This window comes from Cibotium barometz, chromosome 21, assembly GCF_041138505.1.
Source record: "Cibotium barometz isolate CiBa-2024 chromosome 21, ASM4113850v1, whole genome shotgun sequence".
NCBI classification, from domain to species: domain Eukaryota; kingdom Viridiplantae; phylum Streptophyta; class Polypodiopsida; order Cyatheales; family Cibotiaceae; genus Cibotium; species Cibotium barometz.
This window is the reverse complement of record NC_141066.1, coordinates 21,322,978-21,395,066: the sequence shown is the minus strand read 5'-3', so window position 1 is coordinate 21,395,066 and position 72,089 is coordinate 21,322,978. Positions and strand designations below refer to the sequence as shown.

Sequence of the window (72,089 nt, the reverse complement as noted above, 5' to 3'; positions counted from 1 at the left end):
CGGCCATATATAAAAGACAATTTCTCTCATAATGCAAGGACACTCTCCCATTGTGCAATTGAGCTTTCCCTCTTGCTAAACCTCTCTCTTATCTTCTCTTTAATGCATGCTAGTGAGTGTGTGTGAGTGATTTGATGTGAGAGGAGGGAGTAGTGCCCATAGTGCAATGCAATGATGTGACACGCGGGGGAGAAGGTGAATGGTATGCTACCTATGGTGGTGTTAAGCTTGGAGACCTCAAGGGTTATGAGCTTGGCCATTTGAAAGATCCCCACGACACATTGAGATGAGTGGTTAGCTCTCTGCTATCTCTTAGCCTTAACAATTTCACATCCCTAAATATCAAAAAAGAACTTAAAGGCCACTCTATGGTGGCTCAAAAGTGTGGGACACTCGTACAAGTGGCCAAAGAAAGAATCATCCCATGCAAACAATACCGAACCCTCCGTGTCAAAGTAGCAAAGTATTGTAGCAAAGAAGTCGCCGTGTGTGGACGATCTGGATCATCTGGCATGAATGTCCTCCTCATTCAACAAATGCCTATGATGGCTAGGCACCGAACCCTCAAGCTTGAACAACCAGCCATAACATGAATATGCCACTTCGTAATAACGAGAAGTCAATGAGTCGGTATCTAGAGGTCTAAGCCTCAATGTGCAGAAGGTATGTGTGAATGCTACAAATGAGATGTGCTCCCTAACACAAAGTTAGGATCTGAGATGCTTTAATAGTGATTTCGATGATGAAGATGATGTGTGGAGTGTCAGCCCCATAAGAAGGATAAAAATAGTAAGAAACACCCATAGCTGCATGTGAACACCACTCAACACAACTCCAAGTGTGTGAACAAAGTCTACAAAACCCAAAGTGTATGAATAATCCCAAAGTGCACTATGGCATATGTGAATAAGGAGTAGTAAAGCACAAATAGCTCACATCACGTGTGAATAAGATGATGTGTGGAGTGTCAGCACCATAAGAAGGATAAAAATAGTAAGAAACACCCATAGCTGCATGTGAACACCACTCAACACAACTCCAAGTGTGTGAACAAAGTCTACAAAACCCAAAGTGTATGAATAATCCCAAAGTGCACTATGGCATATGTGAACAAGGAGTAGTAAAGCACAAATAGCTCACACCGCGTGTGAATAAGCTCAAATGATGTGCCAATGCGTGAAAAGAACACTATGCACCCAAATATGTGAATAAAGCCCACAATGTGCTAATGTGCATGAACACACCCTATAAAAGCCCTAAGCAAGTGAACAGCTCTCACACAAATGTGCTCGTGTGTGAATAAGTCTCACAATGTGCTCGTGTAACAAGTCTCACAATGCATAAAAGCATATGAACAAGCCCAAACAAATCCAAAAACATGCGAACACACTCCACAAATGCTAAGTGTATAAATCACACCTCACACGTGTGAAGAATCATCAATGAAGTCCAAGGCGTGTGAATAAAACTCGTGATACACACGTCGCATGTGATCAAGACCAAATAATGCATCAATATGTGTGGCACACCTTGCACGCTTGAAAAATCTCCAAAGAAAAATCAAGGTGTGTGAATAATCCCAAATAGTGCATCAATGCGTATGAACAAATCCATCAATGCGTATGAACAAACCCATCAAAGCATAATGTGTGAAAAAGACCCACAATACGCAACAACACATGAACAAACCCACAATATGCAACAACACATGAACAAGTGCTAATTGTTGAGATGTCAAGCTCAACATGAGCTGACACTCACAAGGTGCTTGTATGACCGCTTGACATTTACATCACTGGGCGGGTTTGGTAGCTGGCAATGACATATCTTCGCCAGAGATTCTACAACTAGACTACATCGACTAGTCCACATCTACCCACTCCTCTTAGCATTTTCACATTATGGACCACTTGTATATACTCTATTATGCGAGTTAGTCACTTTATCTTCTTTGTAGACCTCTTTTGTTGTGTGAAGAAGAAGAAGAATTTTCAGCCTCTCACCTTATGTGTTTTCTTCTAGGGTTTGTGTGAGTGTGTGTGTGTGTGTGTGTGCTTGCAACAGCTCAAGCTCTCTTCTCCCCTGCATCTTTTCATAGTATCAGAGCCTGGTTCATGCTAAGGGCTGAGCGGCAAGCAAGAGAAGCATAGGAAGTGGTATGAGGGTAAGAGCTTCATCTACTCTTGCCCCTTTTTGTTGGCTACTACACCCTTGTCTCGCCGGGAGCTTTTCGGGAGGCATCAGCAAACGAACTCGGATTGAGGAGCTTTCTTTATGGGAGGAGAGCAACAGGGAAACTATTCTATCTATTAGATTAAATTTTTCAGGACAAAAACGCGTTTCGGGCACGTCTGGACCTCTGTTTTTCAGTTCACATGCGTTCATGGGAACTGTGAGTAAGTTTCGATTCTCTGTAGAACTTTGTTTTTGGAACTACAAGTAGGGCGATTAGTTGTGCAGACATTGTGTGTACTGCAAAGAGGTCTCAAAGTTGCCATTGGGTGTATGTATGCAAATTGAGGTCACTGGTTGTGATAGTTTGGGTGAAGTTTAGTACCGTTGTAGACAATACAACAGTTTGTGCAAGTCAAACAAGAGTGCTGTTTTAGGTAAATTTGTGTTGTAGACAAGATGTCAAATGATGGAATAAACCAGATTGTTGCAGAGAAGCTTGATAAGAACAATTTCCATGCTTGGAGGTCTAGATTGATAAATTTCTTGATAGGAAAAGGGTAGAGGGACTACATTGATGAAGCTGAACATGTGGCAGCACTGGAGATACAGAGATTAATCCGGCTACTGTAGATGTAAAAGAGTTCAAGGATTGGAATCAAGGAGCAAGGAAAGTCATGTATTGGCTTTCTATTAGTATACAAGACACCATGATTGGGCATATAGAGGATGCCAAGTCACTAAGGAGGCATGTGACACCTTGGTGAAGCTGTATGAAACTAACACCAAGACACAAAAGATTCAGTTGAAGTATGAGCTTCATACTATATGGAGAAGAAGAGTATGTCTGTGAATGATTATGCCTTGAAGATCAAGGGCATTGTGGAATCCTTTGCATCAATTGGTGTTTCTGTTGATGATGATGATAAGGTGGTAGTGTGTCTACGTGGTCTCAGGCCACAATACAAGGCATTCAAGACGTCTATTCAAACTCAGGAGAACATTCCCAACTTCATAGATTTGGTATCAATGCTGATCATTGAAGAGAAGAACTTGGGTGAAGATCAACAGTCTTTATAAAACAAAAACAGTTCAGAGCAGCGGGCCTTCTATTACACAAGTGCAGGTAGAGGATGAGGTAGAGGTCGTGGACATGACCAAGGTGGTGGCCAAACAAGTAATCAAAATTATGGTCAGCACAGCAGCAACAGTCCCAGGATTCACAACAACTACACACAGGTGAAAGAGACCAGTTTAGAGGCAAGGGGAGTCAAAGAGGTCGTGGTAATTGGCAAAGGCAGCATAATGATACATGAGGGTGTTTTTATTATGGTAAGCCTGGACATGTGCAGGCAGATTGCTATAAGAAGCAGAGTGACATGTGAAATGGAAAAGTGTAGCAAAACAACTATGCATCCTCTAGCAGAAATAATGAGAATAATGAGAGGTTGTTTGTTATGCAACATGTAAGGATGATGTATAATATGTTGATTTAGGTACTTTGAATCACATGACAAGTCATGGTGAGTGGTTCAAAGGAATGAAGAGTCTTGAAAGACCAGGTTTTGTTGAAACAGCGATGACACTACTCATCCGATTGCCCATGTTGGGGATGTGACATTGTCCATGTAGGATGATGGTAAGGTGAAGTACCTTGCATTTGTACTTCATATTCTGAACATTGCAAAGAATCTGGTTTTTGTTGGCTAGATGATTGAGCAGGGTTTGCAGGTCCAAATTAACCCTAATGGTTGCTATGTAGAAGACTTTAAAGATAAGTGCAGGTTGGTTTACAAAAGGCAACAGAGTGGGCAGAATGTTTACACATTGAATGTAAATATGCTTGAAGTGAGTGCTGCAATGTTTGTAAATGGTTCAGGAGTTGTTGCAGATACAGACATTTGGCATAAGAGAATTGGGCATGTAAATGTGCAAATAATGAAGTCTATGCAGATTAAAGAAATTATGATAGGACTGCCTAAGTTTAAAGTTAAAGGTATGCAGAAAGTTTGTGAAGCATGTTAATTTGGAAAGCAAACAAAACATGTTAATTTGTGAAGGTATGCAGAAAGTTTGTGAAGCATGTTAATTTGGAAAGCAAACAAAACATGTATTTTCACATGACAAAAATGTGAGTAAGAATGTACTAGATGTTGTGCATTCATATGTATGGGGTCCTTGGAAGACTATGTCTATGGGTGGCTGCAGGTACTACGTAACATTCATTGATGACCACACAAGGAAAGTGTGGGTGTATTTCATGAAGGAGAAGAGTGAATTGTTCACTCATTTTCAAAATTCTAGAGTGATGATGGCTGAAAAACAGTCAAGAAAGCATGTGAAGTACCTAAGGTCAGATGGAGGGGGAGAATACTTCTCCAATGAGTTCTCTGAATTCTTGCGAAAGAATGGCATTTAGAGACAATTTACATGTGGATACACTCCACAACAAAATGGAGTTGCTAAGCGAAAAAAAGCACATTGCAGAGATAGCATGAGCATTGATGGTAGAGAAGAATATGCCGCATAGCTATTAGGCTGAGGTTGTGTCTACGATAGTTTATATCATGAACAAGACTCCTACTGCTGTAGCCATACATGATGTAACGCTAGGGGAGAAGTTTACTGGCAAGAAACTTGATTTGTCTCACTTGAAAGTTTTTGGATATATTGCATATGTGCATATGCCAGATGAGTTGCGTACTAAGTTGGATCCAAAAGCAAAAAAATGTGTGTTTATTGGGTATTCCCTTGAGTAAAAGGGATATAGATGTTATAATCTTGCTACACGTGAATTGAGGGTAGGCAGGGATGTTGTATTTGATGAGATGAGTAGTTGGTATGCTACCGAAAAAGATGTTGTTAGGGCTGATGTAAGTGGAAATGTGGTTGCATAGAATGCAAGTCAGCCATCATAGTTATTGAGTGGACCAGGAGAGTCCTCAACCAGCGGTTCTATTGATTAACCATGGAGTGGCAGGCTGCATCATAATACTAGTCCTAAAAATGTAGCTGGTACATCACATAAAGGCAAAGAGAAAGTGGTTGAGCCCCTTGGTATACCTGATATTATTGCAGGGCATTCTCTTGTTGATGGAGATTCTAGTGGCTCGGTGATGAGCCTTGATGAGGAGCTTGGGATTCCAGCAATGAGGACACCTGGTGTGAAGAAAGCTATGGAAGCCATGAATGCAAAGTTACAAAGATATGGAAGAGTCAAAAACCTTGTGCAGAGGTTGACTTATGATGGTTATGTGGCATATCACTATGCTTATATGGCAAAAGTTGTGCAGGTTGTAAAACCCACATGTTTTGATGAGGCTATTGGAAATGTGTGTTGGGAGAAAGCCATGAATGAGGAGATGGATCATTGTATAGAAATGAGACTTGGGATTTGGTGCCATTACTTGAAGGCAAGAAAGCTTTTGGCTGTAAGTGGGTGTATAAGGTGAAACATAACAATGATGGTAGCATAAGCAGATACAAGGCTAGATTGGTATCCAAAGGATATGCGTAGACACATGGGATTTATTATGAGGAGACATGTGTCCCAGTTGCAAAGATGGCAACTGTGAGAGTTGTGATTGTGGTGGCCGTAGCTAAAGGTTGGTTTTTACATCAGATGGATGTAAAAAATGCGTTCTTGCATGGTGACTTACAAGAAGAGGTGTATATGGATCACCCCCTAGGTTTTAGGATACAAGTCACCCAGAGTATGTATGTAAGCTTCGTAAGGCTTTGTATGGGCTGAAGCAAGCTCCACGAGCATGGCATGACAAGATTGGTGAGTATCTTGTCACTATTGGTTTTCATATGGCAGATGCAGATCACTCTTTGTATGTGTGCCAAGAGTGATAAGGGTATTGTGATCATCACCATATATGTAGATGATCTTATTATTGGGGGTGACAACTTGGATGAGAGAGATCTGCGCTACTTTTTGGGAATTGAGGTCATTCGCACACCTGAGGATATTTGGTTGTCACAGAGACAGTATGTATTGAACATGTTGTCCAGGTATGGGATGGCTGATTGTAAGCTGATCTCGGTGGCATTAGATCAAAATGGTAAGCTTAGTGCGGATGCAGGTTATGTGTTGGACGATCCCACTATGTATAGGAAGATTATGGGGAGTTTGATCTATGTCACGATCAACATGCCAGATTGAGTTACACTGTTAGCTTAGAGAGCCAGTTTATGCAGGTTCCACGCAAACCACATCTTGACAGTGTGCGATGCACGCTTTGGTATTTAAGAGCCACTATTGATTATGCATTGTTTTATGCAGCAGGTGTACCATTGAAGCTATATAGGTACACAGATGCAGATTGGGCAGGTAGCATCTCAGACAGGAGATCTACCAGTGGATTTATGTTTTCATTGGGGAGTGCTGTTGTGACATGGATCAGTAAGAAGCAGCCCACAGTTGCCTTGTCGAGTACAAAGGAGCTGCGGGGGGGTGGCAGCATGTGAGGTAGCTTGGTTACGCAAGCTATGCTGATTTGGGGTTGCATGTGGAGAGAAAGGTTGTTATATATTGTGACAATCTTAGCAGTATACAATTGGCCACCAGGAATCCAGTTTTTCATGTGTGGATGAAACACATTGAGGTACATTACTACTTTATCAGGGAGAGTCTTGGTAGCAGGCGACATCGACTTGGCCTACGTCAGCACACAGGATCAGGTCGCTGACATTTTCATGAAGGCCTTGGGAGCTGAGAAGCTCTGCAGATTTTGAGATATGCTTGGAGTTGATGAGATAGAGTTGAGCTTGAGGGGGAGTGTTGAGGTCAAGCTCAACATGAGCTAACACTCACGAGGCACCTGCATGACCTTTCGACATTTACATCATTGGCAGGTTTGGTAATTGGCACCGACATATCTTCGCCAAAGATTCTACAGGTGGACTACACAAAATCCACATCTACTCACGCCTCTTAGCGTGTTCACACTATGGACCACTTATATATACTCTATTATGTGAGTTAGTCACTTTATCTTATTTGTAGACCTCTTTTGTGTGAAGAAGAAGAAGAATTTTCAGCTTCTCACCTTGTGTGTTCTCTTCTAGGGTTTGTATGAGTGTGTGTGCTTGTAAGAGCTTAAGCTCTCTTCTCCCCTGTATATTTTCACTAATAATGTGCTAATGCATGACACACCTCACAAGACCCAAATGCGTAAACAAGCTGTGTGAAATGTAAATGGGATGGCTAAAGTATAGGAGATGTGGAGTGGCCAAAAACTTACGAAGTGTGTACACACAAACCCTAAGCTTGGGTTTATTAATGAAAGAAAAACGTGTGCTCCTTATTCTCTTTCTCTTTCCCTCTTTTTTAACTCCCACGTTGAGGCACGTTAAGCCCTGCAACCTCCTCCTCACCTTGGCAGCTGAGAGATTCCTACTCAATGAAGCTTGCCTCCTCAGTTATTTCTTCTTCTTCTTCTTCTTCTTCTTCATCTTCTTTCTTTTTTTGTTTTGTTGTTTTTGTATGTTGGCCTTGCTTAGCTGAGCCTTGCAGACCAAGGTTGTGAAGCACTCGAGCACCCTGCTCTTGTTGAAGCAATGATGCTAGTGGTGGCAGGGGTTGCACAAACGTTGCAAGCGGATCATAATGAAAAACGATGCTACAACGATGCTTTCTCCTTAAAAAAAACAATTTCATGCACTGCAAACTGTCGACTTGAGTGTAGGCGGTTGAAGCAAAAGGTAGAATTATTGCAGCAACAACAGCTCTCTTAAGCCTGCGCTAGTGGCTAGGCTTCCTCTTGTGGTTGCTTCTAAGCCTTCAAGCTAATGACGTTGCACTATGGACTGCTTTGATGGTTCTTTTATAGGTGGTTGAAGCAAAAGGTAGAGTTGCCGATGGTACAGTTGTGTAGGAAAATTATGCATGATATAGGCCCAGTTCACATAAGGCGGCGGAAGGAATTTAAAAAGTGTAGAAGCCAACAAAAAGTTGCCATATGGACATTAGTGTTCACATAGAGCGGCGGAAGAGAAGGTTGAGAGGTGCCACATCGTGGAAGAAAAAAGGGAGTTTTGTTCCACCCCCCCCCCCTTGGAACAAACTTCTTCCACCCTCCAACTTGGCAAAAAGTGCCATGTTGGCACCAATCAACTCTTGGCTCTACTTTCCATGTTTTTGTTTTATTCTTTCTTCCGCCGCCCGAAAGGTTCACACTGGGCGGCGGAAGAAAATTAGTGCAGTCTTCCTTCCGCCCTCTGTGTGAACACTCGGGTGGCGGAAGTGTGCATTTTTTAACTTTTCCACTTGGAATTGCTCAGTTTTGAGTGTGTTTTCCGCCGCTTCACTGTGAACTGGGCCATAGTTGCATGTAAGTAGACGAGATAGCTACGTGTTTGGCCCCTATTCCTGCTCATCCTCCAGGCTTTGTCCTCTACTGGCCAATTAGCTTTGCATATGCCCTCGCATATGTCTTCAAAGTATTGAGCTTCGCATATAACACACATTTCGTGAACACCAATTAGATAGCTTGAGAAGACGTGCATTGTCTGCGCTTCAACTGAGCGTAGTTGTAACGAGCAAATACCAAATGATGCGCTACCACTGAAACACTGTAATGCCCAAATGATGCGCCCAAATGATATGCTGCCACTGAAATGCTTAAGTCTAATCGACGCCTTTTGTTGGCCCGTGGCTATCTGTAGGCCAATCGATGCCTTCTATTGACCCATGGCCATCTGCAAGCTGCAAGAAGGTTGAAGAGCGCTGCGTTGTTCTTCACCTCACTTCACTTTAGCAGCTTCTTCTTCTTGTGCTGTGCCCTTTAGTATAAATGCACGCATGTGTAGGCACTGTATAGGCGATACATGCAATGCAGCTTTTGCTTGCTCTACTGAGCTATTTGAAATGAATGACAAACACTTAACGACTGCTTGAAATTTGCACTAAGTTGTATGAAACCACTGCGCGTGCAGTTCGGGTGTGTTGTCACCTGTGTGCCATTTGTTATAGAGAATACTACAAACTGTCAACAACTATTGAGCCTCCTAGGTGAAGGCGATGAAGCCAACTGCTTCCGAGCAACACATTTTCCTACTATGACCAGGTGCTAGACACCACAGCCTTAGTTGGTGCAATCCCTTCCTCACTATAGATGGACTGGTGGTGAGATTGGCTTTGACGTGTACTCTCCATGGCTCGTGGTAAAACCAAGAATCCGGCTATGGAAATGACTAGCTGTTGTACCATCTTGTGGCTTTTTGGTATGTAGCATTCTGAGAAGCTTGTATTGTCTACAACAAGGCCTTCATGGTATTAATTCTCGTCTTGATTTTGTTGAGTGACAAATTTACATGAGATGCATGCCATGTCTGCACTTAACTACTATTCAGCACCTTGCTAAGCCCCACAAGACTATGATGCTTTGTCCTTTTGCACTCCAATGGTTCTTTGCAACTAGTCTGAGAGCTGTAAAAGCTTAATGAAGAGACTATGGGTGAACTTGTTGGTTGCTGTATTGTAAGCCAGCTCATATGTGCTTTGTGTAGAGAGTAGGCTATCTTCTTTGTCACAAAGGAACTCTTCTTGTAGACTAACACCTACTTGAGTTCAGTTTGGTATCACAGCATTTGCATCCTGCATTTGATCTGTATTTATTGAAATGACTAGCACGAATCTTACAGTGTCTTGTGCCCGATGATGTTTTGTAATGCTGGAAACTCAAGGCTTAATAATGCCAAGATTCAAGCTGCAAACTATTTTCCTTCTCATCGAAACTCTGCACTATTACTTGGAGATCTTCACACTCAAGAAACCTTGCATGCAAGTTAGGAGAACCTTGTGATGTATGGGGCACATTGGCTTACACCAGTGGATTGGGTTCAATTCTCAGCAGGGCTATACTTGCAAACACAGTATTAACCAACAAACTTTTTGAATTTTTGTACTTGAAATTGTAAAGCTTGTACACTTTTGAATCAAAACTAGTATAGCTTGATCAATCTTTATTGTAGAAGCGTGTTTAGCATTAATCCTTGAAAGATTAACACTAATTTATGATTGCTTTTGCACAAATCTAAAAAGATTTAATAGTTTCTTCACATTTTCTTGCTCAAGAACTGCATCATTTTTTTGTTGTTCTTTATAGTTCATTGTTCTTGAAGCTTTCCCAAATTTTTTGCAATTGTTATGCAATCTTTGTCAAAAGTTGTAAAGATTCACTTAATCTTTCACCAAGCATCTCTGTCTTTTAATTTGTTGCTTGCTGAGCAAGCCATAGTTGCACAATATTCAAGAAACATGAAATAAAGTTAAAGTTTGTACTATTACTCTAGGATTGCTGAAAAATTCATTTAATCTTGAACTACACTAAAATCTACACTGAAATCTGTTCAAAATTGCAATGAATCTGCACTCATTATAGCACTCCACAACTCTGCAAACAGAACTTTGAACAACAATCTAAATATTCTACATAATAATATGAAAACTCTACACAGCAATATTCTGCACTCAAATATACAAGAAAACTGTACTAACTCTGCAATAGATCTTCACTTTGTGACTGTTGTTGAAAACTACACCAAAATCTGTAACATTTGTAGTCTGCCTCTAATATCTTGAAAACTAGCACATTTCTTGGTGAATCTTTCACCAAAAACTGCACAACAACCAAGGATCTCCCCAAAATGCAAAGAACTAAAAGGATCTTCCAAATGATAGTAGGAAACTAGGGTTTGTGTGAAGATTTGATGAAAATAGACTCTGATTCATGCAAAAATTCTCCAAAATTCAAGAAAATCAAGAAGATTTTCAAGGACATCAAGAAATGCAAGAAAATCAAGACAATGCATTTTGAAAACTGTGGAAATTTCTAATCAAAAAATGATTAACACTAATCATGATCAAGGGAATGCATTATGAAAAACTCGATTAACAGTAATCTGAAAGTGATTATCACTAATCATGATCAAGAAAATGCATCCTAAAAACTAGATTAAGAATAATCTAAAAATGATTATCATCTAATCACTCCCTAAGCAAGGATCTAAGCTAAGAGCTCTGATACCAATTGGAATGGAGCTGAGATTTGGGACAATCATTATGCTAATTAACCATGCAATTAGCAAGAAATCATGCATAATGCCTAAGTGATTTAGCCTTTCACCAAAGGATGGAAACAACCTTCCATAAAACCTAGGTTGAAAGCCATGAGGCTCTAAGAGTCATGATGACTAATATCAAAAGATATCAAAAGGTGTCAAAAGATCAAAAAAGGTACAACGATAGTCCATGAGCCCCCTTTTATTCTTGAGCACATGACCAAGGTCCTACACCTATTCTAAAGGTGTTGTTTCATTACATCTTGGGCCTCTAAGGGTAGTTGAAAGAAAAGAAGCCACTTTGTAGAGGACTATATTGCGTTTCCCTAACCAAAAAGTAATAAAGCTACAGGATACCTCCTATAGCGGGCTCACCCGAGTGGTAATGGGCTCAAGGTGAAAAAGTGTAAGTCTCGAGGCACCCGCATAAAAAAAATACATGTGTGTTTTCTTATCTTATTAGTTTAAAAGGAAAGAGAGATTTGAACGAGTTGGTAGATCAAAGGTTGTGAATATAAATTTTCTTGTTAGTTTTCTTTTGGCTAGGAAATTTTTTTTTTGGGTGTTGAAATTATTTCTACTTTCTGTTTTAAAAAGAAAAGAGAAATGTTTAGTAACAAATATATATTCAAATGGAGGGTGGGACAATTGTATACAATTAGTATATGGTGGTCGAGGCTATGACGAGTTGCTGCCTGGTTACGTGCAGTATCCCACCCGCCGCAGCGACACCAGGCCCCTTTTCACCATTTCTGCAGCAGCTCAAGCCTGCCTACTGGCCATGGGAAAGTGTATGTGTTACAGGGTCATTTTGAAAATCTGGTTTATTAGGTTTTTAACGGTAATACAAGGATTTGAGCATTGCATGGTTTTCAGGAAATGATTAGAAGTTAACCTGTTTTATTTAGGCTACACGGCGATTCAGATATTTATCTGTTTTCTTTTTGAACTTCCCAACATAGTTAGTACTATGTCAGCCCCTTTCTTTGCTAGGATGTGGGCTGTGAGATGGTATCACTCAATTTTCCCATGAGGGTTAATGCCCAAAGCACAAGTTTGGTGTATCTGGATACATACATTTGCCTCCCTGGTTGACGGACAAGATTGCCTACCCACCCCCCATGGACGGCTTCTGGCTGATGGGTGGGGATTTGTCTATTACTTCCCTCAATGCCCAAAAGCTATGTGAGCTGCCCTGCATTGATTTTAAACTGATTGCATGATACTGGCTTAAACTTTTTAATTAGCAGCCCAGTGATGATCAAGTCCTATACACAAGAGCATGCTTTATTATCTGTGTGCATGTCATGCAGCCATGCCATAGCACAATGGATGCCTTTTCTTGCTTCTACACGAGCATTGTTGAACTAATGCCTTGTCCACCATCAAATCTGTACAAGTGACCATTTTTCTTGCATATTGATGCAAATCTATTCAGTGAAAAGGATGTATGATATCCAGGTCGCACACAAAGATACTTGCACTTGTACATGCTCATTGCATTGCCTTTAAAATATTATTTTGGTTGTTTGGGCCGAATTTGTGGAGTCACAATTAAAGCTTTGCCATGTGAATCTCATGGCACATGCTCTTTCTGAAGAGTTCGGAGCCTTGATTTTCACGGTACAACCATTACCATAACCATTGAGATCATGGGTACTAACAGAGAAGATACAATTTAGTTGTAAGTATGATGGTAAGTTGGATGCAAATGTTATACATTCTTGGCTTCATCAGTTCATAACTTCATTGCATATTTTTCAATTGTCGTGCGGTCATAGAGATGCTAGCATTTGGCGGCATGATTAGTTGAGCCAACATAGCGATCCATTGTGGTGGCTTGTGAGTGGGTTAGGTTTGTGGAGGTAAGTATGATGGTAAGTTGGATGCAAATGTTATACATTCTTGGCTTCATCAGTTCATAACTTCATTGCATATTTTTTAATTGTCGTGCGGTCATAGAGATGCTAGCATTTGGTGGCATGATTAGTTGAGCCAACATAGCGATCCATTGTGGTGGCTTGTGAGTGGGTTAGGTTTGTGGAGGATCTCATGACTCTTTTCTTGCGTCCGCAATACCTAGAGCATCTTGAGAACTGTAATTGCAGAAATCAGACAAGGATAGGTTGGATGCCTTTTTGTATGGGTTAGACCAACTGATCCAATGGGATGTCTGGTGTCTTTGTCCTTTGACACTCAGGGCTGCCATGCAGCTAGCCCCAAACATGACGATGACTTAGGGCTTATCCTAAGTAGCCCAAGATTAAATCACACGATGACACGTGGCAGCTAATCCAATGGTCGTTATAAAAAATTATAACTGTAGTCGCTCTTAAGTGATATCTTTTGCTAGTAGAATCTCACCAAACTTATTACCTAGGACATAATACACATTTTCAGTAACACATTTGCCACAATTCCCTCTTAATGGAAATGTGGATGCACAACGTGACATCAATCAAGCTTAAAGCTTTTTGGAAAGCTTCAAACTTGTCTCTTGGAAGAGCCTTTGTGAAATTGTCTATCACGTTCTCTTGAGTCGGACAATAGATGAGGTTGATGTCGCCTGCATGAAGTGTCTTTGTCATGTGCACCATCTGTCCTAGGGTGCTATGTGCACATTCTCCTTCATCTAGGACAAAGGATACCTTTTCTGATGGGCCAAGAGCATCTGGAAACCCTAGTCCAAGGAACAAGTTGCCAGGTGCCATCCAAGTTAGGAGGGTTTATTCGCGTCGCGCTTGTGGAGGAACAAGTCTATTTACCCTTCCCTCTTTGCAAGATGTGATGGTTGTACACAGTACATGCTAGACTAGACGCTTATTAGACCAATGGTTGGGTGTTTGGGAAGGCCAAGGCTTGTGCAAATCATTGTCCAAGTCCTAGGTGATTATGGTCAGCCATGTGTGAAAGCCCCATTGTCCTATGGTTACTAGCAATGGCTATTTAAGGGGCCATGGAGCTGTGGACAGCCCATGGGCACCCTAGTGGGCATGGACCAAATAGGGGACACGGATAAGGGGGCTGATCAAAAGGGCGCCTATGTGAAGGGACTTCTAGGGCACTTCTTTTCATGCATTCAGTGCCAAGCCAAGGCCAACAAAGGGGAGTTGTACTCTCATGCACCATAGGGCAAGGAGAGGAAGATAACACACCATTCAAGAGCAACCAGGTCCAGTAGCTCAAGGTGGCCATCATCAATTGTAACATGCGGAAGCTTCGGGGGAGATCGGTAACTTCAATGCTAAAAAATCAGCACATTTGTCATGATGAAAATAATGCACAAAACTGAATGTAGATGTGCAGAAAAATAGAGAGAGAGAGGGAGAAGAGGACATAGTATTGGGTACCGAATACCCTCTGTAGGGCCCCCACCATGAATGGTGTATATTTGCTTTTATTAGAATGATGCAAATCTGAAAATAAAAGACTGAACCTGAACCTTCTTGGCTGAGGAGGATCCTCTGCCCTTGACCTTCAATTCTTCACCCTTTGTGTTAGCTTCTCCTTGGCTGTCCTGGCCCTTGAGTTAGCTCTGACACTTTTGTGAATTATGAGATGAGTGGAATTGATTTATGCCCTAGGTATTTATACCCCTCACCGATGCTGGTCGGCTGGTTTTACCCCAGTCGGCTGACTAAAAATAGCTTCATGACTGCATAAAGTAGCATTAAATGCTAAAACTCATGCGTGTTCACACTAGACAGGCTGGCCATCATGCGCTTTTGTTATGGACTGCTGGGCAGCCTGTGTGGGCTGCCCCACACCTGCTGGCCAACAGGCTTTAAAGGGCCTGATGACATGTCGGCTGCCTGTCCAAAGGCCCTAGGGCTGGCCGACAGCCCTTCCAGCCCATCCCAATGGGCTGGCCCCATCCCTACATACAAATCCTACATGTCTACACAGAGGCTTGGCATCCAATATCATACTAGATACACAGAACCATTGACATCATTCCACAGGGAGACTCACAACGTGGACTGGCATTGTTTCATGTGCACGACAATGCACACGCGACCTTGGACGCATGTGTAGGACAATGCACACCTGACCTCGGACGAATGGAGTGGAACCCTGGCTAACTCATCCCGGATTGGGCTCACATGGGACCAGTTTTCCACCCCAGGTCCTGCACCTTTTTGTATAGATAAGTCTACGTGGCATCCAAGTGTGGAATGCACGTGACATCCCCTTTTGCTTAACTTGATGGAAGTTGCATCGCCTCCAAATGAACTGTCAATAACGCCGGATAGTCGTTGAAAAACTCTTTGTTAAGACATACCGCTTCGTGGGTCCCTCAGTCCTGAAGCTTGGTGAGGAACTGTCTTTGTGTTCGGCTTGAGCCATGCTTTGAAGCGGTACAAAAGGATATGTTTTGGAACCATAACTTTAGCTTCATCAATGATATCTGGTTCCGCTCCGTCTTTCACTTTTGAAGGGATCGGACTTGCATATCGTTTTAACCAACTGACATGGAACACATTGTGCATAGTCCAACTCGGAGGTAGCTTCAACTTCATTGAAACCTCGTTAATCTTTCTTTGGATGGGAAAAGGTTCGAAGCTCTTGAATGACAACTTTGGGCATCGCTTGTTCACCTGTTTCAACCTTTGCTTTATAATCCAAAGATACACCCAATCACCTTGCGAAAACTTCATATCCCTTCGATCTTTGTTGGCCTGTTGAGTGTAGGCCTCCTGTGCTTTAGCCAACCTGTCATTTACTGACTCCAAAATCTCTTGGTAAGACTCCGTCAATCTGTTCGCTTCAGGTACTGAAGACGAGATTCTCATCAATAGCGAGTGAAATGGTCTTCCAAACGTTGCCTCATATGGAGTCTTGCTAATAGCTGAAGAAAAAGAATCATTCAAAATAGCTTAAACTAAAGGCAAATAAGATTCTCACTTACCTTGCTGATCGTGGACATAACACTTCAGCACATCAAAGGCCAATTGGTTGTAGATTTCTCATGGCCGTCCGTCTGTGGTGGGTGAAATGCACTGGAAAAATTCAATTTAGTACCAAAGTTATCAAACAATGCCCTCCAAAAATGACTGGTAAACTTGGCATCTCGGTCCGACACTACGGTCCTCGGAATCCGCGTATGTGTGCTTCATGTCGTCTAGTCTTGTACCAACAAGGTCGAGTCTAGTGGTCTGAAGAATCAAAGTCACTTGTCCCTTCTTGCTCAAAGCATCAGCCACTAGATTGGCCTTTCCTGGAAGGTACTCAATCATACCACCAAATTGCTGGAATATCTGGCTGCAGCGGTGCTGACGGTCACTCCATTGTGCACTTGGCATTGTCGTAATCTAACGTAATACCTGATGGTCAGTGCGAACCTCAAAGTCACGGCCATAAAGAAAATGTTTCCAATGTTTCAAGGCCTGTATAACTGCGAGGAGTTCTCGATCGTAGATTGAGTAACTCTTTTCTGCGGGCAGTAACTTACGAGACATGTAAGCTACTGGATGACCATTCTGTTGTAATATACCTCCAATTGTGATGTTACTCGCATCGGTGATAACTTGGACTGGCTTGTTCCACGAGGCAAGTGCTAGATAAGGCGCCTTTGACAAAGCCACCTTGAGGTTCTTGAATGCCTCCAACGTTCGTGCAGTCATTCGAATCCGTTGCCTTCTTGTCTTGACACCCTTTAGCAGATCGGTGAGATCCGCCGAGAGGTTAGAAAACTTGTCTATGTGGGTGGAGTATGCCTGGCATATATCCACAAAGGATCTTATGTCATAAGCAGTTTGAGGTACTTCCCAATCGACAATCTCGGCCACCTTGGCCAGATCAAGTTGAATGCCTTCTGCACTAATTATATATCCAAGTTAATGAACCTCGAACAAATAAAATTCCGACTTCTTCTCATTGACGTAGAGCTCGTTGCTTTCTAGCAACTTCAAGACTTTCTCCACATCAATGTCATGTTGCTCAACCGTAGTTGAAAATACTAGTATGTCGTCCAGAAATATGAACACACACTTTCCAATAAATTCCCGGAACACCCGTATCATCATGCGGTTGAATGTGGCTGGGGCGTTCGTCAAGCCAAAAGGCATGACCACAAATTCATAGTGGGCCCGTTCTGTAAGGAAGGCTGTCTTGGGGATGTCCCCCTCAACAATCCTCACTTGGTGGTACCCACTCTTCAAATCGAGTTTCGAGAACACCTTAGTCCCATTCAGCCTCTCAAGAATATAATCTATTCGAGGCATCGGGAATCTACTCCTGATAATCAGCTTATTGAGTGCACGATAATCGACACACAAACGAGAAGACCCATCTTTCTTCTTGACAAAGAGGATCGGTGTTGCAAATTGCGACACGCTGGGGCGGATGAAGCTAGATTGCAACAATTCTTGGAGTTGACGGTCCAACTCTGATTCCATTGCCTTGGAAAGGCGATATGGAAACTTGCTTGGGGGTTCCGAGCTTGGGAGGAGATCAATCTTGTGGTTCTCCAGTCTGGACGAGGGGAGCTAGGGAGGGAGATTGTCCTGAAGAAAAATCTTTTGGAACTTTTCATGGAGAGCCAAACACTTCTCGGCGGAAGCACTGGCCACTGTCTGGACAGTCTGGATGTATATCATCGCACAATGTGCACCTTTCCTGATTGTTCGTTTAGCTTGCAAGTGGCTTATGAGCGGAAAGTTTGGAATTCTTGGCTTATGAGCGGAAAGTTTGGAATTGTTGGCTCACACTTAATGGTCACTAGGGCGTTTGACACATTCTGACTAATCTGGAAAGTGTGCTTGTCCCATCAGGAAGGAACTTGTGAAACCACTGAATGCCCAATATTATGTTTGCTCCTACAAGAGGGGCAACCATAAAATCACGCACAAACTCTGTCCTGAATAACTAACTTAGCACCTAGAGCTTCATACTTGACGCTCGTTGTCATGCCTGTGCTAAAACCCTCAACTTGCTTGTCCACCGAAGTCAGGACGAAACGGGCACGCCGAGCGGTCTGTTCCGTGACCACGTCCTCCGTGTTGTCGTTGTCAAACAAAACAACGACTCTGTGGCCACCTATGTAGTCAAAGGTCTTGAGCAATTCATTGCGCTCATACTCCTGGTCATGGGCGCCCTTTTGCTTATCTTCGAGCTCTCGGCTAATGATTGCTCCAACTGAAGCATTGGGATTTAAAGAACTAGGGACAGCCACTGGGGTCTGTGTGGGAGGTGGGCTCACCATTGAAGCCGTGGAGGCTGAGGCGGCGGTCTTTGGAGCGGTAGTCTTCTTAGGACACTCTCGAGAAGTGTGTCTTTTTGTATAACAAAAGAAACACCTACTCTCCTTCTTGTACTGAGCAATCTCCTCAGCACTCAACTTGCCACCGACCTTGCCTGCCTCCGCTTTCTAGTCTGGAGTAAGCTTGGGCGCATTGGTCGAGTTCTTGGAGCCAGAGGCTCTTGTGCTCTGTCTTGGGGAAGACCCCGTTTGGTTATGGCCTTTCCTCCCCGCGGTGGTAGCCTTGGGAGTAGCCGGTTGGGAAGTCTTGGGCTTTCCACCATTGTGCTTCATTTCAGCACTTTGCGCAAGTGAGAGTGTGTCTTCGAAGGTGGTTGGCCTAAACATATGCACCTCCCACTGGATTTGCGTGTCAAGGCTATATAGGAATCGCCCTTTCTTGTCTGTATCAGATAAGGCTAATTGCAAACATAAGTTCAAAATTTTGTTGGCAAAGTGAAGGACTGGTTGCGTGTTCTGATGTCCTCCCCTAAGCTTGTCTTCGAGTCGCTGAAGGTAACGGGGCGGTAGAAACCACTGCTTGAGGTCGCGGACAAACTCGTTCCAAACATAAGCTGTCATACCTAATCTGGTGTGGGCATGAGTCCACTGGGTCCACCAAGGAATGGCCTCACCTTCCAAGTACCAATTGGCTACGATCACCCTGTCAGTATCATTTTTTCTAACTGCGGCAAAGTAAGCTTCAAATTTATGCAACCATGAATAAAGAGTTGTGGGGTCGAGTTTACCATTATACTTATTGAAATTCATTTTCTCGGGAAAATGATTTGAGGAAGCCGTTGGTGTCAGTCTTGCGTCCAAAGCCGCAAGGTATCGCTCATGTTCCACGCGTCGCATGGCGTCGTCTTCTTGTCGGATTTCCAATGCACACATTTGCAACTCAAGCATCGAACTCGGCTGTGGTCGTGACCCTTCCAGAAGGTCCTTGTGTAGAGGATCTGGAATTTGGGAAACAGAAGGAGAGGGAGGAGGAGACGGAAAACGCGGAGATGGAGAAAGGGTGCTCTCTTCTTCAGAGACAGTATCTGCACCTTTTGCTCTTCCAACTTGGTACTCTTGTCTGCGATTGCTCACATCATTTGTTGGAACATATTCAACACTCATGCTGGATGCCCTAGTTGGGCTGCCTGATGCACTTAGGTCCCAAGGTTCTTGGTCTCTCTCGTCGTCGAAGCTTGCCATAGTAGGAAAATGCACCTCCTTCCCGGAGCGCAAGCTGACCATCCACTGTGTGTGCGGGAGACTTCTGGAGGCTTCCGCAGGTTGAAAACCAACCGTCCTTCGAGGGGCAGGAGTCACTCCGGAAGGGGTGGTCCACCGGAGTCTGAAAACCAACCACACGAGCGAGAAAACTTTTCTGGTTTCTTGCTGCATCTTTACACTTGAAGTAGGCTCTGATACCACTCTAACATGCGGAAGCTTCGGGGGAGATCGGTAACTTCAATGCTCAAAAATCAGCACACTTGTCGCGACGAAAATAACACACAAAACTGAATGTAGATGTGCAGAAAAATAGAGAGAGAGAAAGGGAGAAGAGGACACAGTATTGGGTCCCGAATACCCTCTGTAGGGCCCCCACCACGAATGGTGTATTTGCTTTTATTAGAATGATGCAAATCTGAAAATAAAAGACTGATCCTGAACCTTCTTGGCTGAGGAGGATCCTCTGGCCTTGACCTTCAATTTTCACCCTTTGCGTTAGCTTCTCCTTGCCTGTCCTGGCCCTTGAGTTAGCTCCAGCACTTTGTGAATTATGAGATGAGTGGAACTGATTTATGCCCTGGGTATTTATGCCCCTCACCAATGCTGGTCAGCTGGTTTTACCCCAGTCGGCTGACTGAAAATAGCTTCACGACTGCATAAAGTAGCATTAAATGCTAAAACTCATGCGTGTTCACACTAGACAGGCTGGCCATCATGCGCTTTTGCTATGGACTGCTGGGCAGCCTGTGTGGGCTGCCCCACACCTGGCCGATAGGCTTTAAAGGCCCTGATGCCCTGTCGGCTGCCTGTCCAGTGGCCCTAGGGCTGGCTGACAGCCCTTCCAGCCCATCCCATGGCTGGTGGGCACAGCCAAGGCCCTCTTGGCCCTTTGAGGGTGGTTCTACACCTCCCCCATGCCCACATAATTGTTCTTGGGGTAGCCCTATGGGCTGGCCCCATCCCTACATGCAAATCCTACATGTCTACACAGAGGTTTGGCATCCAATATCATACTAGATACATAGAACCACTGATATCATTCTAGAGGGAGACTCACATTGCGGACTGGCATTGTTTCATGTGCAGGACAATGCACACCTGACCTCGGACGAATGGAGCGGAACCCTGGCTGACTCGTCCCGGACTAGGCTCACATGGGACCAGTTTTCCACCCCAGGTCTTGCACCTTCTTGTTCAGATATTTCTACGTGGCATCCAAGTGCGGGATGCATGTGACATCATTATAATGCTCATCACAAGGGTGGGCGGTTTGTAGAGCTGCAAAACGCACTCATGCAAGTCAGCCGGGTACGGGCAGCTGTGTACTAAGTTTATAATCAAGTTTGGTCTCTAGGTTTAGAAAGTACCCGTAATTTGGGTCCACCCGGCCACCCGCTTTCCAATATTTAAATCCTTTATCAACTTTGACCAGTTCTATAGACTTAGCCTAACCTCGTCCAATCCCATGGGTTAGCCTGCCGCCCTCCGTTGGGCCTATGGAGCCGGTGTGAACTTACACATCCGTAATTGAAATTCCCTTTTCCATTTGCACACACACTTACGTGAAAAATAGAGCTCATACACACACTCCATGACAAACATTTCTTCTCAATATAAAAATTACTAGAAAGACTTAACTTAAATATGTTCAATACATCATCATAAAAACTTTGAATGTATCATCATAAATCATTGCAGATCTCTGCAAAATCCATCAATATCTACACACACCTCAACGTGTTCCTTGGACTAGAAAGGTATGCACTACCAAGTCTAAACACTGCTGAACCACTATGCCAATTAGAGGAGTCCACAATCTCACATTTGAATCCAACACTGGTGCCAAAATCCAGGAGCCGCTTATGACAGCCATACCACTCCCAAGGCAAGAACACTCTAGCTAAGTAGTCACAGGAGCCAGATGAAACGATGCGCACATCTAGTCCTAGATCTGCGCTACCAAGTACAACCGGAGCTGCCCCTTGTCCATGACACGGATTGTGTCGAGAGCACACCTACATCTGACTGAGATGGATCAAGGTCTCGGGCGATCGACCCTCTTCATAACAAGACTCACTACTTGGGAGACGTCTACACAGCAAACCATGCACCTGTGTGGTACCTTCACATGCATCCACAACAAATAATTTCACAATGAATACAAGGCAAACAAGTAAAACATGATCAAACAGTCATGTATCATTCATGCATCCACAATTTGGTAAACCATCGCAAGTTTGACGAGACTTCCACAGTCCTCGAGTCGCAACTCCGATTGCAGATCCTCTAGCCACAAAGTCCAGGCGAGGTCTCGGATTCCACGAACAATATCTAGCTCTTCAAGATTACTTGAATTTACAAAGAGTCTTATAACATTTCTAGGATCCTTCAGAGTTGAGACTAAGGTCAATACTGGATTAAACCTTATAGTGGCTTTGCATCCCTTATTTCTATAACCATTGTTAGGTGTCCATAGGGGATTCTAAACTTCCAGCGTATTTTATGCCTTAGCGCTTTAGGCCTTTAAGGCCTTAATACCTATCTAGATCCAGTAGATGCTTAGGTCTAATTATCTCTCTTTCTCTCTCATAAAATTTATCTGGATTAAGCCTTTATCCTCAAGGTCTTCTTTGGTCAAATCTCTAGACCGAGGAGGAAAAATTCCACTCATGAATTTGGTTTAAGAGTCTTGTTCTTTTTCTTAATAAGATCCACTTTGTCATTTTCTTCCTTTGATTTGACTCAAGGTATCCTCCAAAAATCGTTTTCAAAAGAAGAATTTAACATCAAGGATTAATCTTTTTAGACATAATATCCTTTCTAGAGAGAGACAATTTCTAGGAAAATCTTCTCTCTAAAACTATTTAACCATTTGTTCAGATAATTTCAAAGTGTTCTAATTCTAAGTACTTCCCAGATAAAGATCATCCATCTCTATGCTATCAATTTAGTCTTAAGTTTGTTAAGTTGGACATTGCCCTACACATCTAGTATCTTCTCTCTCTAGAGTATTCTTTTCTTTCACTAGAATCAGCCCATTCAATTACTTAATGGCTTACTGAAATTTTTGAGGGTAATTCCCTAAAATTCCTTCTTATTTCAAGACTCAATTCACCATCTTGGTTTACTAAAAGATCTTCCCTTATTTAGACTTAATTACACCAAGTTGGTGCACATTTATGCACATAGATGCACATATCATCTTCTTTCTTGAGATATTAATCTAGGCTTAACTTGCATCATTTTTTACACATAAGAGTCCTAGGCAGCATTGGTCCGGGAAGGTAATGATCCTGGGAAGTGGGCCAAATCCCTCATGGAACAGACAGTGAAACCTCCCACAGATCTTATAGTATACTGGGCAATGACATATGTAATGCTCCTCTGGCTCAACCTCCATGTGGCATAATTGGCATATCCTCTTCTCGTTGGGTCTCCATATGAGCTCCCCCGCTTTGAAGACGTGCTCAATTCTTCCTGCCTCCACTCTGAGGCGTGGGATGAAATCCGTATCTGGCCAATCGCAATCCGCATGGCATGGGACATGTGAACACTCAGGTGGCCTGGCTGCCGGATGAATCCATCCTTAGTGTGTGTATGAGGAAGTGATCTCTGTAGAATTGCATCTTGTTGGCCCAAGAGGGGAGCTGCAGGAACAAAATTAGGGTTTGGCACATTAGCACACTCACAAGTAGGCACACACAACACACACAAGATGATGAGAGATGCAAAGAATAGATTGCATTGGAATGAATGGTTCAATGGAGCTAGTAGGTCAACTCCATAATATCATAATACAACTAAAGTAGATTGTTACATGTAGAAGCTTTGGGAGTCTTCTCTTTCAGCCCTAAACACCTTCCTGGAACATGTTGATGCAAAACGCAAGCAGGAGAGAGAGAGAGAGAGAGAGAGAGAGAGAGAGTTGAGTATTCAGTATATTCATATGGTACAAAAAGGATGTACAATCTTGCAGCCATAGGCTGCCTTGAAAAGGTAGTAAAATACCTAATCTAACCCTAGGTCTATGACTCAGTCCTTGGCTGGACTGAATGAATGAAAAATGATGAGCAATATTGCCTTTTGTAGGACTTGAAATATACTAGTGGACTGGCTGATTGCTGGTCGGCCAGCAGGCTCTGGACAAAATCAGGTATTCTTGCTGCAGCTGATAGGTCTTCTGTTCTCTCATGCGCTGGTCAACAGCACCCCTTGTCCACCACTAGTCATTCCCTTGCCAAAAACAGCAACACATGCTCCCAAATCTGGCTCTATCTGGTTCTTTATCTTGTTGCCTCTATAGGATTAGATATGGGATAAGCCTGCACGTCTTGCACATGACATAGATGGTGTCCTTTCACACTAGATCTCCAAGGGGAAAAACCCAAAGGAAAAAAGTGCCCTTGGTTAGCCTGTTGGAAGAGAATGACTCAAACACAAGAGCTTGCAGCCAAGGAAGTGCAGAGGAGATAGAGAAGAGTGAGAGAGAGAGAGAGAACTCACACAATGCTCAAGAATATCTTGATTGTCTTGATGAGGAAGAGAGGATACATGCAGGGGAGATCAGATTATCTTACTACTCTACATAGGACAATATTGCAAATCTGTTCACGAAGATGTTGCCTCAAGAGAAGTTTGAAGCTTTCCGTAAAGCTTTGGGCTTACTCTACTACAGAGAGTGATCTACTACCTACCTTGTATAGGTTCACATTACCACTACAAGGGGGATTTATTGGCATATATGATGAGTAGTGCCACATGTGAACATGGGCTATGTTGGGTATAAAGTCCCAGTTTCGCCTCCGGACCTTGATCATCGCGTAGCTCTTTTCGAGAGCTTCGCGGCCATATATTTACTTGTACATTTGGCCCCCATTTGGGCCTTGTAACGGCATTCTTTGTATTTGGTCCGCCGGGCGCCCCATAAGTTGGGCGCCCGCCCATACCCTTGTATCACTATAAATACGAGGTCTCCCTTGAGCCTCATCAAGACAATCAAGATATTCTTGAGCATTGTGTGAGTTCTCTCTCTCTCTCTCACTCTTCTCTATCTCCTCTGCACTTCCTTGGCTGCAAGCTCTTGTGTTTGAGTCATTCTCTTCCAACAACTGGTATCAGAGCCATGGAGGGAAGCTGTATGCAGAAGCTATGGAGTTAGAGGTGTCTTCCACCAATTGACTACGGGATCGTCTGCGTTTTTCGCGTCAAACACCTCCCTTCTATCATCAATCTGGTGCGTTTTTTTTTTAGAGTGCTGCTCTCTTTTTTTAACGCAGGAGACTGTTTTGCTGTTTTTCTTGCTCTTCCCTCTCCTGCGTTTTCTGCTCCACCCCTGCTGCCCTTCTGCTGCGTTTTTCCTCTCCCTTGCTGCCCCCCTTTGCTGCGTTTTTGCTGCTGCGCTGCTGCAATCAGCAGCGTTTTGCTGCCTTGTTCTCTGCCTTCTGTACGGCTGCCATCAGCAGCAGCCAACGCTGCTGCCAGCAGCCCCACGACCACCAGCAGCAGCTAGGGCTGCAGCCAGCAGCCCCACGACCACCAGCAGCAGCCAATGCTGCAGCCAGCAGCCCCAAGGCCACCAGCAAGCAGTCCGGGCTGCAGCCAGCAGCCCCACGGCCACTAGCAGCAGCCGACGTTGCCTCCAGCAGCCAGGATCTTCGAGCAACCCTCAAAAGACAGCAACATACTGCCCCTCGGGTTTACATCGACATTCGGTGATACTCTTCCGCCGTCTCCTTCACTTGAAGTTGTTTCATCAATCTACGAGCATCCTACATTCAACCCATATCTGGTACATAACATCTTGCTATTGCTTACTTTCTGAAGTGTCAGTTTGATAAGTCATGGCGTCTACAAGTGATCTTAAGGGTCTACTAGAGATTAAGAAGTTTGCAGGCACTGGGTTTGATCTTTGGAAGGTGAGGATTCAGAATATCCTCTATCTGCGGGAATGTGATACTGCACTTGAGCAGTTCAAACCCGCTGCTATGACAGATGATGAATGGGGAATCCTGAACAGAAAGGCCGTTGCCTATCTCCAGATGGCTGTTGCTGATGAGGTTCTTGTAGACCTCAAAGGGCTGACAACAGCCTATGCCGTTTGGGAGAAGCTGAGAAGCACCTATGAGATCACCACGCCAGTGAACCAGGTACATCTCATCAGGAAACTCATGAATATGCAACTTGATGATTCTAAGAATGCAGTAGAGCATATTACTACTTTCACAGGGGTGCTTAATCAGATGCAGGATTCTGGATTGCCTGCTTTTGATGATAAGTTGAAAGCTATCTTTTTGCTCACTACTTTGCCTGACTCTTGGGAAACACTTGTGGTGTCACTTGGGACAAATCCCAACCTAACTTTTGATGGAGTCAGGGGTGCTATTCTCAATGAAGATATCCGGAGGAAGACCTCAGAGACTAGCGGTTCTGCAAATGTCTCACGAGGGAGACCAAGCGGGGAAATACTACTACCAATTCAAAGGGTAGAAGCAAGAGCAAGGGCCAGCAATCTGATGTTACATGCTACCAGTGTGGTCGTAAAGGCCACAAGAAGCCAGATTGCAAGTTTTACAAGATGGAGCAAGACCGGAAGAAGAAATCCAGTCATTCAAATGACAAAAAGAAGGAAAAAGGGAGTAATTCCAGCAAAGCAGAAGAGTTCGAAAAGGACAAGAGCAAGGCCAATGTGGCCTCTGGTGTTGTCATAGAGGAACTGTCTGACTCAGATGATGTGCTATGTGTTTTTTCTGCTAATGCTCTTGATGTTCATAACTTGCATGTCACAGAACCAGATGTTATTCATGCCTTGATGTATGAATCTGATGTGCTTTCATAGACTTGGATTATTGACACGGGTGCCTCTTTTCATGTAACTCCTATCAAGGAGTGTTTTGCAACTTTCACTGCAGGCTCCCGAGGAAAGGTGTTCTTGGGGAATGATCATGCTTGCAATATTGAAGGTATGGGCACCGTGAATTTGACTTTGCAGGATGGTAGTGAGTTTGTGCTGCCAAATGTGAGGTATGTGCCTGGTTTGAAAACCAGTCTCCTGTCTGTGGGCCAGCTTGATGCCTTGGGATACACGGCCATATTTGGAAATGGCACATGGAAATTGACCAAAGGCACAAGACTGATTTCAAAAGGATGCAAGAAAGGAACATTATATAGCCTTCATGGTCAGGCTTTGTCTGGTAAGTTTATTGCTTTTGCAGAGGTACGCTCCCACATGGAGCTTTGGCATAAGAGACTTGGCCACATGAGCCATAAGGGTCTCTCCATTTTGTCCTCCTTAAACAAATTTGATGCAAAAGGAAGCAAGCTTGATTTTTGTAATGATTGCTTGTATGGGAAACAGAATAGGAGTTCTTACTCCTCTCGTGTCTCTCGCAAGGCTGAAAAGTTGGACTTGGTCCACTCTGACATATGCAGCATGCCCATTAAATCTAAAGGTGGTTCAAAGTACTTTGTGTCTTTTGTGGATGATCACTCACGAAAAGTATGGATCACTTTGTTGAAATCTAAGGATGATGCTTTTGCTGCTTTTCAAAAGTTTTATGCATTTGTTCATACTCAAACTGGAGTGAAGATTAAATGCTTACGCACTGACAATGGGGGTGAGTTTGTTAGTACTAAATTTCAGAAATTTTGTGATGATAATGGCATTAAGAGGGAACTTACACCCCCTTATAGCCCCTCTTCAAATGGTGTGGCTGAAAGGTATAATCGTACACTGTGTGAAAGAATTCGATGCATGCTGTCCACAGCTAATCTCTCTCAGGATTTTTGGGGAGAAGCCTTGAAAACTGCAGTTCATGTTTGCAATCGATCTCCACACACAGCTTTGAAAGGTGGAATCCCTGAGGAGGTTTGGTCTGGCAAACCGTCCTCATATGACCACTTACGCATCTTTGGTTGTGATGCATATGTGCATATCCGCAAGGAAGACCGGAACAAGCTTGATGCTAAGTCCGAGAAGGGCACCTTCGTTGGCTACGGTGATGAAGGTGAGATGGGCTACCGTGTGTGGTTGCCATCAACCAACAAAGTGGTTCGCAGCCGGGATGTTGTATTTTATGAGGCAAAGCTGCTCCGTAATGTTTGTGCCTCTCATGGTGATCAGAAAAAGGTCAAATTTCAGCAAGGGCAGCCACCCATTGATGCTGAAAATGAGCCCCAGGATGCTTCACAAAGGGCTGAACATAATGAGTCCGTGATATTTGAGCCAGAAGAGGTTGGACAGCCGCTTCATGCTCCTGGAGGTGTAGGGCAGCAACCCCTATATGCTGAAAATCAGGCTGTTCGTGAAAACCCGCAGCCTTTTGATGCTGAAATTATGATTCCTCCCGATATTGACCCCCAACCAGCCAATGATCATTGGGTACGGAGGTCTACTCGTTTTCGGAGGGAACCTCAGCGTTTTGATCCCTCTTTACAACATGTTTTGCTTACAGATGAGGGTGAGCCTCTTACTTTCAAAGAGGCTAAGTCTTGTGAACTCCGAAACAAGTGGGAGCATGCTATGCAGGAGGAGATTAAGTCTCTACATGCAAATGACACTTGGGATTTGGTTGAGTTGCCCAAAGGAAGGAAGGCTATTCCTAACAAGTGGGTGTACAAAGTCAAGACAGTTGACGGCCAGCCTAAGTATAAAGCCCGCCTTGTTGCTAAGGGCTATGCTCAGAAGGAAGGGATTGATTTTCAGGAGGTCTTCTCTCCTGTGGTCAAAATGACCACCCTTCGTGTTTTGTTTGCTCTCACTGCTGTTTTGGATTTAGAACTGTATCAGATGGATGTAAAGACAGCTTTCTTACATGGTGATTTAGATGAAGAGCTGTATATGAAGCAGCCTGAAGGGTTTGTCATTCCGGGCAAAGAAAATCTGGTTTGTAAGCTGAAGCGTAGTCTCTATGGGCTGAAACAAGCCCCGAGGCAGTGGTACAAAAAGTTTGATGCTTTCATGCTTAACCAGAAGTTTAATCGTAGCCATGCAGATCATTGTTTGTATACTAAAACTGATGCAGATGGCAGCCCAGTGATACTTGTGCTGTATGTTGATGACATGCTTCTTGCCGGGAAGAATAAGAGCGTTTTGGAAGCTCTTAAGGACCAGCTGAAGTCAGCTTTTGCTATGAAGGACTTGGGTTCAGCTGAACATATTTTGGGTCTTCGGATTAGACGGGACAGAGCACAGAAGTTGCTTTTCCTCTCGCAAGAGAAGTATATCCAGAAAGTCCTTGATAGATTTAACATGGCTGATTCTAAGCCTTTGGGTGCTCCATTGCAGCCCTATGTTAAACTATCCAAGGATGATTGCCCAAAAGATGATGATGCAGCCAGTACTATGCGTGGGATCCCTTATGCTTCTGCTTGTGGATCTCTTATGTATGCTATGGTTGCTACACGGCCAGACATTGCTCATTCAGTGGGAGCAATGTCTGGCTAAGAATGCCAGAGTGCCATATACCTGGCTAAGAATGCCATGTTTCATGCTCGTACCAAACACATTGATGTACGGTACCACTTCATCAGACAGGTGCTAGATGATGGCTTGGTCAGTTTGGTCAAGATTGGCACTCATGAGAACCCTGCAGATGCTCTCACCAAAAGTTTGCCAAAAGCACAGCTTGATATGTGTCTACAGCGAGTGGGAGTTACATAGCTTGGAGGAGCTTCACTGGCCCTTTAAGTGGGAGGTTGTTGGGTATAAAGTCCCAGTTTCGCCTCCGGACCTTGATCATCGCGTAGCTCTTTTCGAGAGCTTCGCGGCCATATATTTACTTGTACATTTGGCCCCCATTTGGGCCTTGTAACGGCATTCTTTGTATTTGGTCCGCCGGGCGCCCCAGAAGTTGGGCGCCCGCCCATACCCTTGTATCACTATAAATACGATCCTCTTTCACGTAGAGGGTGTCTCTATTGGACTATTGCGAAAGCCTTGGCTGGTCAAATAAGTATTTATCTTCTCTTACCAAGCTCGGGGAGTTTGCTTGAGACCATAAAGTGCTTTTTGAAGCTTGCATACTTTGCTTTCATGATCACGCATCACAAAACCAATGGGCTGATTTATATAAACTTCTTTCTGCAAATCCCCATTGAGAAAAGCTGATTTTATGTCCAACTAATGCACTTTCCATCCATGATAGGCAGTCAATGTAACAACACATCTAACTGTGGCCATACGAGAAGTAGGTGCGAAAGTCTCATCATAATCAATGCCCTTTTTCTGGGCATACCCTTTGGCCACAAGCTTGGCCTTGTACCTGTCAATGGTACCATTAGACTTCCTTTTTAACTTGTATAGTCACTTTGTGTCGATCGACTTCTTGCCAGCAGGCAAGTCTACCAAATCCCATATGTTGTTTTTGTGGATAGAATCCATCTCATTTTGCATGGCTTTTACCCAATGCTCATTCTCATGAGCCTCTTCATATGAATCTGGCTCATCTGCATCACAAAGTGTATTCATGCAAGCAACATTTGCATGTTCTCTTGCATTACGTGAACCAGCCCGTGTCTTGCTACCAAGTGGAGCTGAAAGCTTGCTCTCTTGTAATGTACGGAGCAGCCAATGAGGCACAACTTTGGCCTCTTCCGTTGCCGTCCGTTCTTTCTCCACTACCTCTACATTTTGAGGTGTAATGAGCTCATTTATGGGCTGATTTTGAGCCCCAGATGCTGTCCATTAGGCAAAGTTGATGGCTGATTTGTTGTGCCATCAATTTCCAACGGGAGAAGTCCTTCAAACATGTTATGTGGGCCCGAAGGTGGCTGTACAAAAAATTCAGCCAATGGTTAGCAAACACGTCTCTGCTCTCCAAAATCCTTAGCGTGGAAGGATTAAAGAATAAGTAGCCTTTACCGCCACTACTATAACCCATAAATATGCACTTAGTGGCTTTGCAATCAAGCTTACCTCGCAATTGCTGAGCTACATGTGTATAAGCAATACATCCAAAAACTCTAAAGTGATTAACTTTAAGTTTTCTCTTGTGATTCAACACGTGTAGCACACATGATTGCCTCCATACAGAATTTGTGAGGTAAGCCTTTGCCTTTAACCATGCATCTAGCCATTTCCATCAATGACGTGTTCTTTCTCTTAGCAACACCATTTTGTTGAGGAGAATATGGCATCGTGCATTGATGCTTTATGTCCTTTTCTGCCATAAAAGCTTTGAAAGCATTGGACATGTATTTCCTCCCTCGATCTGGACGGAGGGTCTATACTTTGCAACCTATATGATTTTCAACCCATGCCACAATATGCTGAAAACATGCAAATACATTAGATTTTGCTTTCAACGGATACACCCAAGCAAATCTGGAGTAGTCATCCATAAAGATTACAAAGTATACATGCTTTCCAATAGATGGTGTCTGCAGAGGACCACACACATCATTGTGCATAAGCTGTAATTTCCGGATAGCCCTTGTTGATCTATCTTTTGGGAATGCATTTCTGAGCATCTTACCCAATATGCACCCTTCACATACATGTTATGGTGGCAGTTCTACATGAGGCATTTCCTACACCATTTGATGCCTTTGCAATAGCATCAGACTGCCATAATTCACATGCCCAAACCTGGCATGCCACAATTCTGCCTCTTGCATGGCAGGTGTAAGAGTGGTAACCACATGAGCATCACGCTCTGTCATGACCCTGTGAATTTGTGCAGCATAAGTGTGAGCATGGTGGTCGGTGAGCAAGATATATGTTTAAGGTTCATACTTGGGGACAAAAGGGAATTAATGTTTATAACCCCATGTGTGGACAACCCCAAGTGTGGAGGGGACAAAAAGGAACAAGAGTTTAAAGGTTTATAACCTTTATAAAAACTTTTTGTTAAGCATCGTGGCCCCTAGGCTAATTTTGGGGGCCTACACTTTTTTTTTGGAGAGTTGGACTAGCACTCTTCCTTTCTCTCTCTCCGACTCTTGCTTTTTGGAAGGAGAGCTGGCGGGCTGTGCTGGAACACATACAGGCGCAGCTGAATACCACTCTCTAGTTTGTTTTTTGGAGAGAGAGGCTGGTTGGCTGCTGTACTACAGAACACGCACATAGGCGCCTATTGAATCTCTCTCTTTGGCTTTTGGAGGGCTGGCTGGCTGCTGCGCAACAGGACACACAGGTGCCTATTGAATCTCTCTTTCTCTTGTGCTTTTGGCAAGAGGCTGGCTGGCTGCGTTGCTGTACATACAGGCAGAGCTGGACACAGGCGTGGACTGTAGGGGGAGTGCAGGGCTGGACAGCAGGTTCACCCACAAGTGTTCTCTCTCTCACTCGTTGAATCAGGTGCTGCTGCAAGACAAGAGGGCAGGACAGAACAGGGCTTTTTCTCACGCCTCCTCTCTCTTGTGAAAAGTGACACAAGGACTGTTCTTCCCTTTGAAGAGCCAAGCAGTCAGGATGGGTTGAGGTGGTGAAGAAGAACATCCGCAAAGAAGTGAGGGAGGAGACTCAAAGGGAAGAACATCAAATCATTCACACCACCATTGAGGAGGAGAAGATGAGGTATTCGCGCCGCCTCAACATTTGAGTCACAGGTATAGCCGAGACACCCAACTCCACTCCCGAGAAAGATGGACAGCTTCTATGCATGAAGCTAGGCTACAGGGAAGAGGACCCTCTCCCCTTCACCAAAGCATGGAGAGCCGGGAAAGACTCAACACGCAAGCGAGCCCTCATCCTACAGTTTGCAGGAGAGACGGAGAGAGTCACCTTCATGAGGAAGAGGGTCATACTACGAGGTTTAGAGGGAGCTCCTATTTTCTTGGATGATGATTTCACGAGGATGCAGCTTGAGCATAGGAGAGCTTGCATGCCACGAGTCTTACACGTGAGGAGAGAAGGCAAGAAGGCCTTCTACCGAGATGGTCGGGTCATCATTGATGGCTGGCCCATGGATTAGCGGTTTGGGGCCTATGGGACACAGACCAGGCCATTGACAGAGATACACATGGCAGTATGGAATTGTAATGGTTCACTATGGTGCAGCCTGGATGACTGGAGCATGTTATGGTGGGGAGAGACATCATACTTCTGACAGAGACATCAGAGCCCAGAGAGAGGGCTACCTCGAGTAGAGGGATTCCAGTGGGAGTCAGCATACAGGAGGACCACACGCCACGGTACCTCGAGAGGGTCGGGGGGGGGGTAGCAGTTCTATTCAAACGGGAGCTACAGGGGAGACTGAGAGTGGTAGCATAGGATCCAGAGGCCAGATACATGTGGATCAGCTTACAGCTCTCACAGGACAGGGTTATATACATAGCCCTATGTTACTTTCCTCCATCAGGTTCCTCCTATGTCATTACAGAGGACATGCCACAGGAGGAGGAGACAGGAGCCTCGCCATACACTCGTCTGTCAGAGGAGATTATGCATTATTCTACACTAGGGGAAGTATTTCTTACGGGCGACTTCAATGCTCACACACAGAGTAGACAGTGTGAGGTGTATGACTATGATGACATGGAGATCCTCCACCCTGTGGATCCAGAGGAGATAGGGGCTAGTCGGGCATCAGAGGACACTGGACCAGATAGAGGACATTATGGGAACCACTTACTAGAGTTGGGAGCCAGGCATCGTCTTGTTATTTATAACGGGATGCTACAGTGGCCGGGATGAGGAGGGCTGACATGCTTCCCACACGGGGGTCATACACGGACCGGAGGCACGGTGGTAGACTACATTATGGGGTCTTTGGAGGCATCACAACTTGTCACCTCATTCTCCATTCCACCTCGTCCTATTGGGGCAGATCATACATACTTGGCATTTTCACTAGCCGGATCACTAGTATCACTAGCCCTCCACATACCGACGCCACACACTACCATCTACTTCACACATGACATGGTAGACATATACACTAGCAGAGTAGAGGATGGGCTCCTACTCATGGATCCCCTGGCACCTATGGATACCATTACAGCCCAGCTGGCATCACTCCTACACACGGCTGCATTACAGAGCTTCCCACATCGTGTCCACTCACGAGAGCCTGCGAGATCTGGGACTATGCCCGAGAACAGATGGTATGATGATGAGTGCAGAGCCTGCGAGATCTGGGACTATGCCCGAGAACAGATGGTATGATGACGAGTGCAGAGCCCTATACTCACGGCTCCGCATACAGAGAGCCTTGGGAGCCATCACAGAGCTTCGATCCGAGCAACTACAGGACAGTTATGGTTGGCCACGTGTTGGCCAAACTCTATGGTGCAGTGTTGTGGCAAGAGCTTAGCTTATATGCTGAGCGAGGAGGTTTACGCTCATCAGGGAAGGCAGGCTTCAGGAGAGCTTTCTCTACCACTGACCATGTATTCACTTTGAGATGTATGATTGAGCAGGCCAGAGTGAGGAAGAGAAAGCTCTATTGCTGCTTTGTGGATTTCCGCAAGGCATTTGACACAGTACCACGAGAGAGGCTCTTTCAGCGCCTGCAGTCTCTTGGCATACCAGCAGATACGACATGGGGCATCTATGCATTATATGAGCAGGTTTTTGGGCGAGTCAGATGTCCAGGAGGTATGTCCGAGACTATTGCTAGCACCATTGGTGTGAAGCAAGGATGCCCACTTTCCCCCACGCTATTTGGGTTATACATTGATGAGGTGGCTGACTTCATTACACGGGGAGGCGGAGATGGAGTTGATTTAGCAGGTACCTCAGTACATATTATGCTTTATGCTGATGATATTGTATTAGTGTCTGAGTCTCCAGGAGGTCTACAGCAGCATCTACATGCACTCGATGATTTCTGCACACAGAGGGGTCTTACTGTGAACCTTGGGAAAACCAAGGTTATGGTCTTTCATACATCGAGACAGGGCAGGAGTCAGCTGACATTCACTCTCGCAGGACGCCAGGTGGAGGTGGTGACATCATACGTGTACCTAGGGGTTACCTTCTCTGCAGAGCAGCCACACGCTTCACCATGGGTTAAGAAGCTAGAGCTAGATTGACACGGGGATATGCAACATTGGCTATGCTAGAGAGACAGTGCCACCAGGCGCATTTTCAGGAGCCTTGGACGAAGGGGTGGCTATTTGACACATTAGTCACACCGGCACTGATGTATGGAGCAGCGGTATGGGCGCCAGGCCTTACTACCCATTGGTGGACACAGATAGAGAGACCACAGGTCCTCATGATGGCACGCATGATATGCAGCAAACCGTCAGTACCTCATGACATTATCTGAGCAGAGTTTGCTGCGCCTCCTATGATGGTAGAGGCCATATTCCAGACTATATGCCTGCTAGACAGATTCAGAGAGATGCCACAGAACAGATTGTCATACAGAGCTTTTGAGGCATCTAGACAGTTGGCTGAGGCAGGAGACAGAGGATCATGGTATGCACAGGTCACACATTGGTTCTCACAGCATGGCCTAGACATGGATCATCTACCACCATTCCAGTATGACAGGGATGCACCACATATCCGTCTCTCTCATAGTGAGAGGAACAGAGTATTGAGACAGGACCTATGGCAGCTCTATACACAAGAGACATGGATATCGCCTACACAGCCTCTTCCACCGAAGATGCTATACTTCAGAGATCACTTCATGAGTATCACGATGATGGATTTATAGAGAGGCCTAGATACATGGAGGGCTTTTTACCACACGGCTCCCGAGTGGCTATTGGTCAGCTTAGAGTTTCATCACATCGATTGGAGATCGAGACTGGCAGAGCAGCACGGATCCCCCGAGAGGAGAGGGTATGCAGATTGTGCAGAGAGGAGGTGGAGAGTGAGGAGCATTATGTATGCAGATGCAGAGCATATACAGCCATCAGAGAGAGATATTCCATTTTATTTAGAGAGCCACATTCCCTACGCCAGATCTTTGAGGCAATAGACCAGCGCATACTGGGGAGATTCATTCTAGACATACAGCGTCATAGAGAGACATCATTACGGGCTCAGACAGCTCCAGAGGGGGGACGACAGACACAGACTACTAGATTTTTTCAGAGATCCATCCCACTCCCAGCCCCTACACGGCAGGGAATTACTCTCCAGAGAGCAGAGACACTTAGAGCCCGCAGGAGACAGAGGACACTTGGCTTTCGGACACCACGCCTATACCAGAGAGAGATGACAGAGATCAGAGCTCAGTTTCACAGAGAGGGTGCGGAGCGACTAGCTCGATTCAGAGCAGACCCAGGCATGTTCTTCAGGGAGCTGTGGACACCCCCTTCATTGATGTATACCATTTTATACCCCCAGTATGGTACAGGATGGAGCTAGCTGGGTTGCATATCATGATTGTATACTCCATGCATATAGCTTTGCATTCTCCTAGTAGTAGAGCTCCATCCCCTCCCCCACTCACTGTACTTATTGCACACCCAGATTCAGCTTTTTAGTTCAGTACTTTTTCATTTTGTTGGGATGACAGAGGATACCCCATACAGGTACACCGATTTGTCTCATAGGCCGAGTTGGTCTTTTGGAAGACGTTAATAAAATCTTTCTTTCTTTCTTTCTTTGTGAGCAGGTGGGATTGCAGGAGGTGTCACACTGAGTCTCTCTTTTCACTAGCTCGTGACTGTTTCGGAGTCGTTTCTCTGGCCCTTTGTGAGAGGAAGGGTTTGGCAGTTTGGAGGGTGGAAACATGGCAAGTTTGTGGATTGATTTGGAAGAGTTTATGGACTGGTTCATGGCTGAGTTTGTGGCTATGTGCATGGGCCAGTTAGATGCATATTCAAAGCCTCATGGATGCACTGTCTTAGCAGATTAGAGGAGATAACAGTGTGGTGTTTTTGGGACACAAAGCTGTGTGTAACCTCTATGCTAAGAGGTCCAGAGGATTGGCAGATTGGACATGCAGACATACAAGCCATGAATGGCCATGTTGTACTCATTTAAACTTTTCCATTGAATTTGAATAAAGAAATACCGAAAGGGGCGCCAAGCTGTGGGGCTAACAGGTGTCGTTCTTCTTTTCGTGTTGGAGCACTCTAGCTCCCATTTATTTGTTTTATCTGCTGGACTACAATTGGTTTGGGTGACTGCTAGTCTACCGCACTTTGGTTTCTACCAGAGGCCGGTTTCACGCTCTCTCCTGTCAAACCTGTCAAGTTGATATAACCCATGGTACAATGTGCCAGATGTGACTAATGCATAGCTCACCTTCACGATCTTTGACTTTGCACATGTCGTCCCTCAAAGTTGACTACATATCCTCTCTTAGCAAAAGAGGAGACGGACAACAAGTTCTTCTTAATCCCAGGCACATACAATACATCTTGAAGACATAAGTTTGCACCATCTGCTGTTGTGAGGATCACCTCACCAACACCCTGAAGTGAATAAGAAGAATTGTTTGCACATGTCACCCATTTGCCTTAAAAGGGAAGTCATAAGCTTCTTAAACAAATTTCTTTGTGAGGTAATGTGTTTATAAGCACCACTGTCAAAGTATCATGCGTCGTGTCTTTCATTGACACTGAGAGATACATGCTCTAATGATGCATCATTACTGCAAGACGCATCATCTTTCACTGCAGGTGATGAAGAAGAATCTACAACAATGCCGCTTTCCTTTTTCTTCTCCTTTGCAAGCCCCTTTCTATACTCATTTAAATAGTGACCCGGATTTTTGTAGTAGTGACACTTGCCCTTTTTCTTGGGCTTGCGTGCATCATTTTTAGCCTTTTGTGAAGGCTGTCCCAAATTAGCCTTTGGCTGAAAATTGCTTTTGGCTTTTCCTTTGCCCTTGCCTTGGGCAACAAAAGCCCCATCATTGCCACACATGACAGAAGATTTGTTCTTCTGATTCTGCTCCTCTTGTAGCAACAAACCAACCAGCTCTTCAAACAAGATTGGTTTCAGGTTCCTTTGCATAGATAGAGTGAGCGATGTGTGGAAGTTTAAGTAAGTTTCTGGCAGTGATGATAGTGTCCTGGAGACCAGCTCCTTTTCAGAAATGACCTCATCAATATAGAGCAATCGCTCCTGAAGATCTTGGATCTTCATAAGATGATCAGCCATATTGTCACCATTGTTCATGTCCAAGTTCTTAAGTTCCTTCTTGAGATATGCAACCCTAGCCTCATTCTTTGCTTGATACATGGTTTCAAGTACATCCCAAGCTCGCCGTGAGGTCTTGCAAGACCTGATATGTGGTATGATTGATTGCTTTACTAACAAAGCAATCAAAGCCATGGCTTGGGCATCACGAGTATCCCATCTCTTCTCTCCTGTGAGGGAGGAGTAGGTACTGCTGCTTGGTGAGCACCACAGCCAGGTGTGTTAGGTACTATGTTTGTAGGGCGTATATCTTCACGTGTTACATAACCCCATAAACCTTTGGCAACAAGAAGGTTTCAGACCATGAAACTCCACAGGGAGTAGTTAAATCTCTGCCAAGAGATATAAAAACACTTGCAATCAAGTATGCTGTAAAAAGCACTCGCCCGCAGGCAAAAACCCAATGCACTCGAGTGCTGTGCCAAGCAATCATAGATTCTTGAGCAAACTTTTTGAGGCTGCAGTAAATGTTCGGAGTGTCTTAACAACACAAGCAGTGCAAATCTCTGCACAATCAATGCATAAACATCCAATCAAGGCATGTAGAATGGAAAGCCCTAAATTTTTGTGCACCATTGAGTTGTATGATGTGCCAATCGTACACAAATGCAAAAAGCCCAAATTTGTGTGGTCCATGCAACTTTAATTGTGCAATTAAGCACTAACTTCTGAAAACCGCCAAATTTTTGCAAAGCTTGCAACTTTAAGTACAAATTCTGTAGTTGTGTGCATTAAATTGTCTTGTCTGCGTTGCATGATGCAATCAAGCATGATTTCAAAAAATCCCCCATTTTCACTAAACTGTGCACCTGAAATCTTGCACCGTACTGTTGCCTACACCTGGAATTTTGCAATGAAGCATGTAATTCACAAAAGCCCCAAGAATAGAACCCAAAAGTAGTACTTGTAAGCCTTGCACCAGATCTACCTTTGCAGAGATGTGGAGAGGGGCATGGGCAGGCCATCAGAGATGAGCACACTGTTGAGAAGGTTGTCGCCTTGTCCCGGGGAAGACCACCTTGCAGGCAATGCCTAGGCGATGAGGATTGGCAGGCCATCAGAGATGAGCACACTGTTGAGAAGGTTGTCGCCTTGTCCCGGGGAAGACCACCTTGCAGGCAACACTCAGGCGATGAGGATTGGAACCAGGTAGGCGTGGTCGAGTAGGTGGGTGGCCGTAAAAGGCGACGGTGATGGGCGAGCAGGCAGGTGGCCGTAAAAGGCAATAGCAACGAGCGAGCAGGCAATGGATGGTGAACTCAACAGAGGCCCGGACGGCGGCGACGAGCTATCGGACATCGGAAATGTCGGACGGAAGGGGCTCCAAAATTCTCAAAAATCTGTCAAATGCCACAGCAGCCACAATGGGTTGCGGCTCGCGCATTGTGGTGTGAGTGTCGCCTGTAGGTTGGGCGGAGGTGATCCCTTGTGCACTAGCGCTGCTACGTCTGGAGCCCAGAAAGGGCGGTGAGTGGCTAGGCACGGGCGGAAGGTGGTAGGTGGGATGGCGCAAGGCAGGTGCACAATAAGGCCGGAACCGTGGACGGAATGTGAATGCGCCAGACAGAAATTGCAAGTGGGTTGGAGTGAACGATCAGTCGGGCTGTCGCCTGCGCGAGGGGTAACTGCCAATCAAGCTCTGATACTATTGTTGGCCCAGGAGGGGAGCTGCAGGAACAAAATTAGGGTTTGGCCCAACAACACACTCACAAGCAGGCACACACAAGACACATAAGATGATGGGAGATGCAAAGAAAAGATTGCATTGGAATGAATGGAGCTAGTAGGTCAACTTCATAATATCATAATACAACTAAAGTAGATGGTGTCCTTTCACATTAGATCTCCAAGGGAAAAAGTTCCCTTGGTTAGCCCATGTTCACATGTGGCACTACTCGTATCATATATGCCAATTGGTGGGAGCTTCGAAGGTGTGATCCATGTGCTATGGGTGTAGAGGTTGCGAAGATCTAACTGGATAACCCGGTTGGTGTCCTCATGAGAGTTGGAGAAAAGGGGAGTCCAAACTGGAGTGAAGGGGTGGGGGGCGGTCCATGCGGAGCCCATATCTTGAGAACCAAGTGGAAACTTGGGCATACCATACTCTAGGGTGGCCCTCGAGTGTTAGTTGTCTCGAGGACTCTAGGGCAAGCCTCGGATACCTGTCGGGATCTATGTGACTAATGCGATGGAGGTTGTGATTGTTTGGAGAGTGCATCCACTACCATCGGGGTTGCAGCAAACTCTGCTTGGATAATTTGGTGTGGGACTGACGGTTTGCTACCGATATATGGGAAAACATCATGACGTGAGGCCTCTTCTGCCTATCGTCTGTTGGGTTTTATGCTGTGTATGCACCCAGAGGAGTGCTAGTGATCATCAGTAGATTACTGGGGCACTTTTTACTTCAGTTAGTGGAGGTTTTTTCCCCCAGTTTAGTTCAGTTTCACTTATATGCAGTTTATAAGTGTTTTGGTCCACTCGGCACATTTTATGGCCGGACATGTGAACACTTATCTTTAGGGTCACTATTATGTGGCTATTGTACTTCACTTTAAAGATTAAGCAATAGACTAAAGTCGTGTTCTCTCTCTCTTGGTTTCCACGCCTGCTTGAAGCTCCTGTAAACCCTAACCCTAACACCCATTGCCTTCATTTGGTATCAGAGCATTGAAGCATTGCCCTGCCCTGCCCGTACACCACCTACACCTTTTGCTGCTGCTGCCCGTACACCTGTGCGCCGTACACTACTGTTGCAGCGCCGCATTCAGTACCCCGTACTGTACCTGCTCGCCCAGCACCGTATTGTACCTTCAGCAGCTGACGTGTACCTGCTCGCCCAGCACCGTACTGTACCTTCAGCAGCTGACGTGTACCTGCTCGCCCAGCACCGTACAGCACTGTCTGCTCCGTACACAGACAGCGCTTCTGTTCACACTTGCGTAGACAAGCCGTACAGCTGTCAGTACAGGCGACCTGCAGTATTTGGTGTTCTGTACCTGTTCAGTACCCGCCTTCAAGTACTGTACCTGCCCGTACAGTAAGCGCCGCCTTCAAACTTCCATACCTTCAAGCGTCGATCACAGTACCTGCACAGTACTTCCACATCATCAGTCCTGTGAAGTACAGTCAACTGTACTTGCACATTGGTGGACTGTGCCTGCAGAAATACCACAAGCTACTCAGTCATTCAGTGGTAAGCATTAAAATTCAGTTTTTGGGCATTTTTATTTTCTCTGTGAAAATATACAGGTACAACAGGCAGATTTTCTAGCAAAGAACTATACAGGTTTTTTGGCACAGTTTGGGTGCAGCAAATTTGGGCATTTTTGGGGCATTTTGGCATTGTGTACGCCATTTGCTGCTCTACTCCGTCATTGGTGCATTGAGCTGCACATTCAGAGGATTGAGAGTGCAGGCATATTTGGGTGAACTGTATTCAGTGGAGTACAGTTATTATCAGGGTTTCTGCTATTGGGTTTTTTGGTAAACAGGTACAACATTGTGCGTAAGCATAATGGCAAATCAACAGCAAAGTGATGTATTCACATATTTGTCTAAGGAAGACAAATTGGATGGCACGAACTACTCCTTGTGGAGTTTTATGCTGAAAAATGTGCTTGTGGCAAAAGGTCTTTGGGATTTTGTTAGTGGTGATGAACCACGTCCAGGTCCATTAGCTCCAGAGACTCCTCCCCAAGGGGGTGCTCGTGGACGAGGACAACAGGTACAGGCTCCAGGACAGCCATTGCTTGTTCAAAGAACAAATGCTCAAAAGACATGGGATGCCAGGGATGCACAAGCTTTGTCACTCATTGCATTGTCAGTACAGAGGTCCATTATACCTCATATTCGTTCAACTGGCTCTTCACAGAATGCATGGGTGACTTTGGAGCAGATGTATGCTGCTCGTAATGAGGCTAGAATCTCATTTTTGAAAAGAGAGCTGGAAAATCAGAAAATGAATGAAGGAGATGATATGAAGGGCAAATGTCATTACTGTAAGAAGCCACGTCACTACATCACGGAATGTAGGAAGAGGATTGCCAAAGAGAAGGCAAAGGAAGCTGGGATGTCTGTTAATGATGCTTCTAAAGCTCCTCCAGAGACTGCTTCTTTTGTTGAGGACAGGGATTACTGTTTTTATACATGCAGCTATGATGCCTCTTGGTCTTCACAGGCACTCAGTTTGACAGAGCATGCATGTACTTGGTATTTTGATAGTGGTGCCTCAAAGCATATCACATCTCGCAGGGATTTGTTTAGTCATGTTGGCCCTGTCCCTGTTGGCAAAACTGTTCAGTGTGCCAACAATGCTTCATATCCAGTTCGTGGCATTGGGGAGATTCAGCTCACAGCCATTGATGGCTCCATTCTCCGCCTTACAGATGCCTTATATGTACCAGGGATAAAGAAGAATTTGTTGTCCATTTCTTCTTTAGCACATTGTGGTATGCAAGTCCACTTTGATGATGATAAATGCATGGTCAGAGACAAAGCTAATGCCTTGACCTTGATGCTTACTGGTACATTATGTCATGGACTTTATCAGTTGGATGCATTTCAGCCAGTGGATCAGTCTGCTTATAATGCATTCACTCTTACTCCAGCCATGGTTGATGCGGAGTTATGGCATGCTCGCATGGGGCATGTAAATTTTGGTAGTCTTATGCTTATGCAGCGACATAATATGTTTACAGATCTACCTCTCATGGAGAAGCCTCCAGATCACATTTGTGAAGGATGTATTTTGGGAAAAATGCACAGGTTTTCCTTCCCACGTGATCAGGCTCTAAGAGCAACTGCAAAGTTGCAGCTTATACACAGTGATCTTTGTGGTCCCATGGAGACGAAGTCATTAGGTGGTTGCTTCTATTTTGCAACATTTATTGATGACTTCTCTCGTATATGCTGGGTCTATCCTTTGACACAGAAATCACAGGTATATGATGCATTTTTGGCCTTTGTAGCACTTGCTGAGACAGAGTCAGGATGCAAGGTGAAGACTCTCCGTTCTGACCGAGGGGGGGAATATATGTCACATATGCTGAATTCCTTTCTTGGGAGTAGAGGTATAAAACATCAGTATACTACTCCTTACACTCCACAGCAGAATGGGGTTGCAGAAAGGAAGAATCGGTCACTCATGGAGATGGCCAGATGTATGCTAAAGGCAAAAAGGCTACCACATATCTTTTGGGTGGAAGCAGTCATGTGTGCTTGTCATATTTTGAATCGATGTCCCACAAAGGCATTGGTTTCTATTACTCCTTTTGAGGCTTGGCATGGCCGCAAGCCTTCTGTATCGCATTTTCGTATCTTTGGGTGTCTTGCATATGCACACATACCCAAAGAGTTGAGGAGGAAGCTGGATGATAAAGCCACAAAATGCATTTTTGTTGGGTATAGCCGTGAGAGCAAGGGCTACAGGTTATATAACCCACTATCCAGGAAGATATTCACTAGTCGGGATGTGATTTTTGATGAAAAATCAGAAATATCCATGGCTGGTTATGAGGCAAATCAGGCTGAAAATGATGTGTTTGAAGGTCTACTACCCATGGAGTTTCATTCCACAGTTGGTGATCCAACTCATGAGGGTACAGGACAGCCAGCAAATGATGAAGGTGGTGCAGAAATTCAGCAGCCAAATGAGCCAGAAGCTGAACCAAATATGGGGCAGCAGGCACCACAGGTCAGACTACAGGACAGCCATTTAGAGGGTCCTCTTGCTGGTCGTACTCGTAGGGAAACAAGGACCAATGAGCATGCACACATCATGGATTTGAATCTGGTTATGGCAGCCAGTTTACAGGATGATGATGAGCCTGATTCATTTGTGGATGCACGAGATAATGTGCATTGGAACAAAGCCATGCAGGATGAGCTTGATTCTATTAAAAAGAATCAAACATGGGATTTGGTTGATCTGCCCAAAGGCAAGAAAGCAATTGGTACTAAATGGGTCTATAAGTTGAAAAGACATGCAGATGGATCCATTGACAGATACAAAGCCCGTCTAGTTGCAAAGGGCTATGCACAGAAGAAGGGCATTGATTATGAGGAGACATTTGCTCCTACATCCCGTATGTCGACACTTAGGTGTGTCATTGCATTGGCTGCACATCGTGGTTGGGTTGTTCACCAGTTGGACATAAAGACTGCATTTCTACATGGGGACCTCGAGGAGGAAGTTTATGTATTTCAGCCCATGGGATTTGCAGAACATGGTCATGAGGGGAAAGTTTGCAGGCTGAAAAAGGCCTTGTATGGTTTGAAACAAGCTCCACGAGCTTGGTATGCAAAAATAGATGCTTTTCTACTCACTCAGGGATTTGTGAACAGTCCATCAGAGGCCACTCCGTATGTAAAGAAAGAAGAGACAGATCTGCTGGTCATCAGTCTTTATGTGGATGATCTCTTGCTCATGGGATCAAATGATGACAAAATTGCAGCTTTTAAGGAGATACTGCAACAGACATTTGATATGTCTGACTTGGGCCTTGTACATTACTATTTGGGCATACAGTTTGTGTAGGATAACAGAGGCATTGGGTTGTTGCAATCACGCTATGTTGCTAAACTTCTAGAGAAGTTTAAATTTTAGGATTGCAAGCCTATTAGTACTCCTATGGAGCCTGGGATGAAACTGTCACTACAAGATGACAGTGTTTCCTTTGATGCCACTACATATGCTCAGGCTGTTGGGTGCCTTATTTACTTGTGTAATACAAGGCCAGATATTCAGTATGCAGTCTCTCAGTTGAGCAGATTCATGCACAGCCCGCGGTTGTCACATTGGCAAGCTGTGAAGCGTGTATTCTGTTATTTGCAGGGTACCTTGTCTCTTGGATTGCTTTATCCTGAGGGGGGTGACACGCAGTTATACGCTTACAGTGATTCAGATTGGGCTGGTGATTTTGATACTAGACATTCCACTAGTGGAAATTGTTTCTTTCTTGGCTCTTCATGCATTTCTTGGCTAAGCAAGAAACAGACCACAGTGGCCACTTCGTCTTGTGAGGCAGAGTACAGAGCAGCCTACACTACTACTGTTGAGTGTGTTTGGCTGCGTCGTCTCATGACTGATATGGATATTTCAGTGGAGGAGCCTACACCTATCTATACTGACAGTCAGAGTGCCATTGCTGTGGCCAGGAATCCTGTGTTTCATGCTCGCACGAAACACATTGAGATTCACTATCATTTTGTTCGGGAGAGACTCCAGGCAGGAGATATCAGTCTGATCTACTGTCCTACAGATCAGAATGTGGCAGACATCTTCACCAAGGCATTACCACGTCCGAAATTTGAAGCATTCCGCAACGCTTTGAATTTGTTTCCTTTTGGTGGATGATGTACAGTGATCACATATCACTCCAGGGGGGTTTGTTGGGTTTTATGCTGTGTATGCACCCAGAGGAGTGCTAGTGATCATCAGTAGATTACTGGGGCACTTTTTACTTCAGTTAGTGGAGGTTTTTTCCCCCCAGTTTAGTTCAGTTTCACTTATATGCAGTTTATAAGTGTTTTGGTCCACCCGGCACATTTTATGGCCGGACATGTGAACACTTATCTTTAGGGTCACTATTATGTGGCTATTGTACTTCACTTTAAAGATTAAGCAATAGACTAAAGTCGTGTTCTCTCTCTCTTGGTTTCCACGCCTGCTTGAAGCTCCTGTAAACCCTAACTCTAACACCCATTGCCTTCATCGTCATTGGATAAATTTGCCCCCAGAAGACTGCTTCATATGTCAAGGTTGGTGTGACGAGGGTGTCAAAAAGCCAACCCTTCATCTTGGGCTTGTGGAAATGTGCCTGGAAGCATTGCTGCTCAAGTAAGCTCAAGGCTGCACTCTCGCATGTGCTGCAAGAACCATGGTGAAGTGTGCGCCATGGAAAGTGGCACCAAGGTAGACATAGTATGAGACAATCTCCATAGGATCCCCTCTGTATGTGAAGCTCAATATGGATGTGAAGAGGCGGGCGGTATTGAAGACCTTTACCTTGGTTTTAACAAGGTTACCAGTGAAGTCTTGTTGAGTGCAAAAATCCTATAAGGCATCCAAATGTCTTTGAGGCCCCTCAGTTGAATCTAAAAGGAGGATGGCTCTCACTCGTCCAGTGACGGACTCATAGAGAGCGATGATGCTCCAACCCATTCAGATGAGACTCCTATCTCCTATAGACGACGTAGTCGGCGGGCTCGGGGTACAATATCAAAAGGTTTGCGCAAATCCAAAAAGCAGCATTAAATCCTATGGTGTCGTGCTCTACCCTCCTCGATGATGCTCGATGATGGAACGAAGGGTGAAGATGTAAGGGTAGAGTAGCTCCTCCGAAAGCCTTCGTGTCCTGAGGCTTTGCATCCCTATCTCTATGCAAAAGAATTGATCCGCCTCGATGGTGTTAGCGGACCACGAGGGTGGAAATACTTCACAAAGGGCTCCCTTTGAACTTGGAGGCTAGTAGGGGCGCCAGGGTAGAAAGAAAGAAAGATATATTAAGTGTCTACTAAAGACCCAATGGGCCTACGAGACCAAAGTGATACAATAATGTCCATGGCATATCTCATCATGGAATGGAAAATAAAACAGAAAGAAAACATAAACAAAGCTATCTCACTGGGGTGATACAAAACTGGGAAACTCATCATGGAATACTAAGAACATAGAATCATGAGAGCAACATCAGCTCCGAGTCCACTCTCCAAAATATCAAGCATGGGGCTAATGAGTATGGCTGAGAGGTCTCCCTCCCTCAGCTATGTCACGTGGAAAGGTAGAGCTCAATGGTGGTGGAGCATGTCCTGGATCTGGAGCTGATGAGGTGATCGTGGCCAACGGCCGGGGCCCCGGGGCGTCGGGCACGCTGGAGTGCGGAGGCTTGGTCTGAGGTAACTCCTCTCGGGCGAGGTAGGTCCGGAGCAGCTTGTGGAGGGTCCACAAGATCCACTATATCGGTGTCCTCCACCTCCTAGGTCCGGAAGAAACTGGTGATGGTTGGCTGGCGAGGGAGGGGGCGGGGTGGCTGGGCTGAAGCTCTCTCAAGGTGTCCCTGTGTCTGCGGAGCTCAAGCAGGAAGAGGCCTAGGCAACGTTGGTCCTGGAAGTCAATGATCCTGGAGAGTGGACCAAATCCCTCATGAGAGAGAGAGAGAGAGAGAGAGAGAGAGAGAGAGAGAGAGAGAGTTAATTGACATATTAAAGGAAAAAACAAAGGTTTAGGTGGCCGTGGTGATATATTGATAGTGCAACTAATCGTTGGTTGTGGTATTGTTTGCAGATCAATGTAGGCCCCTTGAGTGTTTCCCCGATGGGACTTGGTACTTGGGCTTGGGGCAATAAGTTCTTATGGGGTTATGATGAAACCATGGATGAAGAATTGCAAGCTGTTTTCAATCTTGCTGTCAGTACAGGAGTTAATCTTTTTGATACTGCAGATTCATATGGAACGGGAAGGTTGAATGGACGAAGTGAATTGCTTTTGGGGAACTTCATTCGTGACTTTCCAGGTGTGGATTGTTTTGAATTTCTCTGGCTGAAAACAAAAGTCTGTAAGTTTCATTCCTTTCTAAGTGATCAAAATCGAGCATGTATTTAATGTCTTGATCTTCCTTTTTAGTCAAGCACTTACCTTGGGAACCTACTAGGAAACCCTTTTAGGTGAATGATCACATCATGAGCACCATGTAGGCTTTCTTTTGGAGGAGATTGTGGAGTTTGGGCAGATGCAGAAAGGCTATCTGTCACTTTTAACTGAGAATCCATGGTGGGTTGCCTGTTAATAAGTTAAAGCTGCATCCCACATTTGTGGTTAAAACCATCCATCATTGTATATCGGAATGTGCTTGGGGACAACTCTTTTTTTTTTTTTCCATCTCTGTCATGACTCCTCTTGAGTAGAGGAAGGCATCTCTCTCTCTCTCTCTCTCTCTCTCTCTCTCTCTCTCTCTCTCCTGAAGCCGCCTTCCCACACTCTAGAGCCACCCCTACATCACCAGGAGGGACTGTCCCACATAATAGCTGGTACGACGAGGAATGTTGTCGTACCCGAGCCCGTCTACATCGAAAAGTGGCGCTAGGATCAACCACTCACGAGCAGGTGCGAGTGATCTTCTGACGTCTCACATGAAGGAAGAAGAGAGCCTACCTAGCCAGGCTTGAACAGGAGCTATACGAGCTATTTCTTGGGAGGGATTGTAAGGAGGCATGGAGGATCTTCCAGGATCATCGCCTGCCGACTCCGATTACTTCACCCGGCACGTGGCACACCTATGCCTCCTCTCTCTACCATGCCCCCGACCAGCCACCTCTCCCCCATCCACCCGAACCTCATCCCCCACACTCTTCGTTCTTTCACCTGAGCATGGTAAGAGATGCTATTGACAGGATGCAGACTGGGAGAGCATAGGATCATGATGGACTCCTCACCGAGCATTTCTCTCATGCTAGGGACATGCTAGCCCCTTTACTGGTTCACTTGTTTAACAGGGCTCTATGTGAGGGCTTCCCCGCCAGCTATTCATCGAATACTATTGTACCTATATTGAAAGCAGGTGACCCCATGGACCCCATCAACTACAGGACTCATGGTTGGTCACACCTTGGCCAAGATTTATGGTTCGATTTTGGAGCATGAGCTTAGTAGATGGTCCGAGTGTTGGGTAGGAGGGCAGCTAGCCTGCACACACACACACACACACACACACACACACACACAACCTCAAGCACAGAGAAACGTGAGTGCTGGAAAAGATGTACTCAATAATGATAAAATGAAAGTACAAGTGAGTACATATAGTAGCCTAGGGAAAAGTGTCCAACACACATAAGTGTGTTCACACGGGGAAAAAACCTGTGTCCAGTCACAGGGAAAAAATGCCCGTGAGTAAGCTGTGTTCACACTTGAACTAGCCGGGAGTGGACATGACCAACAAACCCCCCTCAAGTGAACGGTGTGAACTGGAAGCAAGGTGATAAAGTTGTGAATGCTGCCCTGGACTATGCTCCACAGTAAGAGTGATCAAGAGGGATCACGATGGCAAAGATGAACTGCAGTGCCAATGGGAAAAGCAAGCACTATATGACGGGGAAATAGAGAAGCCCCAATGTCATAATGCTAATGCTAGAGCACAATAGTACATAAACTCATCACTTGAAATGCATGGCAAAGATCATGTGGACTTCAACTGCATCAAATCTAGAGGCATCGCATAATACCCCCCTGAAGGCAAGCATCCAAATGCCAAGCTGAACTGCATGTAATCCACATCAATGACAACAAGAGAGCAAAGCATAGCTCTGTAATTGCACCAGTGATGAGCATAAGAAGAGGTAGCAGATATATGCATGTGTAACGGCAACATGATCTAGAAGTCATGCTTGTGAGACTGCAATGTAAGCTGCAAGAGGGAAACTCATCAATGGAGGATCCGATGAGGAAAAATCAGCAATGGTAGGGCTGATAAAAGAAAGAATTCAGCAATGGGAAAAGCTGAAAATCTGGAGAAAAAGTGGGGGCTCGAGGCGGGCATTAGCCAATGCTATGAGAGGATGGGTAAACTCTCAGTGATGCCATGATCAGTGGCATGTATGGCAAGTGTAAAGATGCATAATCCCACAATGAATAATATACATGTGACATGTCAAAACCATGAGAGCAAGCCAACACTAGCCAAGTGTGTAGAAGCGCACTCCCAGTAAACATCACATGTGAGAAAGTGACAATGTCAACACTGTAGAAACAATCTCGCTGCAAGGGAAAACAGCATAAAAGGCATCTCCAGTAGACATCACATAAGAGAAAGCGTCTAGCATAGACAAGCATAAGGGTCAACAAGCATAAGTGACCATGAGGCATCGCCAACTACATGTGGGCAAGTAAAATCCCCTACTGAAATGCATCTGCCCGAAATTGCATACCAAGAAGTACAAACTATAGAGCATAGTCATGAAAAGCAACGGCATCAGAAGGCATCTCTGTAGGCGATGAAGATGTAAGGGTCAAGGCTGATACATGTGTAGCCAAATTGGCCTGATCTGCATTTGTGGAAGAAGATGCCAGCTTCTTTTTTTCTTCACTCTCAATACGTTTCCTGCATTCCTCTATGGTGTGCCGTGTTTTCCTGCAATAATTACAACGCTTTTTCTTTTCAGGCTTGTTCTCTGTCTTGGGAGGATCCGATGGGCTAGGTTTAGGTCCAGATTGTCACCGTTTCTCTGGCAGACGTGTAGAATGATGTCGTGATTGAATACATGTGGGAGGGCTCCATGGAAGGATTGGTATCCTGGTGTGAGTTCCTGGCATGATTTATGAACTCATGGAAGGGTGGTAACCCTGGTGAGTGACTCTAGACTCATGGCAGGGTGTTTACCCTCGTGAGTACTTTTTGGTCCTGTGTGGACGGCGCCTGTGGAACGAGGGCTAGTTGGATGTACAAGATGTAGGTTGGGAGGTTTCATCCACTATGTTTGTGCACCAGCTATATGTATGTGAGTTGCACATGCATGGATGACTTGTTTTTGATGCCTGGACATTGCTTGGTATTTTGCCTGTGAATGTTCACGGGCACTGGGGATGCCTGGACAACCCGTGGATACGCGTGTGCACACCTGTTTGGGACTCATATGGTTTCCTTATGTGTTTTGCAGGTGGTAAGTGTGCACACTTAACCCAATTTATTCATTATTTCATTTTACTAAGGTTTATTGGGTGTAGGGTTCACATTCACTTAAAGTGTGGGCGGACATACTTTTTTTTTTCCGAGAAAAGATCCTTTCATTAGTTATAAAAAAACGCCCACTGGGCTACAAAACCTTCTCTTGCTCATAAGAAGGCAGAGCAGAGATCCAATCAAGGCAGCTAGGGAGACTCTCCCTAGGTCCAAAAAAGTACAAATAAAAGTACAAATAACTGAGAGGCTATATCATATAATAGGAGGGGGGAAAATCCAAACAGGTGGCCTATAGTGCTAGCGGGGGGTACCTACGTGTAGAGTATAGAAAGGGCCACTGCGCCAAGTGGTGTGGAAGGCCTGGCGCCGCAAGATCGCTCGATCCGAGTCGCCCCGGATGCTGTCATACTGTCCTCGCAGGGTGTGAATCATCTCCTACCAGATAGCCCGAACAGTCTCTGCTGATGGCACCGGGCACTCCCAAAAAGCTCCACGAGTTGCTATTCAGGGTGTGGGAGGGCCAAAGTGGGCAAGCCCTGACTTGTAGAGCACTCATCTGGAAGTCATGGGCTGTTAGGAGCTGTTTGGACAGGAAAAACAGCAAGTTTACTCATATGCATGAGCTACAAGTGGAATACATGCGAAGCACAAGGGTCCCAGGGCTGGCTGGTTGCTATTTCTCTTTCTACAGGGCAGGTCGACTGCATCTACAGGGGCTGCAGGCTGATTGATTGGCTCCAAGAGCTTGTGCATGGCTGTTGGGAATGTTTTTGGGCTTCTCTGCTGAGAATAGGGCTTGGACGGAGTGAATAGAGCCTCTACAAGAGCTGGCCGACTGTTATAAGGGCCATTATTGGCTGTTTTTACAGGTTTTCAGGGGGTTTCTCGCGACGAAACTTGAGCAAACATGTCCCTAGACAAGTATCAGGCTTGGGGATGTGATCTGGTGGAACCTGTGGGTGGCCAGTGAGCCAAAACCATGGCTGGTTACTGTTTTGCAGGTTTGGGACAGCACTTTGTTAGAGGCTTGGTGACCGCTCTATCAAAGTATAGGAGTGGTTGGTGATCACTCTACCCTGGTTGGTGACCGAGGGTATTCTACAGGAGCGGTTGGTGATCGCTCAACCTTGGTTGGTGACAGAGGGTGTTGCAACAAGAGTGGTTGGTGACCGAGGAGTTGCAGGTAATGTGTTTACCTGCAACAAGAGTGGTTGGTGACGGAGGAGTTGCAGGTAATGTGTTTACCTATGTTTCCACAGTTGGATAAATCTGGTGTCGGCTGGATGAGTGTACTCTCCGGGCACCCGCATCTTGTCCATATAAATACTTCTGTTGGTAATAAAGATACCTCGAGGGGGGGCGCTGGCCCAACTTCAGCCCCTAGTGCTGTGTCATGTGCAAGTTGGTTTATGTTTGCAGGATGTATTTGCTCATGTAATGTTTCACAATGATGGTAATCATGTATATGCCAGGAATGGTTGATGTATGTATGCTGTTTTGGTAGTGAATTGGTTTCGTATACACGTGCCCGTGTGTGACAGTGGTATTAGAGCATTGGTTTCTTTCTTTGCTTGAGAAAGACGATTTTTGGGCATACGGAAAGCTTTTTGTTGAGCATACAGATTGTGAAACATGAGCATGCAAGTAGGGTCTTGTGAGCATTCAGACGCACAACGCTCTGCCAAATCCGCATATTCTGACTAGGGCGATGTACTCTCAGAGCTAGAGGCTCTCAAGCGTTAAGTTAGACGCTATCGTGAGGAGACAGCTGAATTACGGTCTCTCAAAAATGACCTTGATGTGCAAAGGGTTTTGAATGAAAAGAAAAAGAAGGGTTCAGGTGACGATGCAGCCTTTGAGGCCATAGCAGCAGAGATGGGATATGAAGATCCTAAAGAGCTGGCCATATCTTATTTGAAAGGAAAAAAGGATGTATTGGGTGGAAGCACATGCAGATTCCAGTACATCAGGAGATGCAGATCCTCGTCACCGTTATGCATCTTCACGTTGAGAGCGTTCTTCAAGTGAAGATTCTCACCACTCCAGGAGCCTCGAGTACGTGGGAAGAGACCCAGGCATGAGTCTCCTAAGCCTAGACATGAGGCTAGAGACAGGTCTCGTTCTAAAAAGAAAAGCCGAGAGTTCAAGTCAGGAGACAAAGATGTGAAGTTTGAGAACTTCTATGGCAAGATGGATACTACGAAGGCGCTTGCTTTTGTGAGACAGTTTGAAATTGCTTTTTGCAATGAAGATGTCTCTGAGAAGTCTAAACTCAGGCATGTGGGTATGGATCTCAAAGAGACAGCTAGTGACCGGTGGATGGCCAAGCTTTTGGATGCAAGTGCTGCCCGCACATGGGATGACTTTAAAATTCAGTTTTATGCTCAATTCTTGCCTCAAAACTTTGCCAAGAATGTATGCAAAGAGTGGGATTGGTTGAAGGAGGATGAAGGGGAGAGAGTGCAGACATATATAGCTAAGTACTGGAAGGTACTGCTGAAAGTTACTCCCTTTATGTCTCTTTCTAATGGGGAGAAGAAACGGAAGCTTGAATCAGGTTTGCACCCCATCATTCAAGAGAGCTTACAGGTGTACCCAAATGAGACTCTTCAGCAGTTGATAAACTCGGCACTCATAGCTGAAAATTTGCATATGAAGTGGGTTAAAAACAAGTCAAATTCAGATTCATTTAAGGGCAAGAGACGGGCTGGTTATGACCAGAAAAAGGGTGGACAGCCCTCCAAAAGTGAGCAGAAAGATGCCTCAGATACAAAGGGAAACTCGTCTAAGAAGCCGGGGGGTAAACGCAATGATTTTGGGCTGTGAAAACAGTAGACGCTTGATTATGTACGTGATGGGAAATGTTTTGGTTGTGGCAGTAAGGATCACATATTTCCTAAATGCCCGCAGAACCCCAAGAATGCAAATTCTAATGCAGAAAAGCCTCATGTGAATGTTGTGCCCGATGTGTAGGGAAACATGGGGCAAACCCCAGATCATAGAACAATATGTAAAGCATGGGGACAGTTGAGGGATTAGCCCGCACTCTTTTTGTTTGATGATGCATCCATAGATAATTTCATTTCGGTATAGATGGCTGCTGCCATAGGCTTGGATGTATCAGATTTTGGGACTCAAATGAATGTAGATGCCGCCTTTGAGGGTAAAGGAGTTGATGTAACGCCGATCATTGGCAAACTTCGAATTCATATACAGGGATATCTTGATCATGAGAGTTTCTTGGTTGCTCCTCTCACGGGATGTGATGTTTTGTTGGGGATGCCTTGGCATGCTCGTATGGAGTCCAAGAAGGACTATAACTCCAAGAAAATCAGCTTTGGTCATAGAGGTAGAGAGCTTGTTATAGAAGCTGGTACTCTAGGTAGTACCATACCTATTGTGAGTCATGTTCAGGTTTCCAAAATAATGAAGAAGTCAGCTTGTTCTTACTTGGTTTTTGTATGAGGACAATCTGAACATGAGAATGTAAATGTAGATCATCTAACCCGAGAGCGCATAGACTTTTTGCGTGGTTAAGGTGATTGTTTTAGGGATGCATTACTAGGAGAGTTGCCACCTGAGCCTCCCGAGGATCATCGTATTGATGTGATACCTGGGAGTACGCCTCCGAATAGACCTCCTTACAGGGTGAGTGCAAGCCAGCAAAAAGAAATTATGGCGCAGGCTAATGACTTGCTTGAGAAAGAGTTGATACGCCCTAGTTCATCTCCTTATTGCTCGCTTGTGTTGCTGGTGCAAAAGAAAGACGGGACGTACAGGATGTGTGTGGATTATCGTGCCTTTAACAAGGTGACGATAAAGAACAGGTTTCCGATACCACGTATCGATGATATTTTGGATAGGTTGGAGGGTGCAGCATGTTTTAGCCGCATCGATCTTAAGAGTGGATATCATCAGATACGGGTGGCTCCTTAGGATATTCACAAAACTGCTTTTTGTACGCAGTTTGGGCTTTATGAGTTCTTGGTGGTCCCGTTTGGACTTACCAATGCTCCTGCCACATCTAATCGTATGATGGATCGTATCTTCATAGCACATAGAAAGTTCACAGGTACTTTCTTTGATGACATCATTGTGTTCTCTAAAGATGAAGAGCAGCATAAGGAGCATTTGGCCATAGTGTTTGAAGAGCTTCGTTGCCATAAGTTCTACATTAATGGCAAGAAGAGTGAATTTTTCTTGGCTGAAATTCATTACCTTGGTCATATTGTATCCAAGGATGGGGTACATCTGGATCCCGCCACGTTGCAGGCTATGAAAGAATGGCCAGAATTGAAGAATGTACATGAGATCAGGAGCTTTTTGGGATTATGCTCATATTATCACCGGTTTATTAAGCTCTTTGCCGAGATTGCTTCGCCTTTGCATGATTTAACAAAGAAGAAAGCTACTTTTCACTGGGGTGACGAGCAAAGGAATGCCTTTCTTAAGTTAAAAGAAGCAATCATGACTGGACCGGTGTTGATCATTCCAGATTTGCATAAACCTTTCTTGGTGGAATGTGATGCATGTGGGAGTTGTATTGGTGCAATGTTGAACCAGGAAGGCCATGCAGTGGCATATGAGAGCCGTTGGTTGCAACATGCTGAACTCTACTTGCAAGTTTATGAGAAAGAGTTGTCGGCAGTGATTCATGCTCTCACAATGTGGAAGCATTATCTTTGGGAGTTGAATTTACCGTTAAGACTGATCATCAGAGTCTACGGTATTTTCTTACACAGACTAAGCTATCTGAGAAACATATGAGATGGGCAAACTTCCTATCTATGTTTTATTTTCAGATTTTACATACTCTTGGTAAGAAGAATGTAGTGGCCGATGCACTATCCCGAAGGCCTCAAGTAAGTGCTATTAGAGTAGCCTATCATCAGGACTTATCAGATATGCAAAATTCTTATCATACAGATGATGATTTTCAGCATATATGGGCTGGTTTTCAGCAGAGTATAGCAGCCCTGAATTACTCCATACGTGATGGGTATTTGATGTTTCATAGTCGCTTATGTGTACATAAGGATTTGAGGCAGAAAGTGATGGATGAATGCCATGCACCGCCTTATGCAGGGCATAGAGGAATCCTTGCCACTACACAGGCTTTGGAGAGATACTTTTTCTGGCCAGGAATGCGTAAAGACATAGATGACTATGTGCACCAATGTATGGTTTGCCAGAAAGTTAATTTGGCAGGCATAAGACTCCGGGGTTGCTTCAACCGTTGCCGATTCCGAATCAGCCTTGGGAGAGTATTGCCATGGATTTTATCACAGGTCTTCCTAAGACGCAGCAAGGGACGATGCCATTTGGACTATTGTGGATAGGTTCAGTAAGCAGACATATTTTATTCCGGTACAGAAGACCATAAAGCCAGAGCATATGGCAAAGATATTTATGGCACAGGTTTTTAAGCATCATGGTATGCCAAAGACGATTGTGGGGGATCGTGATCCTCGCACCACAAGTCTCTTTTGGCGAGCATTGTTTGATAACATGGAAACGAAACTGAATTTCTCTTCTGCATATCATCCAGAGCCAGATGGGCAGAGTGAGATTGCAAATTCAGCAGTGCTTGATCTTTTGAAATGCTATGTGGCTGATCACAAATCAGATTGGGAGAAGTATTTGTCACTGGTAGAGTTTGCTTACAACAATACAGTGCATACTTCTACGGGCAAGGCGTCCTTTGAGATTGTTTATGGCAACATTATTTTGCCACCTATCCTTCACACGAAGGATGAGATATTTGTAGCAAATGAGTATGTAACTGATTTGGGATGAGTGTGTACTCTCCGGGCACCCGCATCCTGGACATATAAATACTTCTGTTGGTAATAAAGATACCTCGGGGGGGGCTGGCCCAACTTCAGTCCCTAATGCTGTGTCATGTGCAAGTTGGTTTATGTTTGCAGGATGTATTTGCTCATGTAATGTTTCACAATGATGGTAATCATGTATATGCCAGGAATGGTTGATGTATGCATGCTGTTTTGGTAGTGAATTGGTTCCGTATACACGTGCCCGTGTGTGACAAGATCTATTCCCACGAAAGGGAGCAGCCATTGCTGACTTAGGAGACATCATGTTGTTCCTGTTGGAACGAGACTGCTCTTCACTGGGCAAGAGAGTCACAAGGTTGTCAAAAGTGACCGCATTAGGTGCATTGCCAACCAACAATTGCAAAGTGGTGCCAAATGTCTGATAAGAGTCGGGCAAATTACGCAAAACTGTCTGAACAAGATAGCCATCTATCAAGACCTCATCAATGTTAATGAGCTGCTGTCGTAGGTCTTTCACATGCATAAGGTACTGATCGATACAGTCACCTTCAAGCATGCGGTCAATCTCAAGCTTGCCCCGAAGGTAAGCTACACGAGCCTCATTGCGACCTGAATACAACGCCGCCAAGGTATCCCAAGCACCATAGTCACAAGGGAGGAGGGACGGGGACGGGGACGGGACGGGGGACGTCCATAAGTAGGGATCGGGGACAGGGGAGGGAACAACACTCAAAAAATATTTTTTTTATAAAGTTTTTCTACTCCACACTTATTCTACTTTGGAAGTACATCAAAATGAGCACAAATTTACACTAAAATGGTAAGCTTTTGAGTCATATTAACAAAATACGCCAATCAAAGAGTGAAGGCATTGACGGTTGAGGAGGATGCTATGGTTGAAGATGGCTTGAGCCTTGAGCCTTGAGCAATGAGAGAGAGAGAGAGAGAGAGAGAGAGAGAGAGAGAGAGAACCTAGAGGCCTAGAGGCTTGGAAGTTGGAAGACTAAGAGGCTTGAGGGAGAGAGAGAGAGAGAGAGAGAGACTGAGAGTCTAGATAGTAGAGAGTAGAGCCTTGTGTGAGAGGCTTGGAAGTTGGAAGTTACTAAGTTAGAAGAAGCTTGAGGGAGAGAGAGTAGATACACTCATAGAGTGTAGCTTGAGGCTTGAGGCTTGAAAGTTGAGAGAGAGAGTTGCTTGAACTTTGAAAACTTGAAGGGGTGTGTGTGCGTGCTTGTAGCCTTGTAGCCTTGTTCTTATATAGATATTAAATAGGAAAGAGAGAGAGGCAAGGGCAAGACTCCAGAGAGAGAGAGAGAGGCAAGGACCAAGCCTCAAGGGCCAAGGCCCAAGGTCCCAAGGCTCAAGCCTAAAGGCCAAGCCTCAAGGCAAGAGAGAGGCAAGGGCCAAGCGCCAAGGCCCAAGCCTCAAAGGCTCAAGGCCTCGCCAAACGGCTAGAAATGGCCAAAAAAAACCAGTTTGACTGCGCGCAACGGCTCCCAGCCGTCCCCGTTCCTACTGCCGTCCCCTTCACTGTCCCTTGTGAGGGACGCCTCTAGGGGGACGTCCGACCGTCCCTTGTCGTCCCTCTTGCTGAATCGTCCCGACCCGGCGTCCCTCCATTCCAATAGTCCGTCCCTTCCGTCCCTTGTGACTATGCCAAGCACCCTTGGCAATGGTGCAAGAATGAATGTGCGGAATGATATGCCTGCGGTACGAGGGAGCAATCAATGCATGGGCTTGAGCATCCCTAGCGTCCCAAGTACGCTACTGCTAAGTAGGAGGACGACGAGGAGGTGGACCTGTAGGAGGGTGAGCGGGAATCACTTCACCTTCCGTTGGAGCAGGTGCAAGAGGACGCTCCTCAGTGCCATCCACATATAGCCATACATTCTTGGCAACCAATACATGACGCATCATATAAGCCCACATAGGGTAGTTATCCCTATTGAGCTTGTCCTCTTGAGATAGCATTCCAAAGAGATCATTATTATTGTTGGCCATGACAACACAACAAATCTGTCACAAGTCACCACGAGTAGGCAATGCCCAGCAAAACTGTAAGAATGCGGGAGATAAATAGCAGGATAATCAATGGACTAAAAGGGAACTCCTTCACCATGAGAAATACATATGCATGTCCCAATCTGCAAGTGTACTGCACGATGATGCAAATCTGTCAAAGTGTCCACAATGGCATACATATAATGTAGCAAACCACAAATGTATACATGTGCCATGAAAAACACGATCAGTTGACAGCTGTAAGAGCTGCCAGTGCTCAAATCCCGGCAAAATCAAAGGTAAATTGGTCGAATGCCCAAAGATGGGCTCAATGTAGAAAAGCCGCAATTTTTAGGCAGCCAAGTAGACCAAATCTGAACTAGATCTGCACCTGTAAATCTGCTAAAGCAATTGTTACCTGTACCAAATGCTGGAATGCCCAAAAAATTGGGACAAATGCCCCAATGCTAAGTAAATGTGTCTGTAATATCCAAAATGCCTGCAAATAGTGTCAATTTTTGCAAAATAGTGCCAATTTCTACCAAATCCCCAAATTTCTAGTGCAATTATGTACCAAATCTACTGAAATCAATGCCAATGTGTGCCAATGTTGCAATTGCAGGCTCAATGGTGAAAAGCCCCAAAAATAATGCAGTTAATTTGCTAATTTTCTAGCAATTTGAGAAATTGCAGAAAAATCGGTAAGAAAATTACTAAGCTTGCTGTGGGTGGCTTCAACAAGGTAGGCAGCAGGTACAGTCGACACACAGTAGTATGGGCAGGTACATGAGGCGGCGTAGTACGGGGAGCGCAAGGGCGGAGCAGATCTGGGGCAGTGCAGGTGGCTGCTGTACAGTCAACGGGCGGCGCTGGGAAGCGAGGGCGGTGACTCAGGTACAGTCGGCACAGATCTGGGGGCGGTGCAGGTACAGTCGGCGCATAGAGCGCTGTACGATGCAAGGCGGCGCAGGGGCGACGACGGATCTAAGGGCGGATCATATCTTTACACTATGGGGGATCATTGAGGAGGGGAGCACCATGTCACAGCGGCCCTTGAGGGATGTATTAGGTTGATATGAGAGCTCTCTGCTCATGTACCTAGATCAGATTTTATAGTTCCAGATTTTTGTTATCTTTCTTTATTACTATTTTGTACCTAGGATGATGTACCTCATGGATATGATGTAAACTTTTGGTCTCATAGGTCATTTTGGCCTTTTGAAGACGTTAATACAACTCTCTCTCTCTCTCTCTCTCTCTCGCTACAAAATGGGATCATCATCATCATACAGCCTATGGCGGTAACCCCCCTATAGGAGGAGGGGGCCATCAAGGATATCAAGCATGGGGGGGGTAGCCTGTAGAAGGCTCTGCAGATCCACTGGGCGTGGGAAGATGGCTCGGATTTGACACTCCCAGCTCATAGTTCTAGTCTTTGTTTTCTCTTGTACCATGATGAGATTACATGAACGCTATTGTATTACTTTTGGTCTCATAGGGACAACAAATAGGGTGGCAATTAAGGAATCACATCTTGTTGATGTACCGTAGACAGCAGCTGAAGTGGTGACTGCTAATGGCCATGTTGTGTTACATGAGAATGTAAGTTGAGGACTCCTTTCAGCTAGGGGATCATGCTTTTCTTTGCATGGAGGTTGCAAGTCTTTTAGGGCAGTTTCTGGTTTGCTTAGAGAAGGCAGTTGCACTGGCTTCTGACACCCATCTTAGGGCCCTTTTTTTGCACATAATACATATGTAGCTCCACTTGCTGCCTTTGCATGCCTTGCAAGGCAGGAAAAAGGGGGTGTGGATGCCCCTAGAAAAGAGTACTCAACGGATCCATGATTCTGACATAATGCTAGCAAATGGGTGTATTGTATGAATAATGGTCGTGTTCTTGAAGTAGGTTTTGTCTTGATATATGGTATTACACACACACACAAGCACACATACACGTGTGTAGGTGAAAAGGCAAGGGTATTATATACAACATATTTGTTTGGGACTTTGTGTATCGTGTTAAGTACGGTTCGAATATGATTCTAGGCAGTGTTCTCCATTTGCAAGCTCAAGAGGATCAGTTCCTTGCAGAGCCAGGTAGCCAGCACAACTCTCTTTGCTCCTGGCTAGCTGATTTGGCTGCTAATTGACTCTTCCCCCCACTTGAGTTTCCAAAGCTCTTGGACTCAGTGTTTTACCATTGTAGATGCAGGCCCAAGATTGTGAATGGGCCTACCCAACACTCTAGCTGACTTGGTGGCACTTCTCCCACTTGAGTTTCCAAAGCTCTTGGACTCAGTGTTTTCCATTGTAGATGGAGGCCCAAGATTGTGAATGGACCTACCCGTTCCGGTAAGCCTTCCAAACAATGACTTTAATGCTTATGAGGATTGCCATGAGTATCTAAGGTAACAGCCCTTGCTGCTGTCCGCTATGGGGATTATTTGGCAATATATATCCTTGTGAAATTCTCCTTTGTCCTCTATACTGAATGGAAATATTCTTTTTTTTTTTTTTGGGGGGGGGGGGGGGGGGGGCGGAGGTTGTTTAACTTGAATCCATTAGCTTGATTGCCACATCATCAATGGCACGCCTACAAAGGGCACACCAACACCACCCAACTGGGAATTAGAGGTCAATGATCGTGCAAAGGGGTAGTGAGCCTTTTTCTTCCCCCGGGGCTCATGATTTTGGCCACAGGAAGGGATGGCATGAGCTAGGAGATTTATGTGACTTAGGCACTTGGATTGGTGGCTTTGTAGTCTCTGCTGGATCCTCCTAATGAAACATATTGGAAAGTAGGTGTGGAGCAGTTCCAACAACAAACCTATGCACCCCTCCCTACCCAAAAGACTGAACTCATGGGGAGTGAAGATGCAAGAGTCACCACTAGACTATTTATATCTTTTCATCTTCCACATTTCCATCATGTTGGAAAACTTGCACCTCCTCCACACTTTAGCAACCCTCTCCATTCATGTGAGATTCGCACCTTCCAACATCCCCCTCCAATCTAGTACTCAGAGCAGCAGCCCAAGGTAATAGGGAACCAAGGCTCTGATACTGTCTTGGAAAGCCAAGCACTGCAAGTGCGTCTATGCACAATGGCTGGCCAAGGGAGGTACACACACTTGCATGAGCCAAAGGAGGGGAATAAGCGGCGCCACTCTGCCTAACTAGTCCTCCCTACCCAAAATACCAAGCTCAGGGGAAGTGAAAATGTGAGGGGACCACTAGACTATTTATGTCCTTTCAGCTTCCATATTTCCACCACATGTGGGATAAACTTGCACCTCCTTCAAACTGTAACGAACCTCCTCCATTCATGCAAGATGTGTACCTTTCAACAGGGGATTGGTTTATAGGTTTGGAGACCAGCCTTCCACGTGCGTAGATGGTGGGAATGCTTCATGGTTGGCCATCAGGGATGTGCTGGCAAGGGTGGTGGGCAGTTGACATAGCTGCTTCTAAGTTCTTATTAAAGCGAAGGTGGTTAGAAACGTTGTGTACAATACGTACAAGTATGAGTACCAAAGATACTGGTAAAATACGGCACATTAAGTAGGGCGCTCTTTTTCTACTTTAAATATTAATATGGTATATTGAAAACGATTGTGTACACGTAATGTGTGCAAAGCCATATGAGAAAGCATTTGGGATGAATGGGGGTGACCTAATAAGGTCTAGGACAAACAGAAACTTTCAAAATTTATATAAAAGCTTGTGCATTTTTGTACGGCATACGGAATGCTTGTGGGATATATGGGGTTGAGTACGAGTATGGAGTGCAACTATGATCAAAGCATGGTTCGCCTGAGCTGGGGCCACTCCTCTTCATGCTCAATTGGAGGAAGGTGTTGTAAGATCTCAATCTCGGATGAGTGGAGGGGGGTTACTTGTGTATGAAGGAGGTGCTAGGTTTATCCCCCACACATTGACCTCCCACGTGGAAGGTGAAAGGCCATCCAGGATGCACGGGGAAGGGTTTTGGGCGGTTGACACAGACAGCCTTTGACAGAGGATAGGGGCATAGCTTTTGTTCACTTGATTGGGGTAGGTTGCCTTGCCTAACAAGGGACTTGATGGATTTCATTCTAGTTACTTGATGAGATGATTTTTCTTAGATGCTAGGAAAGGCTAATGGTTGGTTGCAAGATATCATGAAAAGCTTGAACTGTGGAGTTTATTCTTAACTTCTCTATCATTGTCAAGTTGTGCATGTATGATGGCATAGGCCCGGAGCGAGTGCGGAGAAATATCAACATTGCAACAAAATTTGCAGCATACCCTTGGCGACTCACATCTAGGCAGCTTGTTCTTGCATGCAAGTAAGCTTTAAAGCATCTCTCTGATCACACTAGGAATTGACTAGAATCAAAATTTATATTCATCGTCAATTGAACAATCTCAGAATTTGATCATTCCTTGCATAATGTCAATCACAATAATCAGGTGGTCGAAATGTATGTATCTCTTCATGGCTGATTACAATAAGCATGCATTTGCACTAGCCTTATTAGTAATTGTTCAATAAATGAATTTACATGTTAAAAAAATTTAAAATCACCCTATCTATTGAGAACAGAAAAGGCATCCTCTATATCATTACGAAGCTCTCGATGAGAACTATCCAATGAAACTTGGAAAACTTAAAATCCTCTTTATCATTACAAAGCTCTTGATGAATACTATCCAACATAGAACACTTCAAAATACTCCACACGCTTGAGATAATAGGCCAATTTTATCTCCCCTCTTCATGGCTGGAAGTAAGTGAACATCATCTCCTTCAGAACTCTCATGCCATATCATTTTTGTGGGTTCTATTTGGTATGTGAAGACAAATTTTGGCTAATATGACTTTTTTTGCATCTAGATAATTATTAAACTCTAAACGTGTCTTTTACAGAGCTTCTTTGAAGCGGCTACAATGTGAGCAGCTTGCAATAGGGCAGCTACATTGGTCCACTGCAAACTATGCTCCTTTACAAGAGCAAGCTCTCTGGAATGGACTCGCTGCCATGTACAAGGAGGTAGTGGAAAGTTTTACTTATGCATCTTTTATTATTTTGAAGGATAATGATCGACTCTTTGGTGTTACTTGCTTGATGCCCTTCATAATCTTCAAAGCTTGTATGTAGATACAAAGGAAGAGTGTTCAAACATTTTTGTTAAGTATTTGACTAAAGTAACAGTATATCATAATAATATATACTGGCAGCCCATCTTTGCAACTCCTTTGCCCACATCTAGCATCACGTCTAGCATAAATAAAATAAATCTCCTCATGCAACTTACCTTCTTTGCTTTGCTCTTCAAAAAATTGCCTCACGCATTTCACGTCCCAAACTTGTGCATCTCTTCTACTTTGTCATCCCTTGAGCCTCCTACACAATTCACCACCATTCTATGAATCTTTTCATCTTTTTACTTTCGGTGCATGCCATGAATCTCACCATCAACACTTGCACATGTCTATCTTGAGGCTGTCGGTGAAGACCTGCTTTGCTTGCCCTCATAGTATCCAGGCATTTCCCAAACGTGCTTGAAAAGTTTCTGAAAAATCTGAGAGGTTTCAAAAACGTTTCATAGGGGGACATGTCAAAAAAAATGCCAGACATGCTACTTATAAACTCGACAACTATGGTTCAGTGTAAAAAACATACATTCCATCATACAAATCACACAACACCAAGTTTCAAACAAGGGAATAATGGCCTGCGGGTTTAACTGTTACATGTCTAACAAATCCAGGTTCCTTTTTTTTCTCTTTGCTCAACATGGGTCGCTATTTGATAGAGACGTTTTTTAAACCTTGTGAAATAAAAAAGTTGAAAAAAACGCATTTCAAAAGCGTGAAACGTTTGCTATGTAGGAAACATGTCCCCTACAATTTGATACACATTCATTACTACTATGCTTGCCCTAAACAGCTTTAGTAGTAGATTGTACCGGGCTTAGCCTTCTTTTTGCAAGGTTGCTACACCTGTAAGCTCTTAATGCATAGACATCTTGAATACAGGTCCCTAAAAGCTGTCGAACATGAGTAAAGTTATAAACATACAAAAAATTGAATCAAGTTGTTTGCATCTAGGCACATCAAAATATTCTGAGTGGTTTTGTTATCCTAATACAAACCTCGTCCTATAGCTTCTTAGTGCCACTTGTGTCAATCGGATTTAATCTCTCAAGAGCTGCAAGGATGGTTGAACTGGGGAGAAAGAGAGAACCTGTCGCAGTGGGATATGAAGATTCTGAAGTGATTGCAATCATTACACTTGAATGAGTTACCGTCGTTTGTTTATTTCAGATAAAACTCACACTTTTGCGTGACATCAATCTTCTTTCTATTGCATGTGGCCATGCAAACCTTCATTGCATATTTTCTTTATCTCCAACTGAAGTGTAATCATAAGCATTGTGTTCTTGGATGCATAGAGGCCAAAAGTGTATGGCATTCGAGTAGTTGAATTTAGTACTTGTACTCAACCTTGTGATCCTTACAATACTTTGTGTTGAATATGTTTAGTGGCAATGTGTATGAACCTTTCCTTAGGCAGAATGTGTGTTTGTGTGTGTGAACGCACGCTAGTATTATCTAGATTTAATCTTTTGTGATATGTAGACCTTTTATTTTTTTGTATGGTTCTCACGACCTTATCTTTTGTACTTCAAAGGGTATTTAATAGCCCCCGTCTAATTATAATGTGTGCATCTTGAGTGCTTTGTGTCCATGACTCCCTTCACTCTCTCTCTTGATGTCGACTCTCCCCAGAGCCTGCTTCGCCCGTTCGTCCCGCCATCAGCTGGTTCTCACTACCATCGGCTGGCGAAGCTACTACGCAGTGAAATGCCACTCCCGACTCCCGCCCTGGCACTAGTGCAGCATCAACCACCAAACGCGGCTGTTCTGCCACCTCAGCCACCTTCTGCCAGCGGCTTCACTCTACTGGGCAGATCAGGGCACACTACTTCGGGCAGCGCCACCACCTCCAGCAGCAGCACATCTTTCTTCCTCAGCACTCTCTTGCTTCTTGGAGTTCCCTGCACAAGGCGATTCTTCCACAATCAAGAGAGTTTGCATATTTTGTGTGGATGATTATGGCCTTTGAGATTCTTGGATTTCTTACAGCTGAGGACTGGTTGGATGGAACCGACTCTAGCCTGAGGAGTTTTATGCTCCGTAATATCCTCGTCGCTAAAGGTCTTTGGGGGATTGTCTCTGGCAGTGAGCCTCGACCGTCCCACCAGTTCCCGACCAGCCAACTACTCCACCGAGATCAGTAGCAGAGCTAGTGGCAGGTGCAACAGGAGTTCCCTCTCAGGAATCACCTCAAACCGAATACCATCATCTCCCTCTCAGTCAAACGCACTATCTTCCCGCAGATCTGGTCTTGCATGACATCTCAACTTGCATGAGAAGTTTTGGAGTCTATGTACCAGGCTTGCAATGAGGCTCAGGTGGTGTACCTCAAGCGTGAGATCAATAAACACTCGCATGGATGAAGGTACATCAGTTACCGATTATCTGACCAAGGTCAAAGACCTCAAGGAACATCTGCTCAACATTAACGAAGTGGTTTCAGATTGAGAGTCGGTCAACACTGCTCTCAGTCCACTCCTGCCATCCTATCAAATCGTTGATACCTCTCTGAATCTCTCACTGACCAGAGGTGCACCTCCGGTAGCTTTTGATGAGCTGGTAGAGGAAATAGCAAGCCAATTCCGAGGAGAATCTTGACAGCGCAAACATGGTTGATGATGCTCAGGCCTTCTAGACACATTACCATTACAAGGGGATTTGTTGAATATGTTTAGTGGCAATGTGTTTGAACCTTCCCTCAGGCAGAATGTGTGTGTGTGTGTGTGTGTGTGAACACACCCTAGTATTATCTAGATTTTATCTTTGTGTGTGAACACACCCTAGTATTATCTAGATTTTATCTTGTGTGATGTAGACCTTATATTTTTTTGTATGATCCTCATGACCTTATCTTTTGTACTTCAAAGGCTATTTAATAGCCCCCATCTAATGATAATGTGTGCATCTTTAGTGCCTTGTGTCCACGACTCCCTTCATTCTCTCTCTTGGTGTCGACTCTCCCCTTCTCTCTCCTGCGTTGTCTCTTCACCACCCTCTGTGTTTGCCAACACTTTGCGTGCCATACGGAGTGTTCCGTATGCCATACAAAATACACAAGCTTCTATATACATTTTGAAGTGTCTATTTGTCGTAGACCTTATTACTTGGCCCCTATCCATCTATCCCATATGTTTCTCCATGCAAACTACATGTATTATGCATACACAATTGTTTTCAATGTACTATGTTATATAATTTATACTATTCAAACTAGAAAACCAGTGGCGTACTTAATGTACCTTCTCTTAATTAGTACTTTCTATACTCGTATCAAACATGCATTTACCTTACGTTTCCAATGACCTTGGACATGCGATTGCATTGCTTTTGTCTCATATCGAGCTATATAAATTTGGGAGCAGCTGCATGGTGGCTGATTGACGACCATAGATATATTATGACGGCACTTTTGGAGGCACTGACCTGTACGGTGCTGGTAAATGTAAATTAGTTCATACAGTGGTTCAGCAGGGATCTCTTCAGATCACATCGCTTGACGCTAGGCTCTTGAACTAATAATAAGAACTTGTGTAAACCCTTGTATTCTTAAATCTTAAGCATTTTTTGTCTTTTTGTTCTGCTTTGTTTCACTGCAGGGTCTAGTCAAGGCTGTGGGAGTCAGTAATTATGGGCCAAAACAACTTGAGCGAGTGCATGGATACCTTCAGAAAAGAGGCGTTCCTCTTAGTTCAGCCCAGGTTTGTAATGAGGGAAAATATATTCTTCCTCCAAATTTGTAGGAAAAATAGTGTGACATTGTCTATTAAGGATGTATGTGTGAGGATGCATTATGTTGCATGACTTGGTGTCAAGGATTGTATATATTTTGATTTGGAAACATATTCTATTTGCAGGTGCAGTTTTCTCTGCTGAGCAATGGCCCAGAGCAGATGGAAGTGAAGGCTTTATGCCAAAATTTGGGAATAAAAATGATTGCTTACAGTCCTCTTGGACTCGGCATGCTTACAGGAAAATACTCCCCCACAAGCCTTCCTAAAGGGCCACGGTATGCTTTTAGTCTGTGTGCTTGTAGAGAACTAAGTAACCCTAGATTGACTCACAAGAAGCATGGTATGCACAGTGCACACATATCCAATAGTGGAATAGGTAGGGGTCAATCTCCTACGGCTCACGGGCTCCACCCCAAGCTATAGAGGAAAAGATCATGAATCTATCAATCAACTTGTGAGATGATAGACCTTGGGCGTCCCCTACCACACCAGACCTCCTGGGGATTCACTCACAAGCTCACCCGCAAGCTATAAACAATAAACTATGTATCTATTAATCAACCTGTGACAGCTGGACCTGGTGTGTCCTACACCACAGGAGATCCCTGGACCCTGGGGTTCGAGCTATAGAGGAAACAATCACACATCTACAATCAACTTGTGAGACGGCGGATCTGGTCAGCAGTCTCATACCACTCCAGAATTCCCTGGAAGAACTTCACTCAGATGGGCTAATTGGAGTAGACCAATCAGGAATCTGATCCTATGCCCTTATCACTGTTTAAATTACTGAATGTGGATGCATCTGCCCTGTTTTGAGACATGGTGGGACATGTGCATCACTTCTCTTTGAAGAAGAAAGAAGCGTATACCCTGTTTTGAGCTGTGGTGGCATGTGTGCATCACTTCTGTTTGAAGAAAGAAAGAATCTTATGTCTGGTTTTTAGCCTTATTGGCATGTGTGCAGCACTTCTGTTTGAAGAATGAAAGAAGGGAGTAAACACAGTTTCTAACAGTAGCCTTATCTTTGCTATTATGCTCAAGTATGCGTGGAGTACCCCTCTCACCTTAGAATTACTTGCCATTTTTTTACTTGTATGCAGTGGAGTACTTTTCCGGCAAATTTTGCCAGGTTTGGAACCGCTTGTGCAGTCATTGAAAATAATAGCCCAAAAAAGGGGCAAAACAGTTTCTCAGGTAACGAGGCTTACTGTGCAAAATAGCAAGGAGTCCAGAATCCAGACACATTAATTTCCACACACCTCCCCCCTACCACCCCCTAACCCCCCCCCCTCCCTCCCTCTCTCTCTGTGTGGCCGGCCGCCCACCCATCAAAGCATACCTTTCCTTAACAGTTTTGCTTGCTCCTGTCAGAAGCTACTTCATTGGTTTGTTGGGCTTGAAGCATGCCTTCCCTTGCACTGATTGGAGGTGTTACCCTACAGGTTGCCATAAATTGGTGCATATGCAAAGGGACAATTCCTATCCCTGGGGTGAAGAACCTTCGCCAAGCAGAGGAGAATCTTGGGGCACTTGGCTGGAGACTGAGGAGTGGGGAGGTGTTAGAACTTGACACAGCTGCTACTAAAATTTCCAGAGGTATGATACAAAACATATTTCAAACCAAGTGACTTGGGATAGGAAACAGGTGTTGACCTATGAGATCTGAAACTTGACACCCCAGAACATTTGCTCTTACATTGATGATGTAAGTTTCCAATAAAAAGCAGAGTTGTATATGTGCGAGGATTTTGCACTTTGCTCATGTGTCCAAAAGTCTTGTTTCCAACCTAATGCTTCTGAGGAAGAGAAGTCATTGATTAATTCAGTTTTTCGACATTTGTTCTGATTTTAAAAGGAGCACAGGAACCCCAACACCCGAAGAAAGTGTGCATTTTACTAGGTCCTGTGGAACCCATCAAAGAAATGTGCATTTTACTAGGTCCTATGGAACCGTCTGTGTCAATCAAGCAAGAGCTCTGCTCTATGGGCACCTCCTCATCTTGCCCTTGAAATTCCCTTTGTAAAAAATCCCAGGAACATTAGGCAAAATTTGCACCAAAAAAGGTTCGTCTAAGAGCGCTCTCTCTTGGACAAAAGATGATATTAAGAGATATTGACTCTTTCTTTTTAACACACTCTGGAAACACGTTTGCATATTTTATTCTTATCGTGTACCTTGACCAAGTTGGGAGCAAAATCTACCTTCTGATGCATTGATATTCTACCTACCTTAAAAATGTGTCGGATTTGAACATTTATACAATCGAGCTTAATATTTTAAAATTTTGTTAGTTTGAGCAATTCTGTGCATGTTCTTTGATTGCGAGGTTTATTTTCAATAATCTGATGTTTTTTTTTTTGGGTGTTTTGAAATACTTTTGACTACATAGTATGAATTTCTAGTTTTCCATTTTCTGTGGTTGGGTAGCTTTTCGTCCATTGACACATTATTGGTGATAGATGTTCCCATTTGTGATAGAGATTAGGGTGAGAAAAAAGGATTAAAGATGAAAAGTGTATTGGTTTTTTGTGCGAGAGAGTTGGAACTAAAAAACCATCTTACTCTTCATTGATCTTTCTTGTCACACTACAAGTTCGAAGAAGAACAAAGCTATGGAGGTCAATATTTATATACTTTTAAAATCTTATAGATTCAAATTTTATATTTATTTGAAGGATTTAACAAAATATTTTATTTAATAATATGTAATATTAATGCTTTTATCAATACTTTAAGATAAATATTATATTTTTGAAGTTCAAAGGTTTTGATTATTATAGGTGATTTTGAGTCAATGTTGTTATGAATTACTTATGTATATCGATGATTTTAATGTAGTTGTATACATAAAGTAAGAAAAGAGATTCACCTTCAACTTAATACTGAGTATGTACTTATATATAAGAGGATAGAGGTTGTCTTGATGCAACAATCAATAAAGCAAGGTTTATTTTCAATAATGTGATGTTTTTGTTTGATGTTTTGAAATACTATTGAATGTGTAGTATAAATTTCTAGTTTTTCTCTTTTTTTCTGTGGATAGCTCTCTCTCTCTTTTTCTATTCATACATTAATGGTGATAGATGTTCTCATTTGCGGTAGAGATTAGGGTGAGAAAAGAAGATTAAAGTGTTGGTTTTTTGGTACCACAGAGTTGAAACCAAAAGAACTAATCTTACTCTTTATTAATTTTTCTTGTCACACTATAAGTTCAGAGATGAACAAAGTTGTGGAGATCAATATTTTATATTTTTAAAACTCTAATAGATTGGAATGATATGTTTATTTGAAGGATTTAAAAAAATATTTTGTTTAATGATATGTAATATTAATGCTTTTATTAATGTTGTAAGATAAAAATTATATTTTTTAAGTTCAATAGTTTTGATTATTATAGTTGCTTTTGAGTCAATATTGTTATGAATTACTTATCTTTTATCAAATTGGTCTCCTCTAATTCAAGGTTAACCTCCTTTTATCAAGTACATATGTGACATTCATGTAGGTATCCTAGACTATACAAGAATGGTTTTTCAACTAAGTACACCATATGGTGTTTACAAAGTAGTCCAAACTATGTTGACGTAATAATAACCTCTCAAAATCATTGATTGTGAAAGAGAAATGTGAAAATGTACGGGTACAATGCATATTATAGAAGTATAGAATGCTCAAATAAGTGAGGGTGCATGTTGTTGAGAAAGCGAATAAGAAGATGCGTAGAATATTCGAGAACAACGTTGCAGTCGGGCCAAGGGCATGGCTGAAAGAGTTAAAACCAATGGATAGGCTGGTCATTGACTTGTAAGAATATCCAACACTTGTTTATAACATAAAATGATGAGATGGCTCAATTACTAGAGTACTCTCGAAGGACATGGTAACATGTTGACTCCAAGCAAGAAATTTAAAGCTATCTTAGAAGATTAACAAGAGATAAGATGCATGAAGTAACCGAAGACGTTCATAGCCAACGATGCTCAAGCAAGGCATATGTGATAAATCTTGGATTGGCTCAAGAGCATATGTTGCTATTTACACACAATTAGACAAAGGATTTAAGAGGGTTATGAAAAAAATGGACTGTCTCTCCCAAAATCATATTAGGTAAGACAAGCATGAAAATTGTTGAGTGGTAAAGTTATGGAGCTCATTGGTGAGCCTATGCATCTATGTCATACACATAAATATAAGTTAGAGGTTATATGTAAACTTCTAAAATTCAACAATTTTGTGCTAGATGTATGTAAGGTGCAAAGTGCAATGGTTCAGTTCTATAACATGACAATTCAAGAATATAGAGGTATACTAAAGTTTGTATTAAAACCCGGCATTAAAACTCGGCGAATGTGAGATTGTAAAAGGACAGAAGTTAGAGAGGGTAAGCTTGATCCTAATGAATAGAGCCTTGATTCTGGACATCACAAAAGAGAATTCATATTATTTCAATGTTCAATCAGAAAATGAGAGATGGTGGCTTGCTGCTTTTGAAGTCCCAAAAGAAGACCATAAAATATTAAAGGCTTTCTTTAACTTGACAAGTATACCAAATGTGGTTGAACATTAGTCACGGGGAGAAGTCTTAAAAGTAGATGAATTTGGTGAAAACAATGTATAGTGGCACCTCATCGCGCAGGAGATTTGAAAACTCTAAAGGGCATGTTTGGTGTTTCGTTTGGATCCAATGCACAATTTCCATGTCTATATTGTATGAAATCTAGAAAAAAAGTCAAAGGATGGGAAAAAAATTTGGCTTGCAAAGATAAGAAAGGAGGGTGCCCCAACTTGTGACTAACTTATTATACACGAGGGAAAAACATCCTACTTGGATCCAACGTGGGATCCTATCCTAAAGATACTCTTAACAAGGGTTCACTTTTGAACTTTACATGTCATGGTAAGGATGCTTAAAACGTTAGTATACGAGTATGCGTGTTTTGCCTATAGGATGCAACCAGAGAGTGATGCTCAAGAGACATGC

General features: G+C 44.2%; 1 protein-coding gene across 2 annotated transcripts; it reads left to right on the top strand.

The window, feature by feature from the left end:
• The first annotated feature begins 11,867 nt into the window (after window positions 1-11,867).
• On the top strand, window positions 11,868-69,271 carry PLR1 (NAD(P)-linked oxidoreductase superfamily protein). Of its 2 annotated transcripts, XM_086815507.1 has the most exons (9): window positions 11,879-12,032; window positions 47,044-47,083; window positions 47,201-47,272; window positions 62,465-62,558; window positions 63,140-63,263; window positions 66,970-67,071; window positions 67,228-67,379; window positions 68,208-68,301; window positions 68,550-69,271. In XM_086815507.1, the coding sequence occupies exons 1-9, from the start codon at window positions 11,907-11,909 to the stop codon at window positions 68,733-68,735; spliced, it is 990 nt and encodes a 329-aa protein (XP_086671633.1). In that variant the 5' UTR covers window positions 11,879-11,906; the 3' UTR covers window positions 68,736-69,271. The 2 variants fall into 2 exon arrangements, with proteins under 2 accessions (XP_086671632.1, XP_086671633.1); XM_086815506.1 differs by having other exon boundaries at window positions 11,868-12,032; window positions 47,044-47,272.
• Window positions 69,272-72,089: the final 2,818 nt, after the last annotated feature.

Excerpts from the sequence above, each read along its gene's own strand:
- PLR1 (XM_086815506.1), top strand. The coding sequence starts at position 11,907 with ATGGTGGTCGAGGCTATGACGAGTTGCTGCCTGGTTACGTGCAGTATC. Across the intron at positions 62,559-63,139 it reads CAGCTTGTTCTTGCATGCAA|AGCTTCTTTGAAGCGGCTAC; the intron begins GTAAGCTTTAAA and ends TGTCTTTTACAG. Across the intron at positions 63,264-66,969 it reads TCGCTGCCATGTACAAGGAG|GGTCTAGTCAAGGCTGTGGG; the intron begins GTAGTGGAAAGT and ends GTTTCACTGCAG.